Source organism: Pararge aegeria, chromosome 4, assembly GCF_905163445.1.
Source record: "Pararge aegeria chromosome 4, ilParAegt1.1, whole genome shotgun sequence".
NCBI classification, from domain to species: domain Eukaryota; kingdom Metazoa; phylum Arthropoda; class Insecta; order Lepidoptera; family Nymphalidae; genus Pararge; species Pararge aegeria.
Genome location: NC_053183.1, coordinates 7,815,844 through 7,879,233, shown reverse-complemented (window position 1 = coordinate 7,879,233; position 63,390 = coordinate 7,815,844). Strand labels below are relative to the sequence as shown.

Genomic DNA, 63,390 nt, shown 5'->3' with positions numbered 1-63,390 from the left:
TTTGCAACGTAACAAATTTGATGGTGTTGTGAATGGTAGTCTCAAACGTGTGGGTAGGAATCGCATTAGTATGGCGTTTTCTTCCTATATGGATGCCAACAAATTTTTGTTGCATCAAAGTCTTGGCTTGGAAAAATATAGCGCCTTTATACCTACCTTCAATGTAACACGCATGGGTGTAGTAAGAGGTGTTCCAAATGATTGGTCTGACGAGGAAATATTGTCAAACATAAATGTGCCACTGGGTTGCGGTCCTATAATTAAAATCAGGCGTATTAAAAGAAAAGTCACTGTAAATAATGTAAATCAATTTATTAGTACTGGCACTGTAATTATAACTTTTGACGGACAAGTTCTGCCTACCCGGGTGTACATGTGTTACACTGCCTTATCAGTGGAATTGTACATTTATCCAACTGTACAATGCTATCAATGTTGCCGTTTTGGTCATGTTAAAAATCAATGCAGGTCTTTGCCAAAATGTTATAAGTGTGGTCAAGGACACTCTGGTGACACTTGCCAAGTTGAAGAGGAGGATTACCGGTGTTGCTTATGCAACGGATCACATCAAGCCATTGATAAAAAATGCCTAGAACATAATAGACAGAGAGCAATCAAAGAAACAATGAGCAAAAGTTGTATTTCATATATGGAAGCAATTAAGATGCATCCACCAGTTTCAAAGATGTCATATGCCGAAGCTTTGTTTTCAACACCTGTGTCATCCTCTTCATCAAAGGACATACATAGTCCTCAAAACTCTAACCTTCCATCTTATTCAAAATCAGAGTCTCAGTCATATAAAAAAACAGTCTTTGCCAAGCCGAGATCACCGTCAAAGCTTGGTAAGGGCTATGACCACTTTGCTCATTCTGATATAATAAAAGATCCTGTTTTCCCTAAACAAAAGCCTAATATTAATAATAACAATATTGAAAATAGCATGAAAATTGCTGACATTATTAAAATACTTATTCAACTATTATCACAATCAAACATAGTTACACCGTCCCACGTTGCCACAGTAATTGAAGCATTATACCACATCCCAAACAACAATGGATCACAGAGCCAAAGTGGTTCAGTGGAATTGCCTGAGCCTCAACAGTAGAAAACACGATTTAATACATTTAATGAATAAACATGAACCTTTTCTCATATGTCTTCAAGAGACATGGTTGAGAAAGGAGTCATTATTTAAAATGCCAGGTTATGTTTGTGTCAGAGAAGATAGACCTGATGGGTATGGTGGAGTGGCCATACTCATCAAAAATAATCTGGCATTTACAAATATCACTCTCCCTGTACATAGCAATAACTTATCAGTTATTGCAGTTATTGTAAATAGTGTATGTTATGTGTCTATATATTTTTCTCGTCCTAGTAATGATATATTTAATGAAATTAATCAACTTTTAAATTTTTTGCCAAAACCTTATTTATGTTTAGGGGATTTTAATTCTCATCACATGTTATGGGGTTGTGCTACATCAACCTATTATGGAGAACAATTGTTAGAGTTAATTAGCTCACATAACTTGTGTATTTTGAATATGGGGTCTCCAACAAGGCTTGCACGGACACCTAGTGCTCCTGATTTATCCATTTGCACTCCTGATCTTGCTTCATCTCTCCTTTGGTCAACTGCAGAGTCTACTTATGGTAGTGATCACTACCCGCTTATTATAACTTTTCCTTTTGAAAAACCTCCAAAACATGTGAAACAACCACGAATAAAACATAAACTTATTCATGCTAAGTGGAACTTGTATAGAGTAGCTGTTGAACAGAAAGTTAATAGTTTACCACCAATAAGTAGCTCTAACATATTAGAATGCTCACAAACATTAGCTACTGCATTGATTGCAGCTGCAAATGAAATTTTTCCATTAAAAAAGTATGGTTCAGGATTTATTCCATCACCACCATGGTGGGATGCAGAGTGCACTAATGCAGTAAAACAAAGAAAGGGAGCAGAGAAGCAATATTGTAAAAACATGACTGATGACAATTTTGACCATTACTTACAAATTGCCAATTCTACTAAGGAACTACTTAGGGTAAAGAAGTATGAAGGTTGGCGTAGGTTTTGTAAATCCTTAAATCCTAATGTTTCATCATCAATAGTTTGGCAAAATATTAGAAAGTTCAGATCTGCATTTAGAGACACACAACAGAATAAATTATCTCCAGCAATAGCAGAGCAAATCATGGATCTATTAGGTCCTCCATATGTACCTGAATGTCCTATGACCATAATGCCTCTAATAGTATCCAATAACAATTATTATAACAATTCAGATTTGAATTCACCATTTACACTTATAGAACTGAAAGGCGTACTTTCATCAACGATAGATTCTGCGCCAGGTGAAGACGGTATTCCTTATTCTTTCTTGTCAAATCTTGACGACAATAGTCTTAGTTATTATCTTTCTTTAATCAATAATATTATAATTGCGGGTATCGTTCCTGAATCCTGGAGATCACAAACATTGATCTTATTACAGAAGCCGAACAAATCGAGTTCAGATCCAAAATCGTATAGACCAGTAGCTCTATCATCTGTGTTAGCTAAAACTGCTGAACACCTTATTAAAATCAGGTTGGAATGGTTTTTGGAACATAAATTTTTTTTTCAGGAAAGGTAAAAATTTGGTTTCAGGAAAGGTAAATGTACCCTTGACAGCTTGAGCATCTTTACCACAGACATCAGACTCAGTTTCTCCAAAAATGAATCAGTGGTAGCTGCCTTCCTAGATATAAATGCTGCCTATGATAATGTTAACATTTCAATTTTAAAGAGTAAACTGTTGGCCCTGAATATTCCTAGCTTATTGATAAATTTTATTGTAAATATGTTATACGAAAGATATATAAAGTATTCAATAGGCCATTCCCAAAGTGAATTCATTAGTAGAACTGTATGGAAGGGCCTACCACAAGGTTCGGTTTTGAGCCCTATTTTGTATAACATTTATACTTACGATTTGGAAATTTCTGTATTAAGATATGCAAATGTTCTTCAATATGCGGATGATTTGCTTTTATATGTTTCTGGTCGATCATTAGATAATATCAGTGAATTATTAAACTTAGCTTTGAACGAGTTAAAGTCTTGGTTAGACAATAATGGTCTAGAACTATCACCATCTAAAAGCTCTGTTGTATTGTTCTCTCGGAAACGAATCCTCCCATGTATTCACATTAGTTACAATAATGTACCGCTAACAGTTACAGATAAATCAAAATTTTTGGGTGTTATATTAGATTCCAAGCTGACTGGGGTTCCTCACTGTGAATATGTTTTATTAAGGTGTGAGCGAAACTTAAATATCTTAAGGTGTCTTTCTGGAGTATGGTGGGGTGCACATCCTTTTACAATGAAACTGTTATACAATGCTTTGATCAGGAGCATTTTAGACTATGGGACATTCTTATTACACCCTGGTAACACCGGTGCAATTAAAAAGCTTGATTTCGTTCAGTCCAAGGCTTTGAGACTAGTTACAGGTGCCATGAAATCAACTCCCATAAACTGTTTGCAGGTAGAATGCTGTGATCCGCCCTTATATCTTAGGAGACAGTTACTCTGTGATAAATTTTTCTTCCGTACGTTACAGCTTATCTCCCATCCATTATTTCCAAAAGTAAAGCAACTTGCGGATCAGATTGATACCTGTAATTACTGGACGCATAAAGATTCACCGTGTCTTGTAAAAAGCTATAAAAAATATGAAAGCTTGGGAGCTCCCACTCATCGCAGTGTTACTCTGCCTTTATACCAATACAATTACAAAAATCTTATTGCGGTTCCCAAAATTAAATTGGATATAGGACTATTGAAAAATAGCCCTAATCCTGTTTTATAAACAAGATTTTATTAATATTGTTAATAATGAATGGTCTGATTGGCACTGTTTATATACCGATGCATCTAAACATGGGAGTAAGAGTTGCGTGGGCGTTGGGGTCTACCATTCACAATACCAAGTTATACAGCAGATTAAATTTCCACCAGAAACATCAGTTTACACGGGTGAATGTTACGGTTTACTCAAAGCTATTGAATATATTTTAATTCTGAAAATACCAAAAACAATTGTATTTACAGACTCCCGAAGTGCTTTGGAGGCTATTATGGGATTTCCGTTCAAGTCTCATAAGCAGTCTCCAAATGTTTTTCGAATTAGAGATTTACTATATACATCTTCACAGAAAAATTGTAACATAGTGCTGGCTTGGGTTCCAAGTCATGTCGGCATTCCTGGAAATGAAAGAGCGGATCAATTGGCAAATGAGGCTATTCGCATAGGAGACATTGTACCATATACGAATCATTGTTCCGACTTGGCAAACCAAGCCAAGGTTTATCTGTATGACGAGTGGGATAGGGTATGGAATAATGATAGTTCAGTTGGTAAACATTACAAGAAAATTCAAGTATCCATTCCGAGAAAACCTTGGTTTAGCCAATGCGTTTTTTCTAAAACAGTCACCTCTGTTCTGTGTAGATTGCGCCTGGGTCATGTTTGTACCCCGGCGCACTTGCACAGAGTGAAAATCGTTCCTGATCCTTTTTGTTCCTGTGGGGAGTATGGGGACTTAAACCATGTTTTCTTTACATGCCCTATGTATGATCGTTCTGCCTTTCTTGCTCATCTCGAATCATTAAACATTCCATTTCCCACCTCTATAATTTGTTTATTAAATATCCATTCGTATAAAGTTTATAAAATTGTATCTTTGTTTCTAGAAAAAAATGATATCAAACTATAGAACAAATCGTATAATATATTTATAAAGTAGAATCAATCCCTATCCTTTTCCTATCCAAATAGTTAAGTAGATTAATCCTGATGTTTTATTTTAAGTTTCCCTAACTTTTATTAAACATATAGACACCTGACATTGGCTAATCTCTGTAAAGCCAGAACAGAAAAAAAAAAAAAAAAAAAAAAAAGCCTGTCTAGCGTACTATAGTATACTGTATAATAGATGTCAGTGGAAAGAATAAGGAAAAAAAAAAGTTAATCTGACATCTGTCATGACTTAACATTGACATAAATTTTACGATAAAAAAATTACAAACATTTCATGTGACGCGGTTTTCTCAAATTTTTCTTTGATTTTACTGTAAACTCGTCTTGAAAAGGATTTGATGTTGTTTATATTGAACTGTAACTTGGCCTGTCAATTTGTGCACACGTGTTAGTGAGATTCCGGTGTAATTTCGGTGTTTTATGTGAATTTACACAGCAGCAGAAATAGTTGTTATTGGTGATATTCGTATAAATCTAACCGTATTTGGTGTTGGTTAAATATTTATTATGTGTCTGTAGTTATAGTGTTTCCAGTAAAATGGATCTAGATACACCTCCTGAGCCGCCCGACCCGGGGGCATCAGCCTTGTCTCGCAAACGACAAGGAGAGGATACCAACGTATATGCGGCCAAAAAAACTATAACTGATCCTACTCAGGTAAACCCATCCGTTCAAAGCCTTTACATACATCCTTCCTTCACCGAAGGCGCCAAGTCATACTCTGACGATGATAATGGGCCTTTTATCGTCCAAGTCTCACGGGAAGTGGAGGACCCATCCTCTGGAGCGTCATTACGGGCTATAAATTTCGGTCAATTCTTGCACAAACACAAAATTGGTTCAATTATCCACGACGGCGTCAAAAATATAGGCCGCAACAAAATTACTGTAGAGTTTACTTCTGCCCAAGATGCCAACAACTTTCTGGTTAGTCCAGTTTTGAAGTTATGCAAATATAGAGCTATAATTCCCACATACAACATAACCAGAATGGGGCTGGTGAAAGGAGTTCCCGTGGACTGGTCGATGGACGAGCTTGTTGATTCGCTAGAGCTCCCGCCTGGCTGTGGTGAGGTTCTGAAATCAAGGCGACTGAATAGAAAATCTGTCACAGAGGGTGTCATCACTTGGGTGCCTACCCAATCTGTTGTCCTAACCTTCAGGGGGCAAATGCTTCCTGCTAAGGTATATTCATACCACACCTCACTGCCAGTTGAAACATATAAACTTCCAACAATACAGTGCCAGAACTGCTGCCGTTTTGGCCACATTAAAACAATCTGCAGATCTAAGCCCAGATGCTACAGATGTGCTCAGCCCCATACAGGTGACTCATGTTTGGTCATCAAGGAATTATCTACATGTTTACACTGCTCTGGTAGTCATTTTGCTACTGATAAAGACTGCCCAGAATTCTCCAGGCAGCAATCTATTAAAATGGTCATGTCTCAGAATAATAAATCTTACATTGAAGCATCATCTCAGTTTCCTCCTGTCCGCAGGTCCTATGCTGAGATAACAAAAGAAATGTTTACTCCTACTAATGTAACTTCCTCCAAAACCTCCTACCGGCAAACAGTTTTCCGCTCTCCTCGTCCCCGAGCTCCTCTAGCAAAGGGCTACGATAAAAAAGCTGTTCAGACTATTGTCGGTGATTACTCCTCATCCCTTCCTAATGGATGCGCTCTCAACAACAATGTTGAGAACCCTCCCTCCCAAGGTAAAATGCTTGAGTTTATCTCCGAATTTCTACTTAGTATTGTCGCTCCATGTAGTGAAATTCCCTTACCGCCCAACGTTGCCAAAAACTTAAGCCAACTTTTTAAACTACTCCAAAATGGGCCCAATAACCCTGCTACAGTGGAACTGTAAAAGTTTACGTCCCAAGAAACATGAGTTAACCTTCATAATCCCACCATTCTTCCTCCCAAAGTCCCCCGTCCTTTGAGTGTTAAATGTTTTTTAATGTTTGTTTTCAGTCCTTATTGTAGATTTTTATGTAAATATATAGTAAGTAATAAAATTAAAGTATAATGTACAAAAAATATCCGTGTAAGATATATATGCATGTGTTGTCTGTGTCCTTAGGTTAAAGAGCTAACTAGCTAATAACAACTATTTCTTGGTACAAATTCAAAATTAACTTTTCATTAGTTTCACCGATCAATCTCCTTCGTGCCTTCTTCATCTACAAGACATTGGCGAAATACCTTGTGCCCAGTTGGCGCAGACAAAAGCCATAAACAAGAATTGAATTGAATTGAACATTTCATGTTTACCATAATTAAAACTAAAGATTTTGATGTGCGTAGGTATTCATAGAATTTAATTTATTTTTGACTGGTGTTACAATGAGGCCTGCTTTTATGAGAAGATTTAGTAGCAGTGGAGAAAAATTATGCTTTCGAGATGAATTATATAAAAATTATATACCTACCAATTTTTTCCAAAAAACCGTACTAACAGTGGGCTCAGCAGCCGTTGCATTATTGGACCCACATAGAGGTGATATGATCGCATGCCTAGGGGAGGTGACTGGGGAAATGTCCCTTAAATATATGAGAGCAAAATTGCTTGAGAGCCCTGAAGGTGCTACTATATTAAAGGAAATGCCACGCATAAATTCGAAAACAATCTGCTTCAAAACTCTTTCCAAGATGCCTGATAGGACGGTAGGTCGTATATACGCTGACTTCATGAAAGACAATAATATAACAGCTGATTCACGGTTGCCAGTTCAATTCATAGAGGACCCTGATTTAGCCTATGTCATGCAAAGATATAGAGAGGTTCATGATTTAGTTCATGCTACATTATTCATGAAGACTACCATGTTGGGTGAAGTAAGTGAAGCTATAATTATCATATGTATAATTGTTTCATTTTTTAAAATTATATATCATAGAAATCCTAATAATAAGTTACTAGAAATAATGTACTGTAATAATACACTGTATACTGTAATAATGCAAGACAATTTTTCAATAGCGGCTGTTTGTATTTTTAAACTATATTGCCTCTTTTGCTCTAATACAAGGTGGGTGTTGTCTCCCAGGTTGTTGCATTTTCACTCCAAACTTTTAGTAATACAGCCACTAGGAACAGTTGTTTGGCAATAAGTGTTTTCTACACTTAAATTGCTAAAGGGCATTTCTATTGTCTTGTCATTAAGATTTCCACAGTTATAGTAGACGGACCAAGTCCTATATGTCTCACAACTTTTTTTCTTTATTTACATCTCTTGCAATTACCTCAATGTGGGTTAGATCCTTTTTTTAAAATATTGTGGAACACAAGTTGTTCTCTATTATGAATTAACTTTCCAACTGACCTTGTACATTAATATATAACTACAAAATAAATACCTCTACCCTTAATTTTTTGTAGGTTACTGTCAAATGGGTTGAAGGCATTCAAACAAAACTTCCTATGTGTATTGGTGGAGGTATTTGGGGAGCAGCAAGGCTTAAACCAAAACATAGACAACTTTATTTAAAATATTACCTACCATGGGCCATTAAAACAGGGAATAATGCAAAGTTTTTACAAGGTAAATATATAACTCCTTGGTTGTCTCCATAATGTAATTGAAATCTAATACACTATATTTTTATTAATAAAATTTTTCTTTTTTAGCAATATATTTTGAGAAGAGGTGGGACCAAAATATTGATGATTTCCATAGAGAAATGAATATTGTTCCACTCACAAAAGCTTAATTTTCCAGTTTGTATTGTAGTATTTAAATAAAATAATACCCTAGTGAATTCTAGTTGTAAATAAAATTTAGTTAGGTAATTTAAAGTGCAATAAATAAAAATTCTTGAAATCAACATCACTTCTTGTATTTCTCGTTATTTCATATAATGTAATGGATTTTTTAAAGGGCTTTTAGAATATCTCGACTTAACCCTCATTTGCCTTTTCTTTGATTTAAATTCAAAATTTATGCAAAAATATGGCCAAATGTCATTGAGGCTGAAGTATTGTTTTGTTAATTTTAGTAGATTTACATTAAAAGCCTACAATTTTTCAATTGATTGATTTTGATGGTTGACTTCATCTTGATTTAGACTTTGAGTGCCAGTTAATGTTATTATATTTTGGAAGCTTATGGTTGAATTCGAATCCCGCATATTTGCTTCATCATATAAAACTTTTAGGCTATTTTGGAAGAAATAAAGTCGGGTTAAATGCGAAACTATTCAAACACCTTTGAGCAATGAATCATAATAACATTTCCGAACTGCGCCCATTGCGATTGTGCAGTGGAGTAGCTTGATTGCCAACTTCAACAATCCACTCATACCAAACTTTTCGAGGATTCATGCAACGCCAAAAAGTTGCTGTTATTGTGTCACCTTTAAGTACTCTTAACGGCGTCTGTAAGAAAAAATTTGACTTTTCAATGCAATAAAAATTATTTTAGTTTCAGATTTTTTCATTTTTTATTCCACTACAAGTTTGTCCTTGACTGACTGCAATTTCTTTTGCTAAACGATGGTAGCAGGCTTTATGAGGGGTATAGAAGTTATATTAAACACATTCACCTAATCAGTGTCTACATTGCATTGTACCGCTTAAAAGCTTGGCAGCACATCCCTGCCGACTGATAAACTATAACTTCTAAAAGTGTCTCTCTACCGGATATTGTTCTCCACTGTGCTAGAGAGGTTGTTAATAAAAATAATGCAAAAAGAGGAAAATCACAAATTAGTAATCACCTTAATTGGTATAAAAACTGGAAACCACGATATCATTCCTGGGCTATGTGTGGAAGGTACTATGCTTATTATTTCTTTGCCATACAGTAAACAGTCAAAGTAACCACCAAAACCATGCATGACATTATCCTGTTGAACTTCCCATCTGAGAGTTGTTGATCTTCGGTTATCAGTAAGTGGTAGTCCTCTGTAGTCTAATAACTCTTGGCCTTCATGATTTTTTACACCTTTCTCAGGATGTTCAAAAGCAAACACTTCCTAAAAATAAAATATTGAATTATAAAAAGTTGTCAAACTTCATTCAAGTTATATAAAATTCCATTCACCGCAACTTCTTTCACGTCTAACTTCTGATGTAAGGAAGGCAGGTTCTTTCGAGAAGAGCCGGTAAGAAACTCAGAAGATTGTCGTTTTTCAACATCATTTTTCAGTTTACAAACTTTGGAATTTTAGTATCTAGTGAGAGATTCGCTATTCAACACAATATGTCCGATCAACTGCATCGCGCCTCACTACTAATATTAAATAACCTATGTTTATAAAAAACGCCTGCTTCTATCCAATAAACCTATGTTTAAATGAGCTACAATTGAGCTACTAAGTGCAAAAAGACATTTCTTCCCATTGTGGGGAATTTATCATAAAATTATATAGTGTTCATTATGTGATTTGGTTAGCCCTGACATCAATGTGAATTAACAGAATTTTTTAATAGTATTTCTTAGTTAAAATAAAGCAGTACACACTTTTATCTCTCCAATGTCATGTTTATTCTGCATATAAACAACCCAAAGAGTTTCGAGGTTCTTCTCCATTTGTTGTGCGTTCGTCGGGTTTGCTACCCTTGCAGCCGCCCAAAGCCGTGCCGAGGATATGGGGACAACATATGATTTATACTCTCTGGGTATGGAGATACCACCATTTTTCAAGAGCCCCGCTGCACCATCTAAACATTCTGGTGAAAGTTCATTGTCTCCCCATGATCCTAAAATAAACATATTTTTTTAAATATTTTTTATAATATGAATAAGAATATTGGTAAAAAATTTAAATTAACTGTTCATTACCTAACAGTTCTGAAACAATAATATCAGCTTTTGGCGAAATGTTTATTTGTCTCATATCCCCAGAAATCACAGAGACATCACGGTCACGCCACACCTCTTTTGCTTGCGCAGTAAGCACCACTACTGCACATGGATTTTTCTCTACTGCTACTACCTAAACAAAAGTTTTGTACACATATATTACAACTAGCGGTTCCCCACAACTTCGTCCGCGTACCTACAACTTCAGTAAGTTTCCCATACAAACTATCTTGCACTATACTAGCCCAACCCAAGTTAACACTTCCGCCAGCTCTACTACTACATTTGCTCGGCTCCTAAAGATCGTGATAGTATCACAACACCTGTTTGTGGGAAGAACCTTCAAGGAGGAAAATTTGCTGTTCTAAACTCTAACCATATTGTTTAGGTATTTGAAAAAAAAAAATATCCCATGCTTGAAACCTGTCTCTATGTAGAATTATGTCAAGATTGGTTTATCAGCTAAGCCATAGACAAGTTTATTTTTTTTAACTGGATATATGGTTAACATAGGTTATACATAAACAGTTTTTGGGTGTAGGTGTAGGTTGGGTGAGATAAAAAGCAACCTACCCTGTCAGTCTCTAGCATTCAAGCTAAATCTATGCCTTTTTTCATGATTGGTGCAGTGGGTGAGCTGATTATGGGTGCAAATCAGAGCACCAATGAGAACTAGAAGTAGTGCCTTTACAACAATGTTTTAAGCATAGAGCTACTCTCTCTATTTATTCCTCTATCAATCACTGCCACCTATAATCACTATTAAAAGAAGAGTTCAAATGGACTTACTTTTACTTTACTGTTAGTTATATCTGCTGCATTTAGTGTGGCTCTCACAAGAGGGCCTCTTCCTGCACCCAGTACCATTACAGTAATTGCCCTTTCATTTTCTTTTGATGTATTATCGCCTTGTATGATTTCTTTTGCACTGGTATTGATTATTTCAGTGTTGCTTTCATTCTAAAAATGTACTCTAAATAAACATTAATCAATTTAATTGCATTAAAAGTAATTATTGCATAATGAATGAAATAAATTTATAAAAATGAAAAGGAAATCATAAGAAAAGTTATTTAATAATATATAGAAGTAAAGAATTATGTACAGTAAAGGCTCCCAATTGTTTTCTACTTTCACAATAATTTCTCTACTTAGGTACTTACGTTAATGCTTTCTTCTTTTCTCTTCTTTTGAAGATCATTCAATGCTTGAGCGATTGCTTTTTGGTATTGGTCATACTTGATAGGATCTTTTTCAAAAACATTGTATGTGTGAGTGTCTAAATTGTCTGCTAAGGGCTGTAGAGGTATTTGTAGATAATCTTCCCACCTGAGAAAAACATTTATAAAAAATGAGTAAACATCCAAAATACGTGTTGTTTATATAATGTTAATGAGAATTGTTTTAATGCAATATATACAAGGTTAAATAAAAATACCAGAAAGCTCTCGACCTGGTAGTTTCTATAACTAACAACTTTTATTCTGCAACTTTACAAAATTCAGTATTAATTTATTTCATACAAAAAAGATAGTAAATCATGTTAGTTTTGAAGTTATATTACACTGTGAAACCAAATATGTGCCCCTGTTGTCAAACAGCTGCTGGCACGCACAATAGAGCCAATATCTATGTAATGGAGTTTCTGATATCTATGTAAAATATTAAATATTACCAACTATCAATATGAAAAAAAGTCATAGAACAAAAGTTATTAGTTTTAATGTAAACAACTACAGGTTCATAAAGCATTTTTAGAAAAATCCATATTAATAGGCCAAATGGTTTGACAATAAGAAAGTTTACAATATTTTACCCTTTAGCATAACTGAGCATAGGATCATCAGCAACATATGGCCTTTTCTTCCATAATCTATACAAATATTGCAAATAGTATTCAATATTTGACCGTCTTGCTCCACTGACTATAACTTGTGCGTCATGTTCTACCATGCTAACAACAACTTGTTGATGTGCTCTGGATAGAACAGGGTATCTAGAAAGAAAATATAACAATTACTTTCAGTTATTTATGTCCAAGAATGCCCATGCTATGTTCCTAAGATGCACATGAATTCAATATCTTTGAGTGTAGTAAATTTTACATCTATCTGTCATCCGCAGCCTATTATGTCATAGTAGTATACCTCCTAAAAGTAGCTTAACATTTTAAAACCAATACAAACAGTTACAATCAAAAGCAGAACTTTTAACAAATTGAAGTTCCCTTTATACAATGCTTATATAAAGTAAAATCCCTACTAATATTATAAATGTTCGTTTGTTACACTTTCACGCAAAAACTACTTAACCGATCCTCATGAAACTTTGTACACATATTCTTGGAAGAGGTTAGGAGTAAAATAGGATACTTTTTATTCCGACATTAAGCTCGGTTCCTTTGGGAGAGGGGATGAAAGTGTTTGACAATTTTACACCATAACTCCAACAAATTATAACCAATTTAAATATGTATTTTTGTACTATATAGGTTATAATGTGTTTAATTTTGCCCAAACTGTGGTTGCAGGTAGAGGACAGAACTCCTCAGCGGGCAGAAGCAAACCCCTCATTTAAGGCTTAGCTATTTCTTTTATTTTTTTTAGAACTACAATTAGATTTAATGCCACATAAAAAACAAAATCAAATGCAGACGAAGCTGCGGGCAACAGTTGCTTATTATATAAAGTAAAAAGTAAAGTATAAACCCAATATAATACTAACCCTTTCTTATTATTATGAAAAAGAGTAGTTGGTACAATGATAGCCTTTATTGGTTCACCAAGCCAACGTTTGAGTACTTCTTGTGGAGGCAGGTCAGCTGGTATTTCCACTACAACACCAATTCTCTTATCCCACCCCATGCGCTCATGGAAGGTAGTCCACCAATACCAAGGCTCATTCCAAGCCTCAATATTGTCATTATCCGCAGATTCCTGAGCTCTTAGTGTTCTTTGGCAAAGCATTGGTACACAAGTCCAAATAAGTGTTGGGTGCTGGCTGTAACATAATCAAATTCAAATTTCTGAAAAATATTCACTCTTATTTTATATGAACTTCATTTTAGAATGATTTTAAACAACCAATAATAGTATTAAAATTGAGGCTCAATCTTATAGAAATCACAGCAAAATTGACTTAAAAAGCCCCAAATGATAATGATAATGATATTTTGTACACATAATTTATGTTGTGGAATGGGTCTAAATAAAGCAGACCATCTCTCTGGCAATGGTAGTACTATATAATACAATAGACATGTTTTAAGATAGATCAACCACCAATTGCCAGCAAATATAAAATTTAAAGTAAATGTTTTCACAAATTTATTTGTTGTTTTTTTTTATTTTATTACCTGGAGTCCATGTATGTGTGCAAGTTTCTAGCCAAATTATTGACGTTTCTTGAATGCAAATTTAACATAACGGCTGGAAGGCCCAGTCCTCGACAATAAGCGAGTTCCTCATTTAGACAATCTTCGTGACGTTGGCGTACAAGTGGAGATGCCGAATCGGGATCTAAATAATGTGATAACCTTCCCACAATCCTGCTGTTCCAATCTTGTGGTGACAATATCATATCTGATCTTGTAAAGCCTCCCACTGTGCCACCGGACGGCAGAAATGATCGGCGAAAACGTGGATGAACAATCGGCAAAACAATAAATGCAAAATTAGCGTGCAAAGCTTCCGATAAACACGCTTGCAGGTCGGGCGCGATTATATATTCCAAGCCGCAGGATATCTCGTGATTTGCCATTACTACCTATTTGTTGGTGGTACTAAAAAACTATAATCTTACTAAAAAAACAATCCCACTTTTTGCATTACCTACTGTTTAATTTAAAATCTCAGAGTCAGACCTCTTAAATTAAATTGCACTGCAGTCTGCAACAGAAAGAGAAACTGTCTAGCACAGATCATTCATCTGTGGCACCGAGGACGCACAGATTGTTAATTATGGATACCTTTCAACTGCCGTTCATAAATCACCACAGGTTTTCCACATCTAGATCACAGACTCATTCTTTAATTTGTGTCACAGACTAGTTAATCCGATTCTAACCTAAAAATTGCCATGGGATTTAGGTATTTTAATTATTTGTTTTGAAGTAAAACATTAGCCAAGTTTTATTTTACTTACCTTACCTCCTTGCATTGAATAATTCAATATTAAGGCACGCTTTGAAGTGAGTGCATTCCTAAAAAATAACGATTGAAAACTTCGAATTGAAAACATCATGACTCCGAAGAAGAAACCCATGAAAAAAAGTCAACTAAAGGCGGAACTTACAAAAGAACTGAATTTCGTAAAAAACTTATTCACAATGTTTTCATTACCAATACAGAAAAAAGGTTAGTCTAAAGCTTTATTTATTATGAAAACTATAATCTATGATAGAGTTAACGAAAGATGCTGAGAGCTGATGAGTGGCATTGCTATGCCTATTAAAAAGCAAGATCTCTCCATCGCACCCTGATGACTGATTTTTCTTATCTATATATCAGGCCTATATTTCAAACCATGAGGCTAAGGAAATCAGATTTGTAATATTAATTTCTTCTAGTACTCACTAGTCACTAATTAAAAGTGTACCTACTTAATTTTTAGGAGAAGATAATCAAATGGATATTGAAATAACCAATAAGACTAAACAAGATGGTGAAAAAGAACTTCCAAAGAGGGCTCGTAGCATCATAGAACTTGAAGAAAAGTTAGGAAAAATGAAGTCGCAGAATAATTTCAATCTTAAAACCAAACTTGCTAAGAAGAGTTTGACCAGCAAGTTAAACAAGAAAATAAAGAAGCGAGAAAGAGTGAAACTGAATAAACATAAAGTCCAAGCAACTATTGAATCTTCAGAAGACAAAGAAATAAAGGTCAAACCTGCTGTAAATACAGCCAAGCCAATTTTCAACAATGAAGGAAAACTAGTATTTTCTAAGTTTGATTTTGCTAAGCTTGGAGAACGAGGTATGTACTAGTTGTTGCCCCTACTTTGTTTGCATAGAAATTTTGATACCTATATAATTCTCAGACCTCTGAACTACCACTATGCACAAAATAATGTTGATCTTTTGCTCTGTGGCAAACTAAAATAAATATATCCTATGGAAACTTTACGTTTTTCCAGGATAACAAGTAGCCTATGTGCTATTCCAGACCATAATATACCTTCAAATTTCATTTAGATCCATTCAGCTGTTTTAGCCTGATTAAGTATCAAACCTCCATCCAAACAAACTCTCACCCCTAAGACACATAAAATATTATTATTTCAAGTACAAATACACACAGGTAATGCTGTTATAATAAATCAGTATAGTAACCATCATAATTATATTTGGGATCAAGAATATTTCTTGGTTTGAGCTTTTAGGTGATGCATAAAATTATGCATTATAAAATTACAAAATTATTTTTTCAGACAGAGTAAGTAAATCACAAAAAGATCCCAAAAAGATTCTTGACAATCTCAAACAGCAGGAAGAAAAGTTACAAAAGTTAGCTGAAGTGGACAGTGAGAAAGCCAATGAGTTAAAGGAGAAGGCTGCTTGGAAAAATATTCTTCAAAAAGCTGAAGGAGAAAAAGTCAAAGATGATCCAACTTTGTTAAAGAAATCTATTAAAAAAATGGTAATTTAGATTTTATTTTTTTCTATAATGGTTGTTTTTTTAATACAAAAGTTCCACATCTTTTTGTAAACATAATAATTTCATTTATAGGAACATAAGAAAAAAGTAAGTCAAAAGAAATGGGAAGGCAGAATTCAGAATGTGCAAAAGCAAAAGGAAGATAGACAAAATAAACGAAGAGAGAATATTTCTAAAAAGAAGAAGGAGAAAAAAGCCAAAGTTGTCAAAGCAGCTGTTAAAAGAGGACGAGTTGTTATTTGATTTCGGTATACTATAGTTATATAATTTTCGGAATAAAAGGATGGTTATTAATAAAGTGTTTTATTGTACTACAGATTATTCTGTTATTATAATTCGACAAGTCTTCAAAAAATAAACAGTATATTATGTCGCGACACTCGAAAAAAGGCATGCATGCAGGCTGGCATGAGCAGCCATCCGATTATTATTTTTAGGTTCCTATATTTTTGTTTGCAGTACACTCGGCTTAGTTCGCAGAATGAAGGCGCGTGCGGTGTGCAGCCTCTCTAAACGGTGCTGTACTGTTAATTTTTCGCATTTGCGGCCCACACGGGCGGTGCGGCGCCGCAACATTGCAGCAAGTCTCGATGTTGTATACCATGAATTTTTCTATGTAGAACGCCGCAGAAGTACAACACAGGCGCCGCGCCACTGCCGCAACCTATTATCCCTGATTAAAAAACGTGGCATAACTTCGGAATACAGTATTACGACGTTATGCCACGTTTATTATATAAAGCCCATTGTGTGAACCGACGTAAATTGATAAGTCCAGGAGTGCGACCTATCATTTATTGCTCAGATTTATCGTCAGAGGTGCGAATAACAACAATAGATGACTGGTTTAGCCAGTAGTTTTGTTAATTAACACAAATAACAGTACTATACTCTCTTTGTAGTATATTTTTGTATGAACCGATTAAATTACTGTAAATGAGGGTTCTTATCTTCCTTTTACCATACAAAATAAATGATGAATAACGTAAACTAAGAAAGTAACTCGTGACAATCGTTTATTTCATATTATTGTAATCCGGATAACATACGACCTTAGTGAAATAGATCTGTTTATTACTTAGTAATATTTTGCACATTTGTCTCCAGTCGCATGAATGTTTTTAATATTATTTGGCTAGGGTTGTACCTATTCTTAATGCAAACTAAAGTTAGCATTAAATTTCGGTGGAAAATACTAGAAATTTCTACCAAGAAATTGCACTGTTTTACAGTCTAGTACACTACTGTAAGAGATTAAACTAGGTATATTCTATGTAATAACTAAATTCATATGAACACATTCTTTCTTAATTCTAGGTGCGTAAGTTAAATTAATTAACACCATGCTATAAGTTATAATGAAATTATACTACACTGCTATTTTATGTGTTTTAACAATTTTAATTATTCAGAAATTTTGTTTGTACCTTTGTACTGATTGTAAATGTTTAGTACCTACTTCATTTTAATATTATTCGAAAATAAAAAACCATTATCGAAAAAAAGTTTCCTTAAATCTGAAAAGAACAGTAATTATTTGCAGTATTCACATTCACATCATAAAAAACTGCGGTGGTCTATATAGAGCTCCAAAATTTTACAACGACTCAAAATTGTTTCTAAATACTATATAAAATGAACAAAGTTGCAACAATTAATTAAAAATATTTGCTTTCATAGAAAAACAACGTCTATTGTAAATTAAAACAGAGAAATATGATTTCATCTACATTAAATTGGTAGGTAGGCAAAAATATTATATTCTTTCAATACTATAAATGTGCCTTTACTTTTAAAATAAATTTTAACTTAATATTGCAGATATTATACACGAACATAAAAAAAATATTCCTTAACAGTAACTTTAATTACTGAATAAAATAAAGTTAAGATCTAATATTAAAACGATCAATAACTCTCATTAATAATAATATTTAATTGATCTATAAATCATTTACATGGTTTAATTCAAAGAAACTGATGTAGATTAGTTATTTGGTTAAATATTGTCGTTGCTACTAGAAAAATTATAGCGTCGGGTAGTTTAGTTTACTGATTTTTTCCTCTACTACAGTAAGAAAAGGTTATGTATAAATAAGGTTAGATAGATTTAATTTTAAATAATTAGGTCTTAACTCATAATTTATCCTTTTCATATTACAAGTAATAGAAAAATTGAAGTGTTCTTAATATTAATTTAGTTTTTTCCACTTTAATATTCAAAAACTGTTGCGTCGCATTAAAGATATAACTGAACATGCGCGCATTATTGTCTTAGTAGAAAAAATGTAATTGACTAAAGCCTTAAATACTACGGCTCCGAACTCAAAGAGTTATGTCAAATGGTAAACTAATATACAGTGTTTTATTTAACTAGTACGGAAAATCTTAACCCAAAGGAAATGCAGAAATAAATTCTTTGGAGAATTCTCTTTTAACTTATGAGAATCATTATGGCGCGATTAGGGCAGAGTTTATTACGGATTGAAGGTAAGCGAATTTTTATAATAGAGGTGTTGGAAAATTCCAAATAATAAATTCCTGAATATTATACTTTTGGTACGATATAAAAAACAGATCAGTCTCAGAAAAAACAAAAGTTGATCGCGCTTTCTGTATGTTAGGAAGTATCAAATGATTTTTTTAACGTTTTTATTCGTAGGTTGATTATACATTACGCTCAGTTCAAATTTAATTGAATGCATAAAATACATAGTGATTAATGCCAAAGCATAACTTCTTACTAGCGTAAGTAAATACACGTTTTTTTCCTGTATGGTTTTAAGTTTTTCCAATGCGTTGCCAGTTAAATCAAACATTATATCTGTAGTCGTTATTTACATTTTAAATTATGGATTATTTAGATAATGTGTTAATAATTAATTATAAAAAAAAAAAACTATATATTAGGTACCCATTATTTTGGTTACACACAGTACAAACTAATTCGTAACACTAAAAAATAAACATTACATGTAAGTAATAAAAACAATTATAAATAGCAACAACTAAACATGAATAATATAAAGCCTCGAAATAGAAGTCTCATTTTTTGATTAACTTGTTATAAAATAAATAATTTTTTAAAAAGATTTCAATATTATTAGGACATAAAGAAAGCAATAATAAAATTGTTGATATACTATTCACCCATTAGTGCAAATTCTGTTGCCACCTCTCTCAACTAATTGGACGGTCTAAAATAGTGCTATCCATATCCGCAAAGAACATAGTGAAAAGGATGCTATTACTTTAAGAACTTTTAATTTTAGGTTTAGTGTTCAACAGAATTTGCATTACTATTTTTGTTATACACAAAACTTTAACAAAATTGTTAGGAATAAAATTATTCCTATCCTTTTTAACAACTCTCGAAATCAGCACTCGATGGTTAGGGTTTGCCAAAATGCAGTTGCAAGAGTCCATTTTATATTATAACGAACTATTAAAATGCTAGAATGTTAAGTACACCCTCAGTTCAGATTGAAAGGTAATATGCTGCAGCAATTTAATGGCTTCATTGAAAATGGAACCGTAGCAACATATTGATATTTATCATTTGCCTGATCTGTTCTGTATATGTTTCGCCTACGCGTATGATGATCGTATAATGTGGATGGATGATAAAACGCAGAATAAATACGCGGTCTTGATACGCCGCGTCAGTTATATACAATAGCGTATTTGAAAGTTTAGCCTGTTTTTTTCTCGCAAATGTATTGAAAAGCGACGTAAAAAACGCATTTGATTAATTATTATAATTGCACAATACAATTAAGCATACTCATTACACTATCTTCTGTTATTAAATACATATATCCACTTACAATTTATTTTTTAATTTATCTAAAAGTCAGAGTGCGATGTTACAATAATAAATTATGATGTCAACTGTTTATTATTGTTTTATATGACAAACTGACAAAGGTCAGGAACGAATTCTCTCATCGACCGGATTTGATAATATTTTCAACAGAAGCGTTAAAAGAATTTATACTCACATCAAGTTTAGTTAAAGTTTTGTGTAATGGTTGAATTAACGAACGAAAAATCGTCTTCAACATAAGGCAGTTCAAAAGAATCATGCGCAGAATAATCATTAATTATATATATAACTAAAATACTTAACATTAATCTGCTTGAAAACTGAATCATAACTTATAAGTATGGCCGGAGTTCCTTCTACACCTCGAATTTGACGCTTATATACTAAAATCCACTTTTAATAACCCAGCTTTAAGTTCGTTTTTAATCTATTTTTAGTGCAACCGTTTTTATTTCACAAAAAAAAAACGCTAGAGGCGCTTACAATACATAAATGCAGCGGATCTAGAGTTTTTTTAAAACATTAAGTCAATATTGTTATGATGTTTTAGTATCGAAGCATCAATGGACGAAATGTGCTAGCTCATATTTAAGGATATAGTTTCCCAATTAAAGCTTAGTTGTGAACTCTGTATTCCACCTTAAATAACGGTGTGGTGTAAAAGGAACTGCTTAGTATAGTGCACATGTCTTCTGATTCTGATGTATGAAGGAAAGAAACACATGAATCGTTTCCATTATAATAGTAACCCAACTTTCTGCTTGCACTATTCTTCGTGGATTATTATCAAAGTTTGATTTGTATGTCACAGACTTCTGCAAAGTAACGCCTGCTTTTACTAAGTTCTGAGACATTTAGTACAAAATTTGTAATATTAAAGACCAATTACACCATCAAATATTGCACCTTTTTGGGGTTCTGTAGCCCAAGAGTTGATAACTATATTGAAAAGCCTATAATCAAACTATATATCAAATTATTATACATTACAGACTTGAAATTTTCAGAGTACTTCTACTACTGTTACGACAACAAATGTTAAAGTAAAATAAAATTGAAAATTTAAGCCTCAGTATAAAATTTTTGATCCTTTTTGTTTGATCATAATAATGTTGATACTCATATATACTTCATATTGTACCTTGGTACAGAACCCTACATGTGCAAGTCCTACTTGCAGTTAGTTCCATTTTTCAATTAGCACCCACTCAATTGTAACTTGTTGCAACAAAAATAAGGCTAAGTATATTTATATATTAGGGTAAATACAATTTGATGTTAATGTTAAATGCTGACGCATTGGCCTTATATGAGGGCTGCCTCTCAGCTACTTTATAAGAATTATAAACAGAATCTACCAAGTTACAATTAAGTATTACTAACTAAACAATAAAATGTAATTGTATTCTTTTGCATTTACATAGGTGTAATGAGTCCAAAACTTTACCCTATAGATTTAAGAAATCGTTTTTAGTGTATAACACCTCAAGAATAAATATTTTGCTTTACTTTGATATCCAACAAAATCTTTCCATATACTACAACATGTTTACGGCTTAGCCAAGGTCATTGCACTTTACAAAGTTTGCCTAGATCTAACATTACAAAAAAAGTATCATTATAATATAGTTGTCTTTAGAAAATATTCAGATTACACTCCTAACAATATCCATATGAAACTACATTTTTAGATGTCTTTGGAGCAAAATGTACAATAGAGCACTGGAAAAATAGAATTTGCTCAGGTGTGTCCCCACTGACCAACTCGACATTTAAGTTATACACTTAGTGCCTTATTAAAAAACATGTCATAACGTTGGGATAGTGAAAGTAGTGTTTTGAAACACTTTAAATGACAGCACTTTTCAAATGTCAAAGTGTGAAAAAACGCTGCTCCATATGCAATGTTATGTCATGTTTGTTATTATGGCTCCTAAAAATTATAATAAAAATATAGCTCTTAATATTTTACAAAATAGAAAAATAAAAAAAAGTTTAATGTAATACTGCATGCTAATAGTTATTATTCTAAATCAGTCAAGGCATTGTTACATTCAAATAATAAATTATGTTATCTGTCATTTTAAAAAGTACAATAATCAAAGTCTGGTCTGGTTTGTCTGCTATTAAATAAAGCTGATTTGTGGAAACTTATTTTTCTACTATATTATGTTACAAAATAAAAGGTGGGCAACCATTTGAGCATCATTTAGTAATCAAAACAGCAGTTGCAGGAATTAATATGCAATTCACATAAAATGTTTTCTTTCAGTATAGTGCTTTAACATCAGCAACTATACTGATATATACTTCATGTGGACAAACAAACAGATCAACTCCTGCAGTTGATGCTGCAATTATTGTTTAAATATGCTCAAATAGTAATCAACTTACTCTAACTGCATTTACTTACTAGCTACATCCTATATTTAAATGGTAATAATAAAGCAAGTTGTGAGGCGGGATATTTGCATCAGTCTTGTGAAATTCTCAAATGTGTAAATTATTACTGTCATTGATTTAACCATTTTGTAATCTGTAAAAAATTAAATCAGAATAACTTGTGTTTACAATTAGTAAAGTTTTGACATAAAATATGTCATCAGTTCATTTCAGATTTAAGAGATGACATAGTAGCATCAAGAACACGACCAGCAGCATAGCTGGGTATGTTCAAATACGCTGGTTTGTCATGTTCGCACAGTCCTGGCTGTGTACAACAACGGCTTAACTGAGCTCCTGCAGTATTTGCTGCACCACTACTACCAGCTTCTTGTGAACCTCCTAAACAAATCATCTTATGGTTGTTAAATTGCTCTAAAGAGCGTAGCTGTTCACCACAGATTTCACATTTTAGCTCCCTTGCATGTACCTTCTTGTGGCTATTCAAAGATCTTGAATTGTCGAACACTTTGGTGCACATATCGCAGTACTTCAGTACTTTCTCTCCTGTGCATACTACTTTGTGATTATTGAGTCTATCGAGAGACATATAACGCTTATTGTTACACAAGTCACATTTGAATTGTTTTTGAGGAACCCGTCCTGTGTGGACTTGCATATGTTTACGTAAGTTACTTTTATCTTTTATATATTTTGAGCACACTGAACATTTGTTTACATCTTTACGAGTGTGGTGTGAGTCTAAATGTCTTCGTAAATGTGATTTTTTATAAAATGGTTCCAGACAGATTTGACATCTGAATGGTTTTTGGGCTGGATGCACTCCTGTTAAGTGTGTGTTGAATTCAAGAATTGTGGGATAGCTCTTTCTACAATGAGGGCAGTGAAATAGTTTACGACACATTCCCACACTAGAATCACAGAATGGGTCTGAACAATCGTCACAAAATGAGTCTAGACCCACTGGAGCTGTTGATGTAGATTGTAATTGTTCTAAGTCATTCTGTAATGGATCACGATCTGGAGTACCGGCCCTACTAGGCTCTTGCTTTACTTTAGCTTGGTCACTGTCTGAGTAATCATCTTGAGACGGAACACTTCTCGAAGTGCTCGCTAACATCCACCATGGATTGTAGTGCCATGGTCCAAGGCTACTTTGAAGTCCCTGAGTTTTTAAATCACTTTGTTTTGTTTGAGTTTCAGCGTTAGAAAAACCTGGAAAACTCGGTAGTTCATGATGCCTAGGCTTGGACGATTCGAAAATGCTGTGCTGAGATATAAGGTTCTCGTAGTCGCCAGAATCCAACTTTCTCTCGTTGCGATCATTTGGATCCTTCTTAGACATTTTTCGAGGGTCTACAACAAAGAATTATAAAGAAAACAACTAAATATTTAAAATAAAGTGGAAATTGAAAACAAACACTGGGGTGTTTAACTGTAGAAAGTAAAAACATACAAGTGATACAAGTAAACAAACAACGCACAAGCGCGTACTATCAGATACGAGGAAAATCATTATTGTGAAATTAATGCACGTTTATAATTTCAATGCGTTAGATTTTAAATTAAATATCAAATTATTTACTTTAAAATACGTACTTTTATTAAACTTTGCTTTCCAAAAGTCAATAACATTCAAAGCAATTCAGCCATTTTGTTTAATTGAAATATAGACAATTGTTTTTTTTTGTAATTTATTTTGGCATTGAATAAAATTGGGTAACATTAACCCATTGTACTTAAGTACAACCGGAACGATCACTTTTTTTTGAAAAATTACCCAAAAGAGAACATGACTAATTTACCTCCGTGTGTCTCTGTCTAGGTAAAGTTACAGTGTCATTTCAAAACAATTGCGAATTCACGATCTATTTTACCAACTGAACTTAAAGAACGTACAGGTGTCGGAGAGCGAAACGTGCTTAGAGAGTACATAACCGAAGATCTGGTGGTGAGTTTATAGATGGAAGAAATTATAAATTACAACATATACATTTAAATTACATAATATTCTTATAAAATATAATTGTAGTCTAGACAGCTGTATCAGTACGTAGGCTACTAATACACTTTGCTACCAATCTGCAATGCAAGCTACCCAGCTAAGTTACATGCAAGGAGCTAGGTAGCCTAATAATAGTACTTGTATCCTGTTTGCTCCGTAAGAGTCTTTCATCATAATTATCATATCAATCGATTGACATTAATTTCAGGACTTACAAAGTCAGCAGCCTTAGGCAGCTTGTTTCCAGAGGCATCCAGTGACTCCTTTGATGGCGTCTATCTACATCGTTTGGGGTCGACTAACGCTGCGGCCATCGTTTACCGGTGCGGGCACCTTGGAACCCTAACCTTATTTTTAAGTTAAATAAAATATCATATTACGGTTCTGCTAGATTTCGAAACTTGAAAGTCTGCATTTTTAATACTGAATACAACATTGATCGAAATTTAATATAGTATCACGCAATGAGAATAAAAACAATTCGATTTAGTCTAAGGTCTAAAGGACTGACTGGTGCTAGGCACCTAGTGCTTGTATACTCATAGCTTTCCAGTATGTGCTCTGTGGTCTACCACAGAAACACCAATCTGAAAATACTTGAATCCAGAGGCCATAATAATTTATTTACCGATTTGTGGCCATATTAAAAAAAAAATCTAAATTCGAAACATTTGAAATCGGAAATACATTATAAAACAAAACAATAAAATTATTTCAATTCCTAGTTACTTAGTAAGAAGAAGTTCTTCATGTTACTATTTTAATATGGAATTGCTTAAAACTGCTATATTAAAAACTCTTTGGCGGCCAACAGTAAATATTGTGAGGTTAGATGAATTTTAGGATTTTTATTTCAGTGCAGTGAAATCCTGGGCCTATTTTTACTTGTGATTTTATTAGCTGATGTTTTGTTTTTTATTAAATGCCGTTTCCTTTTTTATATATTTTTAGAACTACATATCACGCAGATAAATCTCGTCTTATAAGGAGGTATGGTTATGAAGAGAAAATCTGGAATGGAGGTTTGATGCCGCGTGGAGAAGGGAAACGATTACCAATTCCAGAATACAGGTTAATTATCGGAATTATATAATCAGTCAAGTTTATTTTAGGGTGCCTCTTTGACTAGCGATGGTTGGAAAAGCAGCTTCTTTCATGATTCTAGTCCACACTGAGATGTTTTATTAAGTTTAAGTTTATAATTTTTAATTATATCATAATCATCATCATAATGATGCCATAGCCAGAGCCCAGAATGCATCCACTGTTGTAACCTTTTTCGGGAAGTTTTTAATCCACTAGGTTCTGCAGCGTTCTAAAATCTGTTTGCTGAGACGCCATCTCCTGAAGGCCTTAACTCCAAATCATATGGACTGTAATTGTTGGGAAATAATAGCTCTATATCCCTATGCTCCTAGTATCACATTGAATTTAAAATATCTGTGATGTCTGTGATAAACACATTTGTTAGTGTGTTGTGTGTGGCAGTGGTGGCAAGGGTGATCAATATATGTAGACACAGCTTTACTAATATATCTGCAGTGACCATTGTATATTTAGCTTATATGTTTACTAATATCAAGTTAAAACCACTATATTTGGTTTTTTTTTAAACTTGACTACCAGGTTACCTTATTGTAAAGATGATGCAGCCTAAGATGGTAACAGGCTAACCAGGAGTATGGCAGTTATAAGCCAACATTCTTAAGAAAATCATAGTAGTAGTATACTACAACTTAAAACTGTGTTGAATTTTAATTCTTATGGCTTTAACTAGCTAGGCACTAACCCTTTATTGGTATATTTGTAGTATGTATGTTACCCCATTTATTTCTATCATTTTGTTCTTCCTTTTTATTTCATCTTTCGTTTTCTCAAATAAAATCTATCTATCTAATGGTTATCCCTAATACAACTTAATATTATAAGAAAAAATAAAGTTTTCAGGATATTATTGTTCTTTGATAATTGACTGACACCTATTAGTAATATCAGTTTAGATCATTTTAAATATATCATCACTGAAATTATGCAAAACTGTTGAAACAGCCAATAAAACTTAGAACTTGTATGTAACAACTCCTTCATATATTTTATACTTTTGTTATAGGCCAGCAAATCCTTGGACTGAGCGTAAGGCATTATTTGGTCAGAATGACTATATTGACATTCTCGGACCTGGAAATTTACATCCAGTAAAAACTTTATACTCTGTACCATCATGGATAAGGGGTGTAACAGGGAGTGAATATCATGTAAGCCATAGTAATAAAAATACATACATAACAGTAATAATAAAAATATGTAGTAATAATTACAGCCTGTGAAATACCACAGTTATATTGATAGTACCATCAATATAATTTTCTGTCTTGTAGTAATTAAGATTCTATCAACATACAACAAGCACAGTGCTTATGTACGGAAAACAGCCCAGTACAAAAAAGAAGAGGAAGAGAGGGAATTACAAAATTAGCTTGGTTGTTCAGGCCTAAATTTGATAGGTATTGGCACACATTACTAGCAACTAAATAAGGAAATTAGAGTTAACCTCCCACATGCTTTGGTGAATAAAATATGCTATTAAGCCCGGTTAATATTACTTAAGCAGAAAGAGACCTCGGCCCTTTAGTGAGCCGGTAATATATTATCACCTACCTGTGACAATAATAGTTAAAGCCTGCCAACACATTAGGTCAGCACTGTGGCTCTATGCAATAAAACCCTCTCTCCTTATATAGACTATGCCCAACAATAGGACATCAAAAGGCAGAGAATGATGACACCTCATTTAACAGGTGTCAAATCTAATATTAATATATTTGATGGAACTTTATTTGGGAGTATTTGGTAAGTGATAACAAACCTGAACCTGTTATCAATGTAATCAACATAATTTTAAGAGTAAATATTAAATTATATGCTTATTATTCACAGATATTGCTTCGAAAAAGAAAAATGTGGGCAAGAACTGGAACCCCACTTGTAAGACCAACTAAGTGGAAAGAGTATGAAAAACGCCTAGCCTTTTTGTACAGGAAACTAAATAGGAAAACCAAAACGGGACGTTCTTCGACATAAACAAGATATTAATTATTGTAGTATGTAGTCACATAAGTATAATTATTATTAATAAACTAAAATTTTAAAATATTTCAAAATTGTGTTATTTCTTACATGTTATATATATTATTATATTATATTTAGAAAAGTTGGGTAGGTTTATAGTTTAATTATTGGCTTTTTACACATATTTAAATAATAAATATTCCTTCTTACAATGTTAGCTGCTAAGGTAAAAATTAAAATAAAGGAAACAAGTCTTTAATTTAGTTCTTTTAATTAATAAGTAATGCTTATAACTAATTATCTTTATGACTAGTATTTAAAATATGTTCAAATATACTATAGGTATATAGCTGAACTCTGCCACGATTGGTTCTGAAACAGAATTTTCTGTTAAAAAGTTTATAAATAAAAAGAGCACAACAACAAAAAACAATAAATAAACAATGCAACATAATGTAAAAATTTGTAGTGAATTCATCAACCACTTGACACTGAACACAAACATACGGATGCGCAATAAATATATAGAAATTCTAACAATATCATGCCGTACTATACAGCAAACACGACGTAGTTCATTCGTGGTCCGTGATAGTTTATTAGTATTCTAATAGATGGCGCTGATTTATATTCCAATATAGTGAACAGATTGCTTTTTAAATCTTCAATATTATGGAAATGAATCAAGACATATCGGTGGTGTTTAATAACGCATTATACAAATAATTCTGTTATTACTCCATATAAAATATTACTTGATGTCCCATGAAATAAGAAAAAAAGTAAAGAATTTAAGTTCGAATGCCAGCATGAACCTCTAACTTGTCTAAGTTATATGCGTTTTTATGCAATTAAAATATCACTTGCTTTAACGGTGAAGGAAAACATGAACCTGCATGCCTGAGAGTTCTCCCTAATGATATCAAAGGAGTGTGAAGTCCACCAATCCGCACTTGGCCATCGTGGTGGACTACGGCCTTAACCCCTTCTCACTATGGGAGGAGAACCGTGCCCTGTAGTGGGCCGGAAATGGGTTGACATGATGCCTTTTGTGACACAAAATGAAGAACATACCGAATCCTCATTTAGCCATTATTGTGTGCACGTCTCACTTTACACCCGCGGAATTTTTGTTAGCTGAGAAACTTTTCCCCATTTTCTCATTTTATGGTAAACGCTTTAGAACATTAGAGGTAATATAATTACTGTCAACTGATAAATGGTATGAAGTGACTAACCGTTTGTTCGAGAAACACTACAAATGTGGAGTGGTTTTTGATGCTTCAATATTAGTCGTGTCCACGGTTTCTCTACTTTTATTGATTTATACTCTTTATTTGTTCACAAATAAAAATACAGAAGAAGAATAAAAAAAACAGACAGAAGAAGTATACAAAAGGCGGTCTTATTGCTTCGTAGCGATCTCTTCCAGGCAACCTTTGGATAAGGAAAACAAAAGGATAACAGGAACAGTAGCTCTATGTTCTTAATTCCGTAATTTGTGAGGATCATTTGGTTTTTAATACTTATTTTGCGTTTCAATTATTTTTATTTAGATAAAAATAAACTAATCGGTTAAAGAACGATGTTGGTAATTTTTGCTTGAACACTGACTCACGTCACGCGCAGGTACCGTGCTCGTTTCGTTGGAAGGATTAAAAATACGATTATTTTTAAGTTTTATTGGTTGATTTAAAATTGTAAATAATTTTATTTCACAACAATGTTAATTGGACAATCGTTATGTTATTATGTTGCGAACATTCTATTTATATACATTTCAGATTTTTCTAAATTAGAGTCCGCATGCTTATTAGTGAAAAATATTCATTTAAATCGATGATTGCAAACGTTTTCATAGCATTATTTATGTTTATATGCCGTTCTCCGTTATATTCCCTTAGTCGCCCGCGGAAGAGGGGGGTGGTGACAACTGTATTCTGATCTTCCGTCACCACACGGCTCATTCGTGTATTAAAATTATACCTACCTTTAATATAATATTATGACGGCCGGTTAGCGCAGTGGGACACGACCCTGCTTTCCTGAGTAACGCGTAAGGGTACGCTTACTTTGTGGCTAAATGGCGAAATAAGTATGAATGTTTACATTGATACGTAGAATTTTTATTTTGTGGCAACTGGCGTCCGTGGCGTATTCTATTAAACAAGTTACACTTAATTCCTGTCCAATTTTGTTAAACTTTTTCTACAATTCCTTTAAGTCTTTTTGAAAGTTAAAGAATCGCCCAGTCTTCTTTTATGAGGTCTGAGGCTTTCTCGGCAATCATAACCACAGGCGCGTGTGTGTGTGACGCCGGTATCCTCGGCATAATGGAAGCGTCTGCAACCCGCAATCTTTGAATGCCGTGGACTAGTAACCGCGGGGAGACCACTGCTGTGTGGTCACCTGCTGGCCCCATTTTGCATGTACCAACCTGTAAAGTGAAACATGATCAGCATCATCATAAGCAGCCTCAGCCTATTGATTTTCCACTGCTGCATACTGCTGACATGGTTCTCTATATTATATAAGTTTTTTTTTTTTTGTTTTACTATAAACATAAATTTATTCTCAAATAAAATTATATAAGGTAAAATGTTAAAATTTTCCTAGTTCCTGATGAGAAGATAGAAAATATTGAAGAACTGAGATGCTTTTCTCAACTGTCACTGTCACTGTCAGTATCCGTTAAACAGTTATCTATTTTTCCAAATAAAGAATTTGAATTTAGCAAACAATGGCTGCATTGACACACTACGCTGCTCTAAGGACCTTCCAGGATCTCATGATCCGTAGTAGAATTTAGTAACATTACCACCGAGGCATTTAAAAAACTATACGAGACATCACGAACTAATCCATAGCTGGCAACCCTACCGTTGCGTGATAAGTTCAAGTTAAGATATTAGTTACCTACTTTAGCTGTTTATTTGATCTTTGCAGTTCACATTTGTATAAATCTGTTATGACCTACTCCTAGATTCTATGTAATAAAACATAGCAACTGTTAGCGAACGAATGAAGTAAGTTTTCAAGATTATGTTTGAGATACCCTACGAGGTCAATCTCTTACTGATAGCTCTTCTAAGTAAGTATTCGTTATTAAACCATTGGTATCGAGCTAAATTTCCGCCTTCTGTGGTATTTTCTGTGTTGTATTATTTCTGTCGTGCTATAATAGAGACTTCTCCCAGTTTTCCTCGAATGTTATTAAGATTTAATTATATAAAAGTGGTTGTGGTATAAGTTTTTTTTGTGTTGTGCCCTTCCTTTCTTTTCCTTTGACATGGTGGTCAGAAATTTTTCTAGTTCTGCAGGTACTTGCTATTTAGCTCTGTTAACGTATTTGCTCTTTTTTGTGTGTTCTCATCTATCTTTAAGTGCAGAATAGTCATTCTGTGTACCCTATATATTGACATAATATAACATCGTGAGGAAAGCTGCATCCCTGAGAGTTCTCCATAACGTTTTCAAGGGTGTAGTCTACCACCAAGTGTGGCGGGAGACCTGTGTTCTGTAGTGGGTCGATAATGGGTTGATATGATGAAGTGAAGTTCAAGTGGTATAAGTTATATACCGATAGAATTTTCAAAAACCAAAAAGTAAACAAAAGTGGTTCCTATTAATTTTTGCAGTGTGCAACATTCATTTATGAAATAAAGTCGATGTGGATGGTTGGTTATATTCGGGGCTGCAGGAGAACGCGATAAGTTAGCGGAGATTGTAATGATCAATGCATTTTGCATTGCCCTTACATTTCATATGATTTTTCTACGTGTTTTTAAATAAATTAATCTTTATTAGGAACATTTACAATGACACTCAAAATATTAGCAAGGGTGGTACTGCATTAGAAAAAACTGCTGCATGTCCCACCGCTCACCTCCGAGTAATAGCACAGTTATTATACAAATGTTCCATTAGATTTAGTGTATATTTATTTTTATTCGATAAAGAATGAAGGAAATTCAAGCTTACAGTAGGTACGCCATTATAGCACATACCTGATGATCCAAAGTTATCGATGTCTGCATGATAGCGCATTCCCAATACGCTTCTGAGTTGAAAAGGAAGCCTTCACAATTCGGGAACGGTGTATTGTGCAACTTCGTGCCGTATCGCTGAAACGCCTTTGTGTTTATGACTCGTTGAGCCTGTCAATACAAAATAAGTATAACATATTAACACGCAGTTTTCCGTTTAAAAATTCTAAAGGGTTTCTAGCTTCCGTTGAAATATGCCAAAGAATATATTTCGGCGTAGCCAATACATAACTACGAAATTTTTAGATTGCGTAATAGGACGATTCTTCGTAAAATATTATGAGATACCTAAATGGTCAAATTATACCTAGTTGTTACCAGCCAATACGTACGCTAATATGCGAAGAATTCCAAATGTTAGGTTAGGTATACCTAACCATTAAATAACTGAAAACGGTTTTTTTTAAAGGACATTCAGAAGATTCTGGTCAGGATATATTACGAAAAAAGTCGTAATTTTTCAATTTAACGATTCTTTCCTGAGTAGGTAGTAATAATGAAAGAATCTGTTAGTCGGGCTGTCATATCATTGGGTTAGGGTTCCGTGCAAAACTGTGTGTGTTTCTGTACTCTTGGACTACAGTTTCATTCAGATAGGGAAACCGTCTGCCCGTCTGTCCGCCTGCTACAGGATAATGATTTAACTATGTATAATGGGGTAACAAAATTCACGCTCTAACCAAACCACTTTAAATTACGGTAGTCTACGACTCTACACTCTTTCTACTATAATAACTACCTTTATAGTTAGGTACTTACTACGTAGTTCTAACCATGTATAGTATTGTAATTCATTAGATGGAGAAAAACGATTGCAATGCGAATGGATTAGTTTGAAACGCGGAAGCATACTTTTCGCTTTTTCTCAATCCATCAATCATTCATTTCCATACCCGTCGAACAATAGGTATAAATAGGTTGGTTTAATTTTAATATCATAACTTATATAAGCACTTAGTATAAGTAGTTCATCGTAGTAACGATCTTTGGTGATCGATTAAAGAACAACTTTACGCGAAAGTCTACTTGAACTTAAAAGTGAGACCTCGTTCTTCTTGTTTTCTGTAAGATGCTTATGCTTATTAATGTACCTTTATTTCTTTGGTAATAGTTGCTACACTATTTCTATAGGGCTTTTTACGTACAATTCAAAACACTTACAAATCTCACTCCTTCCTTTATAGCTTGCAAGTCATCTGGATGTTCAAAGTAGTTGGGACGTATTTTCGGTTGATCGCTGAAGTTAGCGGAGCGTAGCGTGACTCGCCCCACACTGCGGGGGCGGATCAGAATGGGGTTGAGTGCGAACGAACGCTGCCTATCCTCAAGCGGTAATGAACCGTAAACCTCTCTGTACCAGTTATCCGTGACACCTGCAAATATTGCTTTTTTTATAATCTCCTAGCTTTACCCGGCCTCTCTGATGTAAATTTCAGTTCCTATGGTAACTTAGGAATAAAAAATAGGTATAGGTTACCAATTTTATGTAAATACTTTAGTATTTAGAAAGTAGCCCGTGTATATTCCTATATAAAGGAATTAAGACATTATAACTTATCTGAAAACCATGATTAAATTAAATTTATCCAACCAAATGTCAATCAATATACAAGATATATTAATATATCTATTTCAATAAACCGTTGTCAGAATACCATTTCGGTTTTTTGTTTTTTTTAATTGCCGCATGAACCGTTTATTTTCCCCTTATGAAAAGTTCTATGACCGTGTTCACTATGCAATTCGGAAGTTTGGAAGTTATTTATTATGGAATAAAGGCATTTTAACTATCTTTAAAACATGATTGTAAATAATGTTTCCAACCAACTGTCAATATACTAGATTAATAAACATCTTTCAATATACTGTTGTCAGTATACCATTTCGCTTTTTTTATAAATGAACCTTTTATTTGCTGAAATAAAAAGTATCATTTCTTCAGGATGTAAGCTATCTGTACTCAAAATTTCGTTAATATCGGTTAAACTGGTGAAGCCGTGCAGGTATACGTTACAATATATAAAATATGGGCTATAAAATTCCCAGATAAAACAAAATTGGTGTATTTTCGGGAAAATGCGTTAAGTAGTATCACTAACAATATTTATCGATGATTAGTAGCGCTTTTTGTGACAGAACCACCGTCCACCATGCAAAGAATTAAGAACATAAAGAAACCGTTTACACGACTAATATTGAAGCATCAAAACCCACTCCACTTGAGTAGTGTTTCTCGAACAAGCGGTTACTCACTTATTGTATACTAGGGGACCCGTGCGTCTTCGACCGCGAATGAGTCAACTTCAAAAAGTAGTCGTATGCCGTCGCGGACTGTTTTAAAGAAACAATTCCGATATACTTACTACATATTTCCGTTGTTTGGCGCATCGGAATCTCTCAAAAAGGATATTTTTTGTAGTTTTTGCAACGTTATTTATTAATGATGGTAGCCATTGGTACTAGCGTGATGTTTTATAGCCTTAATTAATGCTACCAATGCAAAAAAAATCGAAAACGTAACAGCATTTCTGAGATTAGCGCGACTTAACTATTACAATATAATACCGAAATTCAACCAAACAAACTCAAAAGCTTGATAATATTTCAACTATGCCCATCTAAAAAACGTCAATCTAAAACTCCGATGCGCGGAATTTGAAAGACAAATGCGGAAAAAAATCGATGTTATCCTGTAGGAGCTGTTGGCTTTTCCGGGATAAACAGAAGCCGTCACGCAGACATCAACAGAAGCACGTCGCAAGGCATATGGGACAACGACCGAATGCATGCGTACCATCCCGGAATAGCTCATATATTCCGGGATCGTACGCATGCATTCGGTCGTTGTCCCCTATGCCTTACGACGTGCTGTTATATGTGAAGAGTTATGTTCTTTATCTCCAACAATATTTATCAAATCCTTATTAAAATAAGACAATACATGCTTGATAGTATACTTAAACTTTCAAATAAAAAAGAATTATTAAAATTGATTCAAATTTAACGGAGTTATTTAGTAAAATTGATAAAAAATTTCATCCCATTTCCGGGAGGAAACTTACTGTTTATCGGGATAAAAAGTATCCTATATGTTGACCCGGAATATCAGCTACAACTATACAAAATTTTATTCAAATCCGTTCAGTAGTTTTCACGGGATGCCCGGACAGACAGACAGACAAAAATTCATTAAAAATCTGTTTTGGACTCAGTATCGATTATAAAGCATCCCCCGGTCAAAATTTTCAAAATAAATTAAATGTACAGAAATCTTCCAGTTACAGATTTATTATAAGTAATAAGTATAGATACGCATATTATAAAAGGTATGCATTTAGCAGATGACAGTTATTATTTTACCTCCATTGTTAACATGGCAAAAAGTTTAGCAACATTCCGCGTGTATAAAGTGGAGTGTGAGCGTGGCGTTTACACTGTTTTTGGACACAATGCACTGCTTACGATAATGGCGGAATGAGAATTCTGTATATTCTTAATTCAATGCCGCCATGCTTATTTCTGCCGCCAAGCAGTGTTGCTGTGTTCCGGTCTGCAAGACGTGGTTGCCAGTATAATTACTGGCACCTGAGGCTTACCACCTACACCTTAGATTAATAGTCACAGGACGGCATATTGTAGGACGTTGACTGCAAAACGTTGCTGTGTTTATAGCCGATTCACCTACAATAAGGTAACCCATTTATTTAGTCCATCATAACTGGATAACGAACTAAAATCGGTGCCGTGATTTAGCATAGGCGACATAGGTAGAACAAATACACTTCCGCATTTAAAATATTAGTAAGAATGAACGTTAGACAAATCATACCAAGCATAGATCGTATAATTCCAAGTAGGTCGCCAGCGAGAGATCCTGCGCCCATCACCAGTTCAATATCCGGCCGGCCCTTAGCTAGATCTAGCGCGTATTTCGTTTGTGTGAAGGCCAGGCCGGCCGCACCACCCGGGATGGTCAGAGGCCCTTGTCCCGTCATGTAGGCTACTGCGGATGCTGGTGATGCCGCTAATATCTGGTAATGAAAAAATTAAATAAATAAATACATTATTGCATGTGGGTGTTTAGTTATATTTAATTTTACACGTTTTTTTTCACTGTTTCCAAATAATATGTTAAAGTTTATCTATTTGTTCTTTTAGATTAATATCCTATGCGTTAAAATGATGATTGAAACTAAATATATTTTTTTTAAATAGTTTGGACATTTAGTTTGTTGGAGTTATAAGGCTTCACAAGCTTTTTAGATCAATACTTAGGAGTTTCAAATAAAAGTATCTACAGATGTTTCGAGATAAGGCAACTACACTTACATCATTTACACAAAGTCCGCTTGTATTTAAAATGAATGCATTTCCTGAAAACGTGACGTGATCTTGCAAATTGTAACCGACGGGTAGATTGACTAGATTATTGATGCCCAACTCTCGCAGGTGATCTTCCGGACCCACTCCAGACAGCATAAGAAGTTGAGCAGATCCAATAGATCCAGCTGATAATATCACTTCACGACGAGCGTAAACTTTTCTCCTGAAAAAGAAATCTGCTGATATAGCTTGCCATATAATTTTACTATGCTTAAAAAGGTTTATTTTCATGCTTTTTAAACACTTTTGAAATCACAAAGCTATTAACTTATCAGGATTTTATTTTTAACTAGATGTGCCCTGCGGCTTCGCCCACGTTTATTACGGGACGCAGCGTACCTACATGCTACATATATTACACTTACCTTAATAAATGAAATACTGAACGTAAAGTTTTTTCAATCGTACCGGTAGTGCCAACTGGCAACTATAAAACCTTTGAAAACCTTTAATAAAAATTTTAAACCTTTGATATTAAGTACGGATAGTATTTCAACATATTTAAACAAACGACTGAGGTGTGAGCGAATAATATGCTTGTTCTTACTCTTGGAGCTTTAATCACTCACTATTAGAAACCATCAATCACGTAAACATTGCTAAACGCAAACGACCGCCCGCGAACCTATTCCCGTTTTGCCTTATTCAAAATACTTTTAATTCCCCATAACAAATGATTGCAAATAATGTGTGGCATAACAGCAGCACTCCATATTAGTCGATTGCGCTGGGTAAGCAACGTTGTCAACGTTCATGGAAGTAAATGGATGGGTGCCCTTGGAAATTTGAATTATAATCTAATACCAATCAGTCCTAAATCAAATTCACTAACAAAGAATAGTAATCGTTAAAGGAAGTATCGAAATGGCGTTGTAAGTTGATTCGTATGCTGAAGGACATGCTAAACCAAAGGCTATTATATGCTTAAAGACAATTACTAACATTTTAGACTAAACAAATCTGAACTGATAGTAAAACCTATCCAATACAAAAGGAATTATTAAAATCGCTTAACAGTTGACAGAGTTATGGCGATAAATCGTCAAACACTTTCATCTCCTTTCCCAAAAGAACTGAGCAGAATTTCGGAACAAAAAGTATCCTATGTTCTACCTCGTAGTATTAACCCAAATCGTACAGTTTCATTTGAACTCATTCAGTAGTTTCAGCGTGATGCGCGGCCCAGATACAGACATACAGACACATATGAAAAAAATGCAGTTTTGTGTTCAGTATCGGTTATAGAGACCCCCAAAATTTTTTTTTTAATATCTTCAATGTACAGCATTTGACCCGTTGCCGTTTTATTTTAAATATAGATAATACCATATTCACCCCCTATGTTATTAAATTATTTCTTAGAAATCAACAATATCAATGCTATTCGTTGTTTTCGTGGCGGTTGAATAATTATAAAGCGCAATAAGTAGTTATTATATTAAGTGTCCACCAACCCGCACTAGGCCGTCGTGGTGGACTACGGCCTTAACCTCTTCTCATTGTGGGAGGAGACCCGTGCCCTGTAGGCGGCTGGTAATTGGTATATGATGATGATAATGATATTCAGTATGTCACACGGGACCCTCCGTGCGCGAGTTTGACTTGGCCAGTTTTATATTTTTATTTCAATAAATAATATTAATACCTTTATTGTATCAAAGGTGTGACAGTGGCATGGGAAATCACAAGCATTTATTTGAATATCTACAGGCCATTAAAACGTTATAAATTAACCATAACATCCGGCAACCAAAGTTATATCGAGTTTGATTAAATTCTGCAGTTTTAACTTAATGGTCGATAAGATAATTTATTTGGGTAAAGGGGAGTTGCCATTAAACGAATTAATTCTTTTAAAATTTTTATTTATACATACACTCTTACTGGCTTTTACTTTTATTGACGAGTTACGATAATTTTAATACTTGTATGTTTTGAAACTACTTCACTTGTAATAACAAAAAAGAGGCTATGAACTTACCTTTTATTGTTTTTTATGAACTCAACCCCTTTAGCAACATTCGTTGAGGGATCGATAATTATCCGAATCACGGTTGAATGTTTGGAAACTTTTAAATTTCTTCTAAATCTTACTGGTTCTAAAAAAGCTTTGGATGAACTGCATCGTCTTCCATTCCTCATAGTAGCCTGGGGTTTTGAAAATCCGATTACATTATCTCCATTAGGATCATTCCATTCGTAACCAAGTTCTTCTCCTGCTTCTTTAAATGCATAATTTAATGGAGAATTGTATGGTGCATAATCGATATCAAGATATCCTCCCGAACCGTGATAAGTTGAGTTCCTAAGTTTGTCTATTCTAATATTTTCGGATTTCTTAAAATATGGCAGCACCTCTTTATAACTCCAACCATTATTTCCCATCCGAACCCAATCGTTGTAGTCCTCGGGATGGCCTCTTTGGTAAATTAAAAAGTTCAAGACACTACTACCTCCTAGTACTTTACCTCTTGGCAGATAGCAAACGTGTCCTCTTAGGTCTCGACAGGCTTTCTGCTCCGGTTGAGATGTATAGCCCCAATTCATCGGAGTTATTGAAAGGAATGGAGCAAAAATTGGTATATCGGAGAAATAGTTTTCATTGCCCCCGGATTCCAGAAGCAGTACTTTCCATTGTGGAACTTCTGACAGTCTATTAGCTAAAACGCAGCCCGCCGAGCCTGCTCCTACAATAATGAAATCATATTCCTGTCCATCTTTCGGACTGTAATCGGGAACGAATCCCTCATTTTCATTCAGAGGTAATGGTCGAAATAAATTTGTCCAGAAGTCAAAAATGTTGAACCTTTCTAGAGAAGCGCCGGATATACTTAAGAGAATGTATGTACAAATTAATATTCGCATTTTGATTATCTTTGGATTTCATACCTGAAACAAAAAATAACTTTTTTATGTACATTGCATGGATTATTATGAATTAAATATTTGGGAACGCTCTAATTGGAACTCATAACATCACAGGTGTGATCGGATTGAAATTATTAAGTGGACCACGGCCTAAACACTTAATTATAGGAGAAGAACCTATTAGTAATGGGTTGATATGATGATGATGATAAGTACTGTAAAAGTTTAGAATTTCCTTCTGACATTTGTTTTAAATCCAAACGGACATAGGTCCTTGAATATCTTACTTGTCTGGCGCCTGCATTTTCTACTCGAATATACCCAATTAAAACGTCGTTCTATTAAGTATAAATGAATGAATGAAAAGTCGAAAATTTAAATTTAACGAAATATCGATGTATATATTATTTATCAGTATCTACTGATAATTTATATATACCACCTATAGGCTATACCAACATATAAATAATATATACATCGATATCTCGTTAAATTTAAATTTTCGATTTTTATTTTATAGGTATATATTAATTATCAGTATCTACTGATAATTAATATATACCTATACAATGAAAATCAATATCATATAAGTTATTTTAACGGAATATTTTAATATTTTAGTTGTTAAATAAAAAATAACGAATGCATTGAAAATGGGAAGCTTGGATCGTGAAAATTTAAGTATTTTGAATATATAGTTTATGATATCAAAGCTTAAAATACTACATAAAATATTTTGTTCTAAAAACTAGAAAAAAAAACTAGGTATGTTCACTTCACGAATTAGCGGTTTCAGAGATGTGCGATAACAAATACAGTGGTACGAGGTTTAAAAAAAAAATAAGAAGATATAAAATAAACCTCAGTAGTTTATGGCTACTAGGTGCCTTTACCTACTATGATTTATATGCGAAGGACATCCTTTGTCATAGTGACAGGCATTTTATTACTCGAATACAGATGACGCTCCCTAGATACCAAACCAAGCTAATTAGGAAACCAGATCAGGTTTGTACGATGAGTTTGTATTATGTATTTTAGATCCCCTCAGTCCGCGCGTACCAAGAATACAATAACTTTTAAGAAATCCTAGGTAGGTAGAAAAGACCATGGGTTTTATGATTATGGATTATTGGTTGAATGTATTTCTCATGTGTGCAACAAATAGGTGACCCCTTGACAGTTCCGGGCTATCTGATCAGCAAATTAAGCAATTGCATAGGGTATCACGTCTCAAGGGGCACCACATTCCCGTAATACTACTTTCACTTTTCAATACGCACTTGAAAAACAAGGCAGATTAAAAACCAAAAAATTGTTAGGTGTATTGAAGTAAGAGGTCCGCAGGATAACCAATACTATCAATTTTTTTTGTTTATTGAATTTTTTCTACTGCGATCACCGACCCCTCGGCCCAACAACGAGGTGATTTGGGCAAAACCGCGTTAGGAAAGGCCTCTTGTCCAACTGTGGACTGAATATAGATTGATTGATTGTTGATGATGATAATTTTATTAAGGAAAACACATCAGCTCTTCAATCTCAACAGATATCAAACTGCGGGAAACTCTGCCAATTTTTAGTGGAAAAAAAAGTGCTGGTACTTACTGGACGAGCCAGAGTGATAAGATACCTGATTAGTCTTGTAAGACATCGCGTGACGTGATTTATTCTGACTGTCAAGACACGCGTCGCTTAATCCGTGTAAGCGAGTAACCCTTTAATTCTGCAAGCGTTTCTTTTAAGCGTATTTAAGGTTTCATATTGTTAATGATGCAACTTGTTTACAACGGAGCAATGGGTCTTGTATTTTTTTTTATAAAGAAATTTCCAGTACCAACACAGTGTCACAGGTCTGGTCTGGTCTGGTGGGAGCCTTAGGCTGCTATATACCACCCCACAAACTAAAAGGTCATGTCATTTAGCGTTCTTGTACGGTGTCGTCATCATCATCAGATCAACCCATTACCGGTCCAATATAGGGCACGGGTCTCCTTCCACAATGAGAGGGGGTTAAGGCCGTAGTAAACCACGCTGGCCCAGTATGGATGGGTGGATTCCATACGCCTTTGAAAACATTGTGGAGAACTTTCAGGCATGTAGGTTAAGCAAGTGATATTATAATAGCTTAAAACTACCATAGCTTAGAAAAGTTACAGGTGCCTGCTGGGATTCGAACACGCCCTTTCGAAACTGGATTGTATTTAAGGGGTATTGTGTATGTTTATAGATTATAGGCGATGGTTTTCCACCTACCATCAGGTGGGATATCTATATATAAAAAAACATCAATTTCTTTGCGGAAGTTCATAATACACAATGTTCACTATGAAGTTGAAGGTAAGCTTCATTTGCGATAACCGGACAACACCAGATCAATTTTTGTTGTATAACATGTGATATTCCCTATTCAATTATAGCAAACCATTGGTTCCCCGCGACTTGGTAAGTTTTATCCAATACAAACTTTCATCCGCTATTCAACACAATATACTCCGACCTTCCGCCTCGGATTATGGTCCCACGCTATTACTTCGTTTGCTCGGCGCAAAGCGTGATGGTAGGTAATTTGCCTTTATTTGACGAACGATTAAAAACCAAGAAGTGTGTGAAATTAAAAAATAAAAAAAACATATAAAATTAACAGAAATACCTCTTTTATTTTACTAACAGTAAAATTTAATTAATTTTAGTAATTATATTAAGATGTTAAATTCACAAACATAATTTATACTAAAAAGTAATGGAATAATGTTTACCTACATTATAAGACGAGTAAAGAAATAAGATATGCTTTCGTAGAAATTTGAATACTGCCAAGAATGCCAATCGTATTTCCATTTTCCGCTCAGAATCGTTGAGCTGGTCTTTGCGCAAGCTAACCTAACCCTCGTCGCACCTTAGCAGGCATTTAAGCGATGTCACTGACCTCTTTTATTACCACTAGACATGCTGTCTTTGTTTCTGTCTCCAATGCTAGCCAATCCGAACAAGCCGATTGGAACAAGCGTAAGTGGATAACCGGGCAATACTTCACAGGGCATGCAAGGAAAACGTCCTAAAAATTGTCTATTAACCTGGTGTACGTAGTTTTTAAGCCTCCTCTAACTCTGCCTGTAATTACACCCGCAACCACGCCTTTAAGGCTTGGATGGTGGCATGACGGTATTATATCACCAGACGGTATCTATCACAAAAAGCTCTACTACAGGTTGTAAAATGGGCTAAAATAACTATGACTTGTAGCACAATATTACTTGCCACAAAGAGTCGTATTTCAAATTTGGAGCTACAAATGGGGGCAAAATTTCGGCTGTCATTTGAATATGGAAAGCCAATCCAGAGTGTGACGTTCTATAATAGAGGTTTCTTCTTCTTTTGATTTGTGGCGATACGTAGTGCCAAACCAGCACAATGCGCTTTTCTGATGTAGCGGCTTTTATGTAGATGTATATACTTATGTCCCGCAGAAATTATTTAGTTAGCTAAGCTATTGTAGTGTCTGATTACGATAATTATGATAATTAAGGCCAATGCCGATGGGTATTCATTGGCGTGCCCTTCAAATATGCATAAATGCACTGCCTACCCTAAAAGATCATACAATTTGTATAGAAGGAGAATTTTTCAATGTTTTGCAATTTTCTTTCTTTATGTCCTAGTAAAAACCCCTATGCACGCCACTGTGGGTATAATAATATTAAATGAACAACTTTTGCTCCACGACTATTTTCTGATTATACATAAATATATCCTAATCTGTTCAAGAATTATTTAATACAATTTACGAGTAATAAAATCTAAAATTAAAAAGAAGAGTTCTTAAAATTTGTTCACAGTGTCGGCTAACATCCACTTAATAAAAAACAGTCGAATTGAGAATCTCCTCCTCCTCCATTTGAAGTCGTAACAAGTGAAGGAAACTGTTGAAGTGGCACGGTTGACATGTACCTACTACCTAGCAATAATTTGTGTGTCGACATGGAACTAATTTCTAAAATATCGACATCCTACCTACCTACTGTGACACACCTTGTAAAAAATATGTATTTCACGTTGCCTACTGTACCGTAGTGTTGAAACTCGGTAATGTATTGTGTTTTGTAATTGTAATCAAACTCAGTTGCGTAATTCGAATTTGATCACCTAAATCGGAAATCTTACAAAATCAAGATAGGGTACGCAACTTATTTACGGACAGGCATCTATTTAGGTACACACGTCATGCAATAGATTCGATACTTTTCGTATCTCTGTACGAAATATTGGTGTTATTTATCTAAACTGTGGAAAAAACTACATTCCCGCCTTGGGTGGCGTAGCTAATCTAAAAAATAAAACATTGACTCATACTTCATTTTTTAAATAGTTCATACTTAACTTTCGCCTCTGAATATTTTATTTAGTTTATGTGCCCTTCATGTGGGCATGGCTTAAAAACTAAATATTTTACTTTCTAGCCTAATATTAGAAAGATAGCAGAAGATATTAGCATATAATATCTTTGTAATTTATATTATCTACAAAAAATGGTAGCTTAGAATGAACAGGAATCCAGAGCCTACGACCTACATAAAGCACGTTCCCGGGCAAAGAGAATATAAACGCTACCTACATTTGCCAGTAATAATTAATTTGATAGCTCCTGCTGAAAGTTTTAAACGCCCTTGCGCAAATAATTGATTCTATAACAAATTTAACGCCTGATTCTTTTAAAAAGTATTGAAACAGCGAGATTTGAAGTGATTTTACCTTTTTTGCACACATGCCATTGCCAACCAAGCGGCACAAAAGAATTTTGGAACTCCCATTACACCTTACAAAATACCTATGTCCAGAAATGATCGATTGATATGATGATCAATGATGATGCTGACTTAGATGTGCAAAAGCACACTGTGTACCTACTTAAAAAAATATTGTTACCTTATTTAGCATTAAATTTTGTTTAATATAATATATTATAATTTGTTCGTAAAATGACATGACTTTCAATTATAATCATTCGCTGGAAGGCTATATCAACCATTCGAATATTTTAATCGCAAAGCAACGCTATTTACTCGTGTCCTCTTCCCTTGTATAAAATTACAGTGACTGGCACAGTCACACAACAAAATTAACATACATGACTAGTGTTTCAAAAATGTGTGAGTCGCTTTTCAAAGCGAATTTAAATAAATGTAGAGAAGTAGAACTTTATTGTTAAATTATTTTAAATTTAAGTCATTATATTTTATCAAGGATTTCCTAACTTGTTACGAAAATAACAGTGAATTATGAACATTTTAACTTTGTCATTGACACAGTGGGCAGAACAATAGTGTCAGAAGTCTGCGTGAGAATTATATTATTGTTAATTGTTATTGTTTAGAAGATAATATCGTAGATAAGGTATTCAGGCTTCATTACAGTTTAACGTTAAACCCATCTTATCAATTATGTGGTATTGTTACCCTATTTATCCTCCACGGTTGGGCACCAGCCATTTATGATGCTGAGTATTTTACAACATAAAGTTCAAACAACATTATACTTTTTTTTTTAGGCGCGCGTTCGTACAAATTGGTTACAGTTTACTTCGCCAATGTCACGTGGTATGGAGGAGACACGTTTTTGAGATTGATCGATGAAAGATGAGGAAGACCAAATTTAAATTTTAACGCATTTTAAGAAATAGCAGATTTTTTTGCTTCTCTTTTTTGAGTTAGTTGCTAACACAAAACCACACAAAATAATAAATAATCAGAAAGTTAGTTTATGGTATTTAGGAACATATACCTATACACTTCATTGCATTACCAAATCTATAAAGTTCTTAACTCTGTTAATTCATAAGAGACAAATGTGTATAATGTGAAATAGTACACTTTTATGTACACCACAGAGAAAAATAGCAAAAAATTAGTTAGTAGTTAAGTTAACGAAAAAAAACAATTCGACGGTCTTATCCAAATTCGTTTTCCAAGTAAATCAAAGTCGTAAAAAGAAAATTCTGTAGATGGATTCAATATTTACGTGCAATAATTATTTACACACAAATAAATACAAAACATATATTATTCTCGGCCTTATTTCTGATTAAATGACTATACGCTGTACGATTAAGTAAAATTTTCTTGACAGTAAAAATTTCGACAGTTTCCTCGCTATAACGCTTTGCAGTAGGGTTTGCTTAAGTTATCTATTAAAAATTTGGCATAAAAAAGTATTAAGTTAAATTCAGACAAAACTAATTATTTTGGTTTTGTGTAATTTTAGTTAGCAAATTAAAATTGCGGAAAAAAAGTAAAAATGAAAAAATTGCGCATAGCGGCATAAAATCGACGGATTTCCACGGTGCTCCAATGTTGGCAGGAATTTTCCAACTTTTTTCACGTCTTAACAAAATAACCAACCAACTTTAACATTATTTCAGTACAACGAAGAATAAACTCTTTTCCGAATTTTGAGGCTGAGCAGATCCTATGGCATTGGCATTGCATGTGTACGAGCACTCATGACAGTGTACCGTAAGACAGTGTAAGTACCTACCTACCACTTTGTTTTGAGCATTTGATGTCAAAATTTAAATAATGCTCGAATTGTAGACGAATTCATTCAAACTCCATTATAATAGAACGCCCCCAGGGCGATTGTCAAACAGTGAATGTTATTAATTTATTAATGGACTATAGTCGTAATGTCAAAAGCTAATGAATAATTTTTAAATTAACGTCGTAAGACTATTGTGGTACCTTAGAATATTTTAATAGAACTTTTCAAGTAGTAGGTAGATTCAACTTGTTACTTGTGTTACCGGGTAGATATGTTTGATATAACAAATGGAGAGCGCCGAGGTGATACGTGAAAGTACTAACTTGTAACTTGTCTTTATACTTCTACTGTTGTTTTAGGCTTGTGAACCCGAAGGGTGCCCACAGGAACCTATTTATAACCGTATTGCAGATGACCGTCCCGAGAGGCTTCAGTTTCAGTTTACCTATAATTCTTTTATTTCCTTTCACAAATGACTGTAAAATACTAGATCGGATTTTCATGAAATTTTGAATTATGGGAATTTTTTTGTGTAAAAACTGATACTTTAATATTATAAACGCAAACATGAATTTGTTGGTTTAAAAGAAGGTTTCACGCAACATACGCATATATCGTTACATGGCAAGTAGGGATATACAGTTCACGCGGCCAGAGTTTGTAAAATATAATTTTAAATGAAAGTAGGTAATGCTAAACTAACGGCTCTTTTAAATTATTTGGTTGTCAAAAGAATTGATGTTCAGGAAGAACATCAATTCTTTTGACAACCAAATAATCGTAACACGAAAGAATAGACATTTTATTTCGGTGCGGTTCGAAGGTAACTTCGACATGAGGCAGGTCCAATTTCGTAAAATAGGTTAATCGCTGAATCTGACGCGGTTAATCCGGATGATTTCGTGACATTGTGACGTCCAAAATCTCCGAGTGCGTTGTTTTATGTTTTATTATTGCCAAGACTACCCGCACAAACGTCCATATTATTGACAATATTCTGCATCATCATTATCATATTAACCCATGACCGGACAGGGCACGGATCTCCTCCAACAATGAGTAGGGGTTAAGGCCGTACCACCACGCTGGCTTAGTTAGATTGGTGGACTCTAAACACCTTTGAGAACATTATGGAGGCAGGCATGCAGGTTTCCTCACGATGTTTTCCTTCACCGTTGAAGCATAACTTAGAAATTAGAGGTGGGCTTCGAACTCGGCCCCCGATAATGAAGTCGAAGTCTTACTAACTGGGCTATCACCGCTTCTCCTACCTATAGGGCTATTACCAATTCAATATTAATATTTCGCATATTGACAATAATATTGTCTGGGTATTAATGAGGCTGGGTATTGGTAAAAAATTTGGTGTTTGCAAAGCTCCTTGTGGGGTGGAGAAAAACTCAAGAACTACGTAACTGATTAAAAATCTTATATAATGCTAAGCACATTATCAGCGAGATAAGATTTTAGCCTGCAATAATAGTATTTGTAAGACAAACAAGAAGCAAATGCGCAAACAATCTGCTTGAACCGCGTGCGGAGTAAAATGTTGGTCATACGTAAATACAGTAACTAAACGTAAATGTAAAACGTAAACTGTTGATCTTTGGTTAATCTACCAGTAGGTATAAGCAAATCCGCCAAGCCTAGCTACGGCTTGCCTACTTATTATAAGCCGGTGGCGACTTGTCATCTCGATACAAAATTTACAATGAGTTAATACAACTGTCGCTGCGTATATTGAATTGGTGATTATTCAAATTGTGCGTTTTATAGCAGAAGAAGCAGAACTGAATACATATAGGCTGATATAGGCCTAGTACTTGGCGACTTCTTACCGCCACAAATCTTGTCTTGTGGTGGTCTTTTTAGCGGAGCCCCAGGTTGGGGCCTTATTTCGGCATTTTTTCTGGTTTCGGTCTGGACAGAGGCCTTGGCCCATGGCTTGTTATCGTCCTAATGACAATGTACCGCCAAACGATTTGGGGTTCCGGTACGATGCTGGGTAGAAATCGATAAGCCCGGTACCTTTTTAGACTGTATCATCACTTACCGCACTTACCACCAAGTGAGATCGCCGTCATGGGCAACTTTTGGTGGTGTTAACAGTTTAATTATGCAACACGCCAAGGTGTTGAGAATTATCGCGAAATATCTAATTTGATATCCGTGACTAGGTATGAATTTTAACGTAGTTATAACGGCTACCATTTATCACTATTATAGCTGATAAAAGTGCAAGTCATCGATATCACGAAATTTCAAAAGGTTTCATTTTTGGTGGGGTTTGTGTCTGTCTGAAAAACTGAAATCCCTGGTAAAGTAATACGGTCCCGTGTCTTCTAGCACTAAACTTATTATGATTTACAAATGTCCATTTTTACAATTATAATACTAAATTATTATTATTTTTACTTTACTACAGTCGGAATAAATAATTATTATAACTCAAGTTCAGCTTTAATATTAGACATAAGGGACTAGCTATTACTAGTTAGACTAGTAATAGCTAGTCCCTTATGTCACTTGTCACAAATGTAACAAATATTGATAACAAAAAAGGTTTCCAGGCGTCATATACAACGTGTAAATGAAAACCGATAATACTTCACACGTTTTAGAGGTACATTATGTAGCTTTTCTCTGAGACTTATCTGTGAAACCAAAACGCTAATAGTTTTTAGTTAAACACTGCAATGTTTCTACTTCAAGAAATCAGGTACAGCCCTAAGATTACATGCAAAATTAAAATCCAGTGACTCCTGTCACTTTATTAGGTACGCGTCGCATAGCGTGGGTACTATGCGCGTGTCTGTGCATTTTGAATTGAAAAATAAATTTGCTTCTTTTGATTTCATATTTTTACAGGGTGATTTCTTTTGAAATATACTTATGAATCCTTCAACATTATTTTGTAATTCGTTGTATAAACGCTTTTAATAAGTATCATAAAATACGAGTGCACTTATAGCAAGTAATAGTAGATATTAGCGAATTGTCTAAGAGGTTGTCTCTTAGATAATTTTCTTGTAATTATTATTTATTAATTAAGTAAAATGTTGGAGTGAAGTCTAAGGGGAAACTTAAGAAGAGCATCATCCGCATTCAGTGGAAAAACGAGGAATGGCGATTCCTTCTCGTGCCACTGGTGGAACAAGTTTGTGGCACGACGGAGAGTAAGTGGGAATGGGTAGGACTTCATTGGTTCCAAATTTAAAATAAATGACGACACAATGTTTTTACCTACAAAAAATTACAGTAAGAAATGAATATCCATCACTTAAGCATATCCAGCACCTTCAGGCTCTTTTATTTCAAAGTTCATGATAGACTGGTTCGAAGCTTGATATAAATTGGATTAAAAGATGATTTATTATATTTCAATCGAAAGATAAAGAGTATTCTTTGAACCACTTTATTTATTGCTAGCTAGCGGTTCCGCGGGATATCTTGTAAGTAGATTGTGTAAACTTCTAATTTTAGGTCAAAAGTTGTTAGGTTATCTGTTAACCTGCCCCATTGGTCTAGTGATTAGCTTGTTAGAGTACGGATTACCAGGTCCTAGATTTTACTTTTAGGTTTGGTGAAAAATATATATTTATGTCAAGGATTTATCAGTGAAAGCCGTTATAAAATGGCTTTTCGTTCCGTGTGCCGTGCCTCAGAGAGCAGGGTAAGCTGTCAGTTCTAGTTTAACATGTCGCTAAGTCCACTTATTTGCACTCTCGAAGTTATCACAATTTAATTAACTAACGTGTGTTAGTGATGCAAGCTTGGCTAGTTGTTAACGAGTTAGCAGAACAATGGATTGGGTAAATAGAGAATATAGAAGATGCATTAGTGCTAGTTTATTATTTAAAGTAGACATTGGTAAATTGGCACCAATGTCTACTTTAAATAATAAACTAGGTTGTAGGTTTAGGTACAAAATTCTCGAAACTAAACTGATCCTTTTCCAGTAATAATAAAGTCACAAGGAATGCTACTTAAATGCTCAAACAAAGCAATAATTCAAAGCTTTAAATTTTTAATGTTTTTTTACAAATCTTGTGGTGGTAGAGAAAGATTATTTTAAAGACTCTTTATTTAATTTAATACGAGACATTTCAAGTTATAGCCCAACCTTAGCGCCGTATTCAGCGTAATCCAAAGAGTAGAGTTCGGTCAGTCTGCGGTAGAGACCGGCTGAATTTAATTTCTATAAAAGGACCGATCATTCCGTGCATTTATGACAAACATGCTTTGTTGTGTGAAGAATTGGTATAAATAGGTTCGTATATACATAGGTACGGTGAAAGACACCATTTTACACGAATCAATTTGCTATGATAGTGTTTTAAAAGTGTTCTTAAATTAAATCAATATTTATCGCGTAAGTAGTTTTGGCAATTGTAGAAAACGGCTTTTAATTGTACAAACGCTTTTTACGACTTAAAAGTTCTTTACAATTCGAAACATTTTTCGCTTAGGTATATACTCGTACTAACCCAATTATTTAAAAAATCGGAAACATACATTAATAGGAAAATAATTAGAGGTACTTTTTACATGTAAAATCTGGATAATGTATGCAGATTTTACAACCTACCTGGCAACTGTACTGTATGTACCTACCTACCAGTTTGCGTTAGAGACAAGGTGTTCATTTCGAAATTTCATCGCAGTACGTTTAGACAAACAAGAGACTGCACTTAGTGAAATTAATTTGTTAAGATCTATTGGTTTCACTTCTTGTTAATAGAGGCACTACACATTATTGCATTAAAATTGCTATTTTAAGATAGCTCTTTATAGAATGTACTAAAGTCTGACCCGGTAACACCGTGTCTATATGTTTAAAAGTGCTGTCTCAAAAATACTGAGAGGATATTGGATGGCAACAGTCGTTATATTGAGAAAAGCAACAATTTAAAAGTTATAATTTTTTTTTATTCCAAACTGCAATTTATTATATTGTTTTTATAAGCATCACAACAAAGTTTTCCTCTGCTAGCAGAATATTTTCAGGTGGTGCAACGTGCAGTTAAAAAGTAATAAGAGACATTAATTGGGTGACTTATTTGTTTTCCGACTGCCAGTTAGTTGTACTATATAGAACCAGTTGACATATTAAACACAAAATATTTGTCTTGTTGTTGCAGATAATAGGAAGTAATGTTTAATTTTCAGTATACCGAGAGAATGTTATTCGAGTTTTAACAATAGATCTTATTATGAGCATCTCTCGAAAGTCGCTAACCCATAAAAGGGTGTTGTTGTGAGATCGAGTGCTCATAGATCCAGAGCCATCGTATCCGTGACTTTGCTTGAAAAATCCTATTCAATTTATTTTATTGCGTTAATTAATAGAGCTTTAGCACAGCACATGGTGCAGTAGGTTATTGAGAAAAGGGGTTAGTACACTACGCGTAATATGTGTATTGATATAGTAGGCTCACTAGTTCTGTATGCTCTCTTGAGAAATATCTAGGTACCAGTTATTTCAACAGATCCTTAGAGACACGTTCTATAGGTATACACTTTACATATATAAACCACGTTATAAAATATACCTACGCTAAACATAGGGCTGACGCGTCCTAAGGACATATGATAAAGTACTAAGTAGTACCTACCTACCTACCTACCTACCTTTATGTATGCGTGATTTGAATCAAAGGTTTAAATGTATCTTTCCTGTTTAATTATTTTATGTAACGTATATTTAAATATATATTTTTTTAATGTTTTGTAAAAAGTTTAAGAAGTGGGGGTTCCTTTTTAGAGAAAGAATGTTAATTTGCATTACCTTTTAATACATTTGTCCCGCTAACCCGCATTGGGGAAGCGTGGTGGCTCTATTAATTCTAAATCTTTCTTAGGGAAGAAGCTTGTCGGAAGCGTATCATAGGTGCGGGTGATGAATTTAATTTAATTCTTTTAATTTTATTGTAATTATATTCTGTCGGTTCCAGGGATTCTAATAGTTAAACCATATTTAAAAAAAACAATTGCGTTGTTTTATATTTTCGATAGTCTGTAAAATAATCATTCGATTTTACTATCACCATCGTCATCATCATATCAACCCATTACCGGGCCATTATGGAAACTCTCAGGCATGTAGGTTTCCTTCACCGTTGTTCTTATTATCATACTGAAATCTAATTAATTATAATTATGACGAAAACGAGTACGTGCATTTTTGAAAGTAGGTCTACGCGAGTCAACTAAAGGCCGTGACGTTTTAATAATTAACTAAGAAAAACTTACTTTAAATTTTCGTAACAGGTAACTTTGATATTTTTTTCACCGAGAAAAATTTACTAATTCTTGTATACCGGGTACGATCAGGTCAGAATTATTATAGTATAGATTATCAAATTATATTTTTTCCACCGTAGAGACATAGATGAATAAATATTAACTTAGACATAGATGAAAGTTATTTTAACTTCATTTAGCAGCTGTCAGCACCTGAAGGCGTCCTTACCTGTGTTCGTATGTGCGTGCAAATTTGCGATCAATTATGGGATTGCTCGTAAGTTTGCACGCATCGCGGAATAAGCGAATGTAACATACATTTGCTTATTTCGCGATACATACGCCTTAGTTTGACCTTACCTTAATACATATCAACTTAATTAAAAATGAACTTGAAATAGTTGTAACTTTACGAAATCAAAATCCAAATAGGTCAACGTCGTCGGTCAAGTTCATTTCGTGATCGTGAATGTGGGTGTGGTTACATATTACTATCATAATTTACGTTACATTAATGTTAGACTCGTGTTTTGTTTGAATTGACTTCTACTTCATTTAATATGTTTATTTTTTTTGGTATTATACATGCGGTAGTGTATCTTTTTGCTTGTTAATTTATTTATTTGTATTTATTGATTTTTTATGTTATTAACTCACTTAATTTTTCACACGAATTGTTTGCTTCTTAGATATAGAGATAAAACCTTTATTATCTCGGATAATCAAAGTGATCCCACTGGATTTCCGAATGGAGTTTTAGGTATCAGAAAGTTGTTCATATTTATTATAAAAAGTACCATTTTCTGACTAGGTAAAAAGGAGCACAGATTATTACAATAGACAAACAAACAAACAGACAGAAAAAATCAAGCAGTCAGTTTAGATTATGATATCGTTCTAAATAATCTTAATAAAAGTTATTTTAAAATCGCAGACATAAAAATACTTTATTAATTGTACCTAAATATAGAATGAGGAAGAATTTCGTTTGAGAAAATTATATCAAAGCCTAATATAATAGTATCTCTTATACTATTATATTAGGCTTTGATATAATTTTCTCAGTTATATATACTTGTGGTTACCACCCGATCAGTGAAGCCTAAACCCTAGCGTCAACCTTAAATTGAGGTTATTAAAATGTACCTATACATAGGCATTTAGTTGCGTAATTTCTTATTCATTTTTAAACTGACAGCTTACTTAGGCATTTTTTAAAAGAATGTAAAAATAGAAATTTTTTTTGTTAAACTTTATTTATCTAAAATATTGTATCACTGACTTCGATTTGATATAATTATTCAATGTTTTAGAATGTGATATCACATTCGTACTAAGTTACCATCCTACAGAAAAACCATAATTATTCAAGTTTAATAAAATGTATCTAGACAGTTAAGTCTAGGTTTAGTATTAATGTTAATTGATGAATTTTATAACGTATATATAACTGAGAAAATTATATCAAAGCCTAATATAATAGTATCTCTTATACTATTATATTAGGCTTTGATATAATTTTCTCAGTTATATATACTTGTGGTTACCACCCGATCAGTGAAGCCTAAACCCTAGCGTCAACCTTAAATTGAGGTTATTAAAATGTACCTATACATAGGCATTTAGTTGCGTAATTTCTTATTCATTTTTAAACTGACAGCTTACTTAGGCATTTTTTATAAGAATGTAAAAATAGAAATTTTTTTTGTTAAACTTTATTTATCTAAAATATTGTATCACTGACTTCGATTTGATATAATTATTCAATGTTTTAGAATGTGATATCACATTCGTACTAAGTTACCATCCTACAGAAAAACCATAATTATTCAAGTTTAATAAAATGTATCTAGACAGTTAAGTCTAGGTTTAGTATTAATGTTAATTGATGAATTTTATAACTTATCTTTATCAAAAATATCGTTGTACCCTACAAAGGTACCTTTTTTAGGTAAAAAAACTTGTATTCTCTTGATAAATGTTACCTCCCTTAATATGGTACACTCAATTGAATTATATATTATGTATAACTTCTATTTGCTTCAGGCTTTAATTCTTCATTCTTTTATCACCATATAGCTGAACCCTTAATTAAGGCTATTAGCATGAACGTTTAGATATTTCGTTGTGTTTTTTATCTATTTGCCAAATTATGGTACACCTTAAAATTACCTATATTAAGTACTTTAGAACTTACCTTTATCAAAAATATCATTAGGATCCAAAGGTAAGTTTTATAGTAAACAACAAATTTTGTTTAATTTTTACCACTTATTATATAACTTTAAAAAAATCACTCTAGTTTGTAGAAGGATATCACTGAAATATAGAACACTCGTTTGAATGATAATATGAGTTACGCTTATTTGTTTTATTTTTTATTTGCACACGCACTATGCCTGTTGAGGTTAATATTATATTGCCCGTGGCCGGCGACACGCAGGGTATTAATTTAACATTTAAAGGCCGCGGTGCGATCAACTGACCTTGTTGGTTGACCATTAACTGTGGTGGTTAAACGTGTTGACTAAGAGATAGCTTCTCATTGTTATGTCACTGTTTATCTCTACACTATGATTTGGAGCGTGAGGAATCTTTGGAGGTTTAGTTTTAGGTATCCGAATGTAGCTATAGCTACCATAATGTCACCACAGTGTGTTGCTGATCTAAGGATTGCCACTCTTATATGCACAGTGATTTTTCTATCGTTGAACATTGATAGCTCATTTAATCTATCCGATCCACAATAACTCTTATCAATTTTAAAAATAGTTGAATATTACTTCACTCGTGATAAAAAATTAAACAATGATTTCTGCATTTAGATATATGGAATCAAACCCCCATGCTTACGCCGCAAAGCAGCATTGTTGGAATGCTGTGTTCCGGTCTGAAGGGCGTGGTTGGCGGTGTAATTACCTATTTGAATATTTTTCTCTGCTGCGTAAAACGCCCGCAAGTTTTTAAATTTTTCTCAATTTAATTTATCATTCTCGTTATACTCTATATGTTGCTTCCTATGAATCAAACTATAAATATAATTTTTTTAATTACCAATAAATGGTAGACATTGGACAGAATGACAAAAAATACACAACAGTCCCGTTGTTGAATAGCTTTAATGAGGATAACTTTTTTATTGTGGTATGTTGAGGTTATAGACTATTTTTGTAACGGGCTAATTTAGTGCGATTGATTTCATTTATTTAGTCTAGTTCAACTAAACGCTTTCCTGATGCCGAAAGATGAATGAATGAATGAATGAATACACTTTTATTGTACACCAAAGAAACAAAAAGTAGTTACAAAGATATAAATACAATCAAGAGAGTACAATTTGGTGGCCTTATCGCTACATAGCGATTTCTTCCAGGCAACCAATGGCGTAAAAGGAAAAAAACGTAGAAAAGAGGTAGGTTTTGCAATAAATAAGATTTAAAAATTATACAAATATATATATATATAATATAAATATAAAGATATTTAGTATAAGGTTCTAATCTTTGTAGTATAATCTGAAATTTTGTAGTAATTCTGTTTTTTTTACCTTAATAGTATATTAAAATTTTGAGCACCCTCAAAAAAAGAGCAAGCTCAAAAATAAAAGTACTTTAAAAAAAACTGGTCGGATATCGGTTTATAAACTGAAAAATAAAAAAATAGTTTTGTCATGTCTGTGCCAGTCTCGTGTATACATCAGTAAACAAATAGAATGTCGGCCCAAAAATTCTTAGGTATTCTGTTCTTTCAGCCCGGTGCTAAGAAATTGGCTTTATCAACCCCTGTGACTCGTAGAGCCGTCGTCGGTTATTATTACCGTGAATTTAAAAGTTTCAATGCGATCGGTAAAAACATACATATTTTACAGTCTTATTTATAGGTGTAGTTTAAAAAAGAGAAATTCTGTTCACAAATGTTCACATATAAATTGTAATCCCGTTATCTGTTTCGGTTGCGTGTATTAAGTTAACGTTTTACTTATGAAATTTTTCCAAATTAGTAACGTCAAAAACTTTAAAAAAATGAGCCAACCGAAGCCCATGCATCCATGTACCTACTAAAATAATAAAAGAGGAAGGAAAAATGTTTTGATTTAATATAATTTATACTTACCAAAACATTTTAAGGTCATGACCGAAGTAGGTATGCTAATCAGGAAGATATATTTTATGATACAAGTTTTATAAATGGATTTTAGAATAAATAAGAAGGTTGTTTTATGCAAATATCATCAAAGCTCGTCTATACTAGATTTATATATTTTAGACTTACAATAGACTTCAATGGAAGCTAGGTTAATAAATATAAGAATTTAATTTCTTAAGATTGGTATGATTCACTTACTACCGGTAGGTAGAGCAGTTTAACTTCTCCACCCAGAGTTACGTGGAAAGAATCTATAAGAGCTTTTGGAAGAAATGATCATGTTTAAAATTTCGATTCATTTTTATTAAATTGATTCTTCAACGGTCGGTAGGTAAATATTAAGCATCAAATTAGTTTTCAAAAGTGTCATGCAGACAAACGATCACACATAAAGTACGATATTATAAGGGGTTTTCAGGGAATTTAAATATATAATTTTAAATAGCTTAGAATAACAAATAAGTATAGTGAGTCCCATTGTTTTATACCGGTGCTTATTATGTTTTTGAATATATTTCTATTGGTATATTTATTTCTATATAATATATATTTCTATATCTATAGGTATGGAACCTTTAAAATAAAATTAACGTGGAAAAAAACGTGGAACCTTCAATGTGAGACCTCTAAATTTTAGTTATAATGGTGGTGCTATAATAAATTTGAATAATTATCGATCTAGGTACATTTACAACTTTGCTTTGATACATTACCTAAATCGTCGAAATTCATGGATACAATTATAAAGCTGAAATGTTTATTGGTATATCTGGAGCTACCAGGTCGATCTAAGAAAGTTTTAGCGTTAGATATACCGTTTAAGCAAGGTACCCATTATATTTATACATATATGTACACAGTACAGCCATATCTTTATAACACATCAGGTAATTTTCATGCAATCGTAAAAATCTCTGCTGAGTTGTACACATTTAAAAAAAAAACAATAACAACAAAACCTGGTACAGAAACAAACAAAAAAATTTAAATACTCGTAAGCTATGATTAAAATTGCAACTTTGTTTAACTAAACTACATATTAAATAGATTAATTAAAAAAAAAAAACAATAATTAAAAAAAGAAGTTACTAAAACATCATCATCATCAAATCAACCGACTGACGTCCACTGCTGGACATAGGTTTTTTGTAGGGCGTTCCAAACTCCACGATTCTGGGCTGCTTGTATCCAGCGGCACCCCGAGACTCGTTTAATATCGTCTGTCCACCTGGTTGGGGGTCGACCAACGCTGCGCTTACCGGTGCGGGGTTTGCCACTCTAACGCCTTGGAACCCCAACGTCCATCGGTTCTCCGAGCTATGTGCCCCGCCCATTGCTACTTCAGTTTCGCAACTCGTTGAGCTAGTCGGTAACTCTAGTTCTACTACAGATCTCCTCATTTCTGCATAGCTCTTTCCATCGCCCACTGAGTGACTCTGAGCCTTCTTATGAGGCCCATATATATATTAAAATATATTTATAAAAAAAACAGAAAGTAGCCACACCGACTCATATAATATTATATTATGCATGATCCTGGCACTACGGATGTCGCTAATGTGTTTCATACCATAAACACTAAGGTTCAACACGCTAAGGGTGCGGCGAACTGTTGTTAATGTTGCCGGATTTATTAGATCCAAACGATTCCTATCTAAATTGTCTGAGTTATACCGAAAATTCACAGTAATAATTACGCTTGTATTAATTTATTTGGTCAATATATTGTCATAACCTAATATGGAATGTCATATTGAGAGAGAATAGAAGGCTTATAGCGTTTTATTTATTACTTGGTTTATTACAGCTACATTAGCGTTGTATAAAATCCTTCAATAGGGTGCTGAGTCCTGACTCTGTCGTCTGTATAGAATTCTAAAAGGACTGGGCTTTTCCTTAAGTTCATCTGATCAATGTCCAAGAAGTTGAAGATCTGCCTTGAGGCCCTTTGTCTTACACCTTCGGATCCCTATGAAGTTTTCAATGCTTTGAAGTTTCCGAGGCATATTTAGTCCAAAGGTGCTGTGAGACTGTTTTTTTTTGGTCTTTTCTTTGGTCGATTGGCACAAAAAGAAGGTTGGTTATCGCGAGACGCCCGGCAGATGTGAAACACCAACTTTATCGAAGGTAGAGCTTATAATATACTAGCTTCTGCCCACGATTGTTCTGCTTGGACTTGTTTTTAATGCTTCGTTCGTTATTCATTTTTTAATTCCTATATTCTAAATCCGTTGAGACGTTTTTGCGTTATTGAGTAACAAACATCCACACTTTCACATTTATAATATTACTAGATATGCCCTGCGGCTTCGCCCGCGTAAATTTCGGGATGCAGCGTACATAGTCTACTCCTATAGTCATACATGAGATTTTCGACAATCATATTTTTATCTTACGTAAAAATATATATATATTTTTTAATAAAAAGTATCCTATATTACTTCTGATACCTCTAAGAATACGTGTACGAAGTTTCATGATGATCGGATAAGTAGTTTTCGCTCGAAAGCGTAACAAACAAACTTACATTCACATTTATAATATTAGGAACGACTAGATATGCCCTACGGCTTCGCCTGCGTACATTTCGGGACGAGCGTTACATAGTCTACACCTATAGCCATACATGAGATTTTTGAGAAACATTTTTTTACCTTTCGTAAAAAATATATATTTTTTTTAATAAATAATATCCTATGTTACTTCTGATACCTCCAAGAATACGTACATACATCCACACGATGTTGAAGATCCACAGTTGCATGATGAACGGTTAAGTAGTTTTTGCGCAAAAGCGTAACAAACAAATTTACATTCACTTTCATAATAGGAGGATAAATAAATTTAGTAGGATAAAATAAATATTAGGTAATATCAAAATTCATATTTTATTTTTTGCATACTTAAATCTATAGGTACATATAATAAAATTGTCAACTTTCTGTATATTAAAGATTTTCGCAAGAAGCCTACTGGGAGACGTTAGAAATAAGCAATAGAACGTAATAATGCAATTTTTGGAATTCTTTGCTATTTGGCTACGTGTCTGTTTTTCGATATGTCTGTTGGTTTCTGCGCAGATCCCGCAAACACTACTGAACGGATTTTATTGTAATTTGGTACATTTATAAGTATTTATTATTTTAATCCGAAGTATATACTTCGGATTAAAATAATAAATACTTTTCATGCCGAAAAACAATAAGGTTTCTACGGGATATGCAATAAAAGTTTTGGTTAATTAAATTTCGTAACTCCGTCATACCCAACCTGGTTTATATTCTTCTTTAGCTGGAAAGGTCATATTATTAATTTAATTTACCCAAAGTTCGCGAAGATCTGCTCAATATTATTGTTGGTAGAGGAAATAACTCCTCCACTCACAGCAACGAAACCCTCAATTAAAGATTAACGAAACATTATACATACGACACACATGCCAGGCCTTAAACACGAACATTTAAAAAAACAGCCTAGTGTGAGCACAACTCACACACTGAGTGTTACGTAAATACCTATGCTTAATAAAAAAAATAGCCATGTGCAAGGAAGATTCGCGCACTGAGAGTTCCATAACGTGTAACTGATCTAACACTTCTGTACCTACATCTATATTTTTATAGTTTTTGTTGTTTCTTGTTTTCACTTTTAATTTATGCAATAAAGACTTATCTATCTATTTGTCTATCTACTCTAAGCATATAATAAAATTGAAGACTTACCATTATATATTTTGACAAAAAATAACAGTGAGACGTGAGGAACCCTATCCTAATTCCTATCCTATGCTAATCTTCACAAGAGAAAACCACTGACTCACTAACTGACTAATCACGAAATCTTAGAAACTATAAAGCCTACAAACTTGAAATTTTCCGCAAGCATTCTTTCTTGAGAAGGGCATAGGAACTATGGGAGATCTTCTCAAGCTCGCAGGAAATCCGGAAATTCTACACAAGACATAGTCGCGGGCATCCGCTTAAATCATCCTGAAGTGCAAACTTATAACAGATTTTTTAACAGTATTTTTTAAATCTTTGATTTTATAAAGATTTAAAATTATAGTATAGAGAGTTCTACAGAGTATGTACTTCTGTCTGACTGTCACCTGATAACATAGGTATATATCATGGAATAGACCTTGAGGTGCTGGAAATAGGCGTAGGCGCTTCCGCGGATCGAAACAAAATTTCATCGCGAACGAAGTAGCGGGCAACTAGTTATAAGTATAATAAAAGTTCAAAAGTTTGTAAATATCTTGCCGTTTGCCGTGAAAGCATATGAGTTCGTTTTTCTTCCAAGGTGCGTCTATTTGACAGTTAACATAAAAATAACTAGATCTAGACAAGACAGCCACGTACCGGTACTAAAATATATAGCTTAAGATAGCTATATCTTTTGTCGGCAAACCTTTTAGGAGAACGAGAATTTATTACGAATACACCCACCCTGAAATATCTTTACTTATAGTAAAGATATTACATCACTTATCAGTCACTTATGTTTACAAAAGAAATGTTCTCAAGTAACAATTCGAAAACCGTCGAGTTCCCGATCGTTAATGAGACCCTCTCAAGCGCTACCCGGGGTCGAGGGTCTCGTTAGGGTTTGCATTAATCGCGAGCTGTGTAAAACGAACGTGCTTAGCTCTTCACTGAATGAGTTTTCGATACACCATGTTGGTACCTTAAAACTCGATTTGGCGTAACTAACGTTTAGGACGATCCGATATAAAAAAAAGTGGAAAATATCTATATATGATGCTTATTTAATTAATTAGGCATAATCCTAATTGCCTCATGTGTCTCTGCACGGCTAGTATGGGTAGGAGACAATTATCTTCTCGGGGAAAGGATAAAAATTGATCTTCTCCCATAGGATCAACTCTCAGAGTATTGCCGCGCTAGTGGAAATAATATCCAAATAATGTATGTGTTATTTTAAACGGGGATAAACTTCTCCTCTTTCATGTTTCCGGCAGGTAGACACGTTATTTATATCCCTGTCAGGGGATACAATCGGGGGATAAAATTTTTGGGTCCTGCCTGTGCTAGCCCGCTGGTTTGCATGTTTAACTACGGATCCTAAGCTAACAAAGTTCTTAGGACGCCTAATATTTTTTTGGTATTGGGTTTTTCTGGTAAAGAATTCTCAGTACCACCCCAGCTCAGTTTCTTTTACTTGAGCACGGTTGAAATGTTTGGCACAAACATTAATTAACATTAATATAGAAGACAAAGTTTTGGCAGTCTAATGGGTAAAGCTTTGGCTTTCCTATCTTGAAGTCAATATTTTTAGGCAATTTAAATATCACTTGCTTTAAACGGTGAAGGAAAACATCGTGACGAAACCGGCATTCGTTCTCAACAGCGTGAAGACTTTACCAATCGGCAATCAGTCAGCGTGGTAGACTACGGCCCAAACCCTTCTCATTCTGAGAGTATACTCTGAAAAAAATCACTCAAAATACTGACGTCGATACTAGTGTATGTCTGTGTAGTTTTTAACTTGCAAATAAAGATGACCGTTTATAAGACGCGCATGTCATGTGTACTGCTAACATTATGGCGAGTTAAAGCAATAAACCTTAACATACTGATCTAAAATCGTCGGCCTGTTTACTAGATCACGTTTATAAATTTATTGCGTCACAGTTGTGTGTAGAACAACTTGGATGTGAGATTAACTTATAAGTGATCCTGTCTACATTTTGTTTATGTAGAAAAAATTGTAAGTACTTACAATTTTGAAATTAAAATTGGTCACGCTGTTTAGGAGGCTAATAATAACGAACACACGGAGTGCGTACTCCATATTTTAAAAAAATAGCGCCTTAAACCCTAGCGACCCCTAACGACCCGTCCCGGCCCCGCTCGGGTATATTTTAGAAAAATTGGTGAATTTGGTTGCGAAATATAATTTTATCTTCTTAAAAATTTCTTAATTAGGCTTTGGCACGAGTATTTGGCCGGCCGACTCGCGCAGTGGGCAGCGAAACTGCTTTCTGAGTCCGTGGCCGTGGGTTCAATTCCCACAACTGAAACATGTTTGTGTGATGAGCACGAATGATTTTCTGTGTCTGGGTGTTTATTAGTATATTATAAGTATTTTATGTATATTATTCATAAAAATATTCATCAGTCATCTTAGTACCCATAACACAAGCTACGCCTACTTTGGGGCTGGATGGCGTTGTGTGGATTGCCGTTGTATATTTATTTATTTTATTTATATATGTAAACCATCTGTGGAAAAAACGACATGAAAATTGCGTGGCTAAGGAGGAGTTAGCGAATAAATAATCAGACGCGGAATGCAACTTTGTTTTATAATATGTAGAGAAGATTGAGACATCTCTCGAAATGAGTTTCTAATTTTACCTCAAGCTAGGCCAATGTCAATGTTAAATCGCTCTATCGGTCACTTAGATAACCTTAGTTACAAGTTTTTGCGCCTTGAAAACTTTTATTGTCTTGTAGTCATACATAGTGTCTCACGTATTTCCTTTGCAGTTTTATATACAAGCATTGGCTGTTAGAAGTGTTAAATGTATGAAGTATTTAATATCATATTTTGTGTTACAAAACTAAGGAAATTTCAAAGGTAACGTTAATAAGTATGCGTCAATAGAGTTATTGTTTACTACTAAAATACGCAATTCTTGTTTGAAGCTTCATTTCCTCGGGTGTACAGCACCGTACACATAAATTCAAATTTATTTCAAGAATACCCAAAATAAAAGCACTTTGGTCTAAACTAACATCAACTCTATCTGTTTATAGTGACTGTACCATCAGTTTGGAAAGCAGATTATATCGAAAGATGAAAGTGGAGCTGTGGTCTTTCAAGCTACCTTGTAACCTTTTACACATTGTTTATTCTTATGCATTGGTAGGTCCAAAAATGACTTCTGCACCTTTTATAGACAATATGCAATCGTCACTAGTTTATCACCATTAATTCTACCACTAATCAAATAATTACCGGTTTATTGTCAACATTTAACGGACATGTCTTGAACATTATGGTTTAAGTCCCTCCCTAAACCTAATCACACATTATGAAATATGAATGTAAGAAATTCTCAGGACGACCGCATTTTTTTGGATTTTAAATTACTTCCAAAAGGCTGATGTGCACCACTCTTATCAACTTCTCCGTCGGTTTTTAGCCTATTTGCCGCCACTGCGAGATTTTTGAAGCAGTAAATTTTTAAAGCAATTAATGTTTTTTTTTACAAAAATTAGTATTACTGTCATATTATTTGTTACCGTAGCGTTGGGATATAAAAGTATGTGCCTATAACATATTTTAGTGGCATAAAATAGAGTAAGAATGTTTTGTTTGCACTACAATGGTTTCCCTTTCAATCTCTCCCACTGTCAAGGGTCACTGAAAGCGATCTGTCACGGAGATAAGAGGTTCCCTCGAGTTTCCTTTTTCATATGCCTTTTTGTATACTCTTTGTCGCTTCTTGCAGTAGGTACCTATAAAAAGCTAAATTAAAGATTATGCAAAACATTTATTTTGTGTATTTAGTGACTTTTGATGTCGTTTATTATTTTAAATAATT

At 34.0% G+C, this 63,390-nt stretch overlaps 6 protein-coding genes across 8 annotated transcripts; 3 read left to right on the top strand and 3 right to left on the bottom strand.

The window, feature by feature from the left end:
- The first annotated feature begins 7,093 nt into the window (after positions 1 to 7,093).
- On the top strand, positions 7,094 to 8,586 carry LOC120637628 (ubiquinone biosynthesis protein COQ4 homolog, mitochondrial). Its single transcript, XM_039909534.1, has 3 exons — positions 7,094 to 7,667; positions 8,212 to 8,374; positions 8,461 to 8,586. The coding sequence occupies exons 1-3, from the start codon at positions 7,176 to 7,178 to the stop codon at positions 8,541 to 8,543; spliced, it is 738 nt and encodes a 245-aa protein (XP_039765468.1). The 5' UTR covers positions 7,094 to 7,175; the 3' UTR covers positions 8,544 to 8,586.
- Positions 8,587 to 8,653: 67 nt separating this feature from the next.
- On the bottom strand, positions 8,654 to 14,576 carry LOC120637625 (protein arginine N-methyltransferase 5). Its single transcript, XM_039909532.1, has 9 exons — positions 13,992 to 14,576; positions 13,361 to 13,636; positions 12,453 to 12,632; positions 11,800 to 11,965; positions 11,426 to 11,596; positions 10,616 to 10,769; positions 10,295 to 10,533; positions 9,549 to 9,806; positions 8,654 to 9,207 (listed from the first exon to the last, which is right to left on the bottom strand). The coding sequence occupies exons 1-9, from the start codon at positions 14,393 to 14,395 to the stop codon at positions 9,052 to 9,054; spliced, it is 2,004 nt and encodes a 667-aa protein (XP_039765466.1). The 5' UTR covers positions 14,396 to 14,576; the 3' UTR covers positions 8,654 to 9,051.
- Positions 14,577 to 14,647: 71 nt separating this feature from the next.
- LOC120637627 (surfeit locus protein 6 homolog) lies at positions 14,648 to 16,583 on the top strand. The gene is made up of 4 exons (XM_039909533.1): positions 14,648 to 14,991; positions 15,248 to 15,610; positions 16,065 to 16,273; positions 16,364 to 16,583. The coding sequence occupies exons 1-4, from the start codon at positions 14,877 to 14,879 to the stop codon at positions 16,532 to 16,534; spliced, it is 858 nt and encodes a 285-aa protein (XP_039765467.1). The 5' UTR covers positions 14,648 to 14,876; the 3' UTR covers positions 16,535 to 16,583.
- A 2,001-nt stretch (positions 16,584 to 18,584) lies between these two features.
- Positions 18,585 to 27,663, top strand: LOC120637743 (39S ribosomal protein L51, mitochondrial). 2 transcript variants are annotated; one of them, XM_039909723.1, is made up of 5 exons: positions 18,585 to 18,781; positions 24,734 to 24,848; positions 25,477 to 25,596; positions 26,636 to 26,780; positions 27,463 to 27,663. In XM_039909723.1, the coding sequence occupies exons 1-5, from the start codon at positions 18,733 to 18,735 to the stop codon at positions 27,604 to 27,606; spliced, it is 573 nt and encodes a 190-aa protein (XP_039765657.1). In that variant the 5' UTR covers positions 18,585 to 18,732; the 3' UTR covers positions 27,607 to 27,663. The 2 variants fall into 2 exon arrangements, with proteins under 2 accessions (XP_039765657.1, XP_039765658.1); XM_039909724.1 differs by lacking the exons at positions 18,585 to 18,781; positions 24,734 to 24,848 and adding an exon at positions 25,168 to 25,352 and having other exon boundaries at positions 27,463 to 27,660.
- On the bottom strand, positions 20,140 to 24,164 carry LOC120637742 (zinc finger protein 467-like). 2 transcript variants are annotated; one of them, XM_039909720.1, is made up of 2 exons: positions 24,120 to 24,164; positions 20,140 to 23,876 (listed from the first exon to the last, which is right to left on the bottom strand). In XM_039909720.1, the coding sequence occupies exon 2, from the start codon at positions 23,863 to 23,865 to the stop codon at positions 22,720 to 22,722; it is 1,146 nt and encodes a 381-aa protein (XP_039765654.1). In that variant the 5' UTR covers positions 23,866 to 23,876; positions 24,120 to 24,164; the 3' UTR covers positions 20,140 to 22,719. The 2 variants fall into 2 exon arrangements, with proteins under 2 accessions (XP_039765654.1, XP_039765655.1); XM_039909721.1 differs by having other exon boundaries at positions 24,106 to 24,159.
- Positions 27,664 to 29,804: 2,141 nt separating the features above from the next.
- On the bottom strand, positions 29,805 to 38,897 carry LOC120623217 (glucose dehydrogenase [FAD, quinone]-like). The gene is made up of 6 exons (XM_039889105.1): positions 38,005 to 38,897; positions 35,970 to 36,186; positions 35,470 to 35,671; positions 32,802 to 33,013; positions 31,602 to 31,751; positions 29,805 to 30,031 (listed from the first exon to the last, which is right to left on the bottom strand). The coding sequence occupies exons 1-6, from the start codon at positions 38,886 to 38,888 to the stop codon at positions 29,831 to 29,833; spliced, it is 1,866 nt and encodes a 621-aa protein (XP_039745039.1). The 5' UTR covers positions 38,889 to 38,897; the 3' UTR covers positions 29,805 to 29,830.
- Positions 38,898 to 63,390: the final 24,493 nt, after the last annotated feature.

Excerpts from the sequence above, each read along its gene's own strand:
- LOC120637743 (XM_039909723.1), top strand. The coding sequence starts at position 18,733 with ATGAGAATCATTATGGCGCGATTAGGGCAGAGTTTATTACGGATTGAA. Across the intron at positions 18,782-24,733 it reads GAGTTTATTACGGATTGAAG|GACTTACAAAGTCAGCAGCC; the intron begins GTAAGCGAATTT and ends CATTAATTTCAG. Across the intron at positions 26,781-27,462 it reads TAACAGGGAGTGAATATCAT|ATATTGCTTCGAAAAAGAAA; the intron begins GTAAGCCATAGT and ends TATTATTCACAG.
- LOC120637742 (XM_039909720.1), bottom strand. The coding sequence starts at position 23,865 with ATGTCTAAGAAGGATCCAAATGATCGCAACGAGAGAAAGTTGGATTCT.
- LOC120623217 (XM_039889105.1), bottom strand. The coding sequence starts at position 38,888 with ATGCGAATATTAATTTGTACATACATTCTCTTAAGTATATCCGGCGCT. Across the intron at positions 36,187-38,004 it reads TTCATAAAAAACAATAAAAG|GAGAAAAGTTTACGCTCGTC; the intron begins GTAAGTTCATAG and ends TTTCTTTTTCAG. Across the intron at positions 30,032-31,601 it reads CGATAACTTTGGATCATCAG|GTTGGTACATGCAAAATGGG; the intron begins GTATGTGCTATA and ends TTCACTTTACAG.
- LOC120637628 (XM_039909534.1), top strand. The coding sequence starts at position 7,176 with ATGAGGCCTGCTTTTATGAGAAGATTTAGTAGCAGTGGAGAAAAATTA. Across the intron at positions 7,668-8,211 it reads AGACTACCATGTTGGGTGAA|GTTACTGTCAAATGGGTTGA; the intron begins GTAAGTGAAGCT and ends AATTTTTTGTAG. Across the intron at positions 8,375-8,460 it reads TAATGCAAAGTTTTTACAAG|CAATATATTTTGAGAAGAGG; the intron begins GTAAATATATAA and ends TTTCTTTTTTAG.
- LOC120637627 (XM_039909533.1), top strand. The coding sequence starts at position 14,877 with ATGACTCCGAAGAAGAAACCCATGAAAAAAAGTCAACTAAAGGCGGAA. Across the intron at positions 14,992-15,247 it reads ATTACCAATACAGAAAAAAG|GAGAAGATAATCAAATGGAT; the intron begins GTTAGTCTAAAG and ends CTTAATTTTTAG. Across the intron at positions 15,611-16,064 it reads TGCTAAGCTTGGAGAACGAG|ACAGAGTAAGTAAATCACAA; the intron begins GTATGTACTAGT and ends TTATTTTTTCAG.
- LOC120637625 (XM_039909532.1), bottom strand. The coding sequence starts at position 14,395 with ATGGCAAATCACGAGATATCCTGCGGCTTGGAATATATAATCGCGCCC. Across the intron at positions 12,633-13,360 it reads TTTCATAATAATAAGAAAGG|ATACCCTGTTCTATCCAGAG; the intron begins GTTAGTATTATA and ends TTTTCTTTCTAG. Across the intron at positions 10,534-10,615 it reads TATTGTTTCAGAACTGTTAG|GATCATGGGGAGACAATGAA; the intron begins GTAATGAACAGT and ends TGTTTATTTTAG.